Here is a 72,089-nt window from a genome sequence, read left to right as displayed (position 1 = left end):
TGACGACAAAATACTTAAGCCGACTGCTTTTAATTTAAACCTTTTGCTCCAACAGTTTGCCACAGGGTTAGGTTGTATTGAACTATGTAGGCCTATACACACTGTTTTGTGAAAAAAAAATACTCTGCGCTCTTGCACAAGGATGCTAAGGCAGCCATTGTATTTTTATTCTTAAGAATGTCTTATCTGCACTTGGCAGCCCAGTAGACCCATGCAGGTGCAAGTGCAGGTGCTCCAAGTGAAAGTACAGGGTGAGGTGATGCGGCAGTGCAGCGTGAGGTGGTTTGGCAGTGCAGGGTGAGGTGATGCGGCAGTGCAGGGTGAGGTGGTGTGGCAGTGCAGGGTGATGTGGTGTGGCAGTGCAGCGTGAGGTGGTGTGAAAGTGCTTTGTGAGGTAGTGTGGAAGTGCAGGGTGATTGGAAGTGCAGGGTGAGGTGGTGTGGCAGTGCAGCGTGAGGTGGTTTGGCAGTGCAGGGTGAGGTGGTGTGGCAGTGCAGCATGAGGTGGTGTGAAAGTGCTTTGTGAGGTAGTGTGGAAGTGCAGGGTGATTGGAAGTGCAGGGTGAGGTGGTGTGGCAGTGCAGGGTGAGGTGGTGTGGCAGTGCAGCGTGAGGTGGTTTGGCAGTGCAGGGTGAGGTGGTGTGGCAGTGCAGGGTGAGGTGGTGTGGCAGTGCAGCGTGAGGTGGTGTGAAAGTGCTTTGTGAGGTAGTGTGGAAGTGCAGGGTGATTGGAAGTGCAGGGTGAGGTGGTGTGGCAGTGCAGCGTGAGGTGGTTTGGCAGTGCAGCGTGAGGTGGTGTGGCAGTGCAGGGTGAGGTGGTGTGGCAGTGCAGCATGAGGTGGTGTGAAAGTGCTTTGTGAGGTAGTGTGTAAGTGCAGGGTGAGGTGGTGGGGCAGTGCAGCGTGAGGTGGTGTGGCAGTGCAGGGTGAGGTGGTGTGGCAGTGCAGGGGGAGGTGGTGTGGAAGTGCAGGTGCTCCAAGTGAAAGTGCAGGGTGAGGTGGTGTGGCAGTGCAGGGTGAGGTGGTGGGGCAGTGCAGCGTGAGGTGGTGTGGCAGTGCAGGGTGAGGTGGTGTGGCAGTGCAGCGTGAGGTGGTTTGGCAGTGCAGGGTGATGTGGTGTGGCAGTGCAGGGGGAGGTGGTGTGGAAGTACAGGTGCTCCAAGTGAAAGTGCAGGGTGAGGTGGTGTGGAAGTGCAGATGCTCCAGGGGGTCATGCTGGCTCTGTTGCTTCAGCTCCCAGATCCATAGAGGTCTGGCAAAATACAAAACAAAACAAAACAAAAATGGCAGCACTCCAGCTTGTCAGTGTAAGGGCCCGTATTCACATAGCTGTGTCCCCTTTGTATTGCCAAACTCCTCCCTGTGATCAGTGCGGTGCTACACTCTATCCAATCCCTGCACGCAACACAGCTGATCACAATAGAGCCGTTCAGCAGTCTTACAGTTATGCCCTTTCCCCAAGATGGCCGACTTTGGTTCAGTCCTACCAATGAGTCGGCTCATCCACGTTAAGGCGGACCACCAACCTTACTTAGCGCCCTTCCTGGTCGGGAAGTATATTTGCAGCTCAGATTCGTTATCTCTCATTCGCACCCTTACAGTATGCTACATGTGCTATATTGATCCCTATCCTAACAAAAAAAATAAATTCTAGAGCAGGGCTTCAGAAACTTATGACATTATTGTGGCAGCACATATACTGAGCAAGACGAAATGTCTGTGGCTGCCTTGTAATGGTCATTTACATAATAAACACAATGTGCACACACTAAATAGTCCCTCAATCATGCATGTGTATTTTATAAAAGCATATTTACTACCAATACAAAACAACAGTACAGGTGGATTAGTTGGCTGACACGTGTTTTAACTTGTGTCATTTCTACTGGTTGGTTACAAATGTGCACTACTTCTGAAAGTGCAGCTAATGAAAAAAAAGTATTGGTCTCATCACCCTGTAACTTTCCTGTTATGAAAATAATAATTAAATCAGTAAGCAGCATTTTTCTTTTTGGAAGCATAGTGATAGAAGATGTTTTTACTTTGCGACATCGAAGGAGGTGTTGGAACTGTAAAAACGAAGGGTAAATTTAAATGTGTGTTTTTGTGAACCAAAGCAGATCAGTCTAGGAGGATCATAAAGTGGATTGCAAATGCAAGAGTGTGATTTGTATTATTAATATGGCCAGAAGCTAAAATTACATGACAGTGATACAGTTAATTTTGACACTTGTAATGAACTCTTTATTGAGAGAATCACAGAATGCATAAAAGTGGGTTTCATTGTAACAGTGAGAGGTTTAATCAATGTTACAGTGACACTATTCACAACAATGGTAATCAAACTTAACTAAGTGTAGTGTACTGTCTTAAAACAGCAGAATTAACCTCAATATGGCAGCCATACTAGGTCAGAGTCAATCATGTCAACAACACATGAAGCATGGAGTGTTCATATACCCCTGCAGTTACGAGGTCAGTGCTCATTTATATACCCCTGCAGTTGTGAGGTCAGTGCACGTTTATATACCCCTGCAGTTATGAGGTCAGTGCTCGTTTATATACCCCTGCAGTTATGAAGTCAGTGCTCGTTTATATACCCCTGCAGTTATGAAGTCACTGCTCGTTTATATACCCCTGCAGTTATGAAGACACTGCTCGTTTAGATACCCCTGCAGTTATGAGGTCAGTGCCCGTTTATATACCCCTGCAATTATGAAGTCAGTGCTCGTTTATATACCCCTGCAGTTATGAAGTCAGTGCTCGTTTATATACCCCTGCAGTTATGAAGTCAGTGCTCGTTTATATACCCCTGCAGTTATGAAGTCAGTGCTCGTTTATATACCCCTGCAGTTATGAGGTCAGTGCTCGTTTATATACCCCTGCAGTTATGAAGTCACTGCTCGTTTATATACCCCTGCAGTTATGAAGTCAGTGCTCGTTTATATACCCCTGCAGTTATGAAGTCAGTGCTCGTTTATATACCCCTGCAGTTATGAAGTCAGTGCTCGTTTATATACCCCTGCAGTTATGAAGTCAGTGCTCGTTTATATACCCCTGCAGTTATGAAGTCAGTGCTCGTTTATATACCCCTGCAGTTATGAAGTCAGTGCTCATTTATATACCCCTGCAGTTATGAAGTCAGTGCTCATTTATATACCCCTGCAGTTATGAAGTCACTGCTCGTTTATATACCCCTGCAGTTATGAAGTCAGTGCTCGTTTATATTACCCCTGCAGTTATGAGGTCAGTGCTCGTTTATATACCCCTGCAGTTATGAAGTCAGTGCTCGTTTATATACCCCTGCAGTTATGAAGTCAGTGCTCGTTTATATACCCCTGCAGTTATGAAGTCACTGCTCGTTTATATACCCCTGCAGTTATGAAGTCAGTGCTCGTTTATATACCCCTGCAGTTATGAAGTCAGTGCTCGTTTATATACCCCTGCAGTTATGAGGTCAGTGCTCGTTTATATACCCCTGCAGTTATGAAGTCAGTGCTCGTTTATATACCCCTGCAGTTATGAAGTCAGTGCTCGTTTATATACCCCTGCAGTTATGAGGTCAGTGCTCGTTTATATACCCCTGCAGTTATGAGGTCAGTGCTCGTTTATATACCCCTGCAGTTATGAGGTCAGTGCTCGTTTATATACCCCTGCAGTTATGAAGTCAGTGCTCGTTTATATACCCCTGCAGTTATGAAGTCAGTGCTCGTTTATATACCCCTGCAGTTATGAAGTCAGTGCTCGTTTATATACCCCTGCAGTTATGAGGTCAGTGCTCGTTTATATACCCCTGCAGTTATGAGGTCAGTGCTCGTTTATATACCCCTGCAGTTATGAAGTCAGTGCTCGTTTATATACCCCTGCAGTTATGAGGTCAGTGCTCGTTTATATACCCCTGCAGTTATGAAGTCAGTGCTCGTTTATATACCCCTGCAGTTATGAAGTCAGTGCTCGTTTATATACCCCTGCAGTTATGAAGTCAGTGCTCGTTTATATACCCCTGCAGTTATGAAGTCAGTGCTCGTTTATATACCCCTGCAGTTATGAGGTCAGTGCTCGTTTATATACCCCTGCAGTTATGAGGTCAGTGCTCGTTTATATACCCCTGCAGTTATGAAGTCAGTGCTCGTTTATATACCCCTGCAGTTATGAAGTCAGTGCTCGTTTATATACCCCTGCAGTTATGAAGTCAGTGCTCGTTTATATACCCCTGCAGTTATGAGGTCAGTGCTCGTTTATATACCCCTGCAGTTATGAAGTCAGTGCTCGTTTATATACCCCTGCAGTTATGAGGTCAGTGCTCGTTTATATACCCCTGCAGTTATGAGGTCAGTGCTCGTTTATATACCCCTGCAGTTATGAAGTCAGTGCTCGTTTATATACCCCTGCAGTTATGAAGTCAGTGCTCGTTTATATACCCCTGCAGTTATGAGGTCAGTGCTCGTTTATATACCCCTGCAGTTATGAAGTCAGTGCTCGTTTATATACCCCTGCAGTTATGAAGTCAGTGCTCGTTTATATACCCCTGCAGTTATGAGGTCAGTGCTCGTTTATATACCCCTGCAGTTATGAAGTCAGTGCTCGTTTATATACCCCTGCAGTTATGAAGTCAGTGCTCGTTTATATACCCCTGCAGTTATGAAGTCAGTGCTCGTTTATATACCCCTGCAGTTATGAAGTCAGTGCTCGTTTATATACCCCTGCAGTTATGAAGTCAGTGCTCGTTTATATACCCCTGCAGTTATGAAGTCAGTGCTCGTTTATATACCCCTGCAGTTATGAAGTCAGTGCTCGTTTATATACCCCTGCAGTTATGAAGTCAGTGCTCGTTTATATACCCCTGCAGTTATGAGGTCAGTGCTCGTTTATATACCCCTGCAGTTATGAAGTCAGTGCTCGTTTATATACCCCTGCAGTTATGAAGTCAGTGCTCGTTTATATACCCCTGCAGTTATGAGGTCAGTGCTCGTTTATATACCCCTGCAGTTATGAAGTCAGTGCTCGTTTATATACCCCTGCAGTTATGAAGTCAGTGCTCGTTTATATACCCCTGCAGTTATGAAGTCAGTGCTCGTTTATATACCCCTGCAGTTATGAGGTCAGTGCTCGTTTATATACCCCTGCAGTTATGAGGTCAGTGCTCGTTTATATACCCCTGCAGTTATGAAGTCAGTGCTCGTTTATATACCCCTGCAGTTATGAAGTCAGTGCTCGTTTATATACCCCTGCAGTTATGAAGTCAGTGCTCGTTTATATACCCCTGCAGTTATGAAGTCAGTGCTCGTTTATATACCCCTGCAGTTATGAAGTCAGTGCTCGTTTATATACCCCTGCAGTTATGAGGTCAGTGCTCGTTTATATACCCCTGCAGTTATGAAGTCAGTGCTCGTTTATATACCCCTGCAGTTATGAAGTCAGTGCTCGTTTATATACCCCTGCAGTTATGAAGTCAGTGCTCGTTTATATACCCCTGCAGTTATGAGGTCAGTGCTCGTTTATATACCCCTGCAGTTATGAAGTCAGTGCTCGTTTATATACCCCTGCAGTTATGAAGTCAGTGCTCGTTTATATACCCCTGCAGTTATGAAGTCAGTGCTCGTTTATATACCCCTGCAGTTATGAAGTCAGTGCTCGTTTATATACCCCTGCAGTTATGAAGTCAGTGCTCGTTTATATACCCCTGCAGTTACGAGGTCAGTGCTCGTTTATATACCCCTGCAGTTATGAAGTCAGTGCTCGTTTATATACCCCTGCAGTTATGAAGTCAGTGCTCGTTTATATACCCCTGCAGTTATGAAGTCAGTGCTCGTTTATATACCCCTGCAGTTATGAAGTCAGTGCTCGTTTATATACCCCTGCAGTTATGAAGTCAGTGCTCGTTTATATACCCCTGCAGTTATGAAGTCAGTGCTCGTTTATATACCCCTGCAGTTATGAAGTCAGTGCTCGTTTATATACCCCTGCAGTTATGAAGTCAGTGCTCGTTTATATACCCCTGCAGTTATGAAGTCAGTGCTCGTTTATATACCCCTGCAGTTATGAAGTCAGTGCTCGTTTATATACCCCTGCAGTTATGAAGTCAGTGCTCGTTTATATACCCCTGCAGTTATGAAGTCAGTGCTCGTTTATATACCCCTGCAGTTATGAGGTCAGTGCTCGTTTATATACCCCTGCAGTTATGAAGTCAGTGCTCGTTTATATACCCCTGCAGTTATGAGGTCAGTGCTCGTTTATATACCCCTGCAGTTATGAGGTCAGTGCTCGTTTATATACCCCTGCAGTTATGAAGTCAGTGCTCATTATATTCCCCTGCAGTTATGAAGTCACTGTTCGTTTATATACCCCTGCAGTTATGAAGTCACTGCTCGTTTATATACCCCTGCAGTTATGAAGTCAGTGCTCAAATGGTGTGTGGGGCATGAGAGTTTGACAGCAGCGGCAACTTTGTAAAATTACTGCCACAAATGTTTTTGGTTTTTTTTGTACCTTGCCAAGATTGAGATTGATCTAATCAATCATAAAACAGAGTTGTGTGCCAAGTGCGAAGCCAGTATCTCAAAATAGTTTATAGTCTTTATCATCTGACAACCAAAGAGACACATGACCCCAATATATATGCTAGTCATCTTACGTCAGCAGTCAAGGTAAAAGATGAAGTTAAATTTTTCCCAAGAAGTTTCCATAACATTGAAAACACAGGGGCAGCTTGTGTGGCTTATGAAACCTTAGCAGTTGAAATATCAGTGGCATATTTACAAGAACATTTTAGCTCCCTTCAGTGTGGATGCTTAATTGAAGTTAATTAGCTATGCCATAATCACTGTAACACTTAGCCAGAAATCCCCATTACTCTTCGTCAAAATAGTGCTATGTGACATTTGTTGTGAATAAAACAGTTTAGCATCCTAACCGACAGACATCGGCCTAACTTCATAGTGGGTTGTAAATTCAATTCAAACCCAGAGGGATGCAGACCCATTGCCTGCAGTGCTGATGTTGTTCTTCATAGGTCTCCCCAACCCTGCACAGCTTCTGAGATTTGACAAGATAAGATTCCTTGGTGAAATGGATGCAGGAAAACAACTAGTCACCAGTCAAAACTGCACTGAAGTGACTAGATATTCCCTCAGACATTCACAATGTACTTGTATATATAGACATTCATAAAATAGCAAGAATAGATAGTGTCATCTCATTGGCTAACGAGTGTTCAAACCTGAACAGATATGTCACCATAGCAGCATACCATGGAACTTTTAGAACCTCTCTGCCTTATTCACGTGATAAGCAGTTCACTTCGGGAAGGGCGTGGTAGAGTGGGGGTGCCAAGTGTTCAAATATGGTCCATGTGAATATTGCACCACACTTGAACACCGTGTCCTGTGTTATTTAATTCCTCGATTTATGTTCAGGGTAGAATGCCACTATGGAATGCGTGAGTTGTGTTTTAGGCATTTCAGGTACTTTATTTTAGGCTACTCTCAACAAGAGAGAAGCCTAGAAAAACATGTGGCTTTAGGAGGCATTCCCCTATGCAATTAATACAAAACAACTAGACTGTAACGCTGGCAATCTTAAAATAATAGAATTCAGGAACTTCAAAGTAATTTCTCTCAAAGAAAGTCAGACTTGATTTCTCCCACATTTCAGTCCATTCTATGCTACTTTATGAAGCCAAAATGTCATTTTAGAAGAAGCTGCTGTTTCGAACATTAAGCTGTTTATAGTAGGACCAGGGGTACTCCAACCCATTTGCCATTCTATCCTGAAATGGATTTAAAATATTTATATTCATTCTGAAAACTCTGGCCTTGACTGCTGCTTTTAAGACGTGCTGCGTGTGAAAGGAAATAAAGGCTGGCAAAACAAAACTGTCAATTTTTTTTTTTTATTGGCCTTAAACTAACATGTTTTCTTAGATTGGTGAGAAAATAGTGTTTTTATAGGTTTTCAACCAAGCTTTAAACTAGCTATTGAAATAGATCAGTGGATACCATAGCAACTTTCCAGTAGTTAAGAGCTACCCCTTCAGATCAGTGTAGTGTTCATAGGGTGATATATTAATCCTCCTCTATCATTCCAAACCCTGTACTCCCCAGAAGGACAAACCACAAAATTATAAAAAGTGATTCCCTAATTAATGTTGCAACTCTTCCGCTGAATTACACATACACAATATTTGAGAATTAATGTAAAATAACAGAATCAACTAAAATGTTTATACCATTAGACTGGTAGCAAGACTTAGTAGTTTTATTAACATGGCCATTAACTAACGTAGGACCAGGTTGGAATAAAGACCAGGACTGGAACAGATCTCAAGGGCCAGAGTTGAGTACCACAGCTCTAGGGTTTTTATTTTCACTTTGGCCATGTTTGATCTAATATCATATTAAAAGTGAATGCAGAGACTTGTGGTGATATTCAGAGTGGAATCTTTTACTTTCAAAAACATTACACAGTAGCAATTCAATAATATCAGATCCCGAGATTCTATTTTATTGCTGATAACTGCTGCAAATCTAGTCCCTTTTCTGCCTAAGAAACTTCTCTTTGATTTCCACTTTCCATCTTTCTCTCTCACTATCCTATACTTCATAGAATCAATTTTTTTTTCCAAAATATTACATTTCTTATCATTTAATATGCCATGATATTTGCTCTGTATATCTTTTTTCTATTGCATTTTCTGCTTGGATCATTAGTGTACCGTGATTAAATACTAAGATTTTTTTTTTCCAGGCACTTCCTAGTATTAAACTACACTATGTAACACAATTTTTGTTCCTGGGTAGTAAGTGTTATTTCCTAATTGCCTATGCCTCAAAAGTATAGAAAATGGCTTTTATTCCCCACAAACTTTGCTTTTGTGACCAGGACAGTGATATTTTGAAATTTACCTATTTCCAATGAGAAAACAGGCGAATTTGTGTCTTTTCGTTCACATAATTCACATAAACAACACATGAATCCAAATTAACATGTATTTATACTAAAGTAACACAAAAATGACTACAAAAGATTTAGAAGTGAGTAGTTTTTCGAGATTTACAATTATATTGTAAATCACTTTCACGAATCAGCCCTCAAATGTAGTCTCCCATCATGTTCTCGTTATACTGTCCTTGGTAGCGGCGTTCAAAGTCCAGTATATCCTGGTGAAAGCTCTCGCCTTGCTCCTCTGAGTACGCTCCCACGTTTTCCTTGAATTTATCAAGATGAGCATCAAGGATATGGACTTTGAGGGACATCCCACAGCCCATTGTGCCGTAGTTCTTCACCAGAGTCTCAACCAGCTCCACATAGTATTCGGCCTTGTGATTGACCAGGAAGCCCCGAACGACTGCGACAAAGCTGTTCCAAGCAGCTTTCTCCTTACTAGTGAGCTTCTTGGGGAATTCATTGCACTCCAGGATCTTCTTTATCTGTGGTCCGACGAAGACACCAGCTTTGACCTTTGCCTCAGACAGCTTAGGGAAGAAGTCTTGAAAGTACTTGAAGGCTGCCGACTCCTTATCTAGAGCTCTGACAAATTGTTTCATAAGCCCAATTTGATGTGCAGTGGTGGCATCAACACCTTCCGGGGGTCCACCAGTGGCTCCCACTTGACGTTGTTCCTCCCCACAGAGAACTTGGTCCGCTGTTGCCAGTCCCGCCTGGTAGTGCGCCTTGGTGTCCCTGCTGTCCCAAAGGCAAAGATAGGAGGGAAACTTGGTAAAACCGCCTTGGAGACCCATCTGGAATGCCACCATTTTGAAGTCTCCTATCACCTCCCAGCCGTACTCATCATACTTCAAGGCGTCCAGCAAGGTCTTGATCCTGTTGTAATCCTCTTTGAGGTGCACCGAGTGAGCCAGGGGAAGAGATGGGTACTTGTTACCATTATGGAGCAGCACGGCTTTGAGGCTCCTGGATGAGCTGTGAATGAAGAGGCGCCACTCATTCTGGTTACAGGCGATTCCGATTGCCTCGAACAGACTGGTCACATTGTGGCAGAAGCAGAGCCCATCTTGACGGGTGAAGAAGCTGGAAAAAGGTTGGTGACGCTTCCTCTGATCTGCGACTTGCACACTTTCATCCAACAAGTTCCACTGCTTGAGCCTAGACGTCAAAAGCTCGGCATTGGACTTGGTGAGACCAAGATCTCTAATCAAGTCGTTGAGGTCTTTTTGGTTGGGGTAGTATGGGTTTCTCTCCTCAGCTCCACCTCTGAAATTGCCATCTGGATCTACAACGTCTTCCTTGCTCTCTGACTTGCTGCTCTCTTCTAAAGACGGCTGCTCTCTCTCCGGAGGAGTGGGTACGGGGAGCTCATGGCAGTGCGGCACCGGGGCGATGGATGAAGGAAGGTCCGGATGCGTGATAGCAGGTGCATTCTTGCCAGTGTGACGTTTGGAAGGGTCCACCATGCAGAAGTAGCAGTTGCTTAAGTGGTCAGTGGGTTCCCGCCAAATTCTTGGAATAGCGAACTTCATGGCTCTCTTTTCCCCTCTTTTCACACATCTCAGCAGATGCTTCCACGGAGTACTTTTTCGCTCTTTTCTTGATAAATTGGCCGCAGACATAGCAAAATGCGTCTGCCGGATGCTTGCAGCCTCTTGATGTCATCTCAGAAAAATGCAGATATGTATCCACTTAGGGAGCTGGAGCTAAACTGAACTGGTGGGCTTAAGGCCCCTGTATTTATACTACTATTTATATTACTGGAAAGTTCTAGAAGTTACTCCAAGTTTACTCAGCACTGAATCTATCTGGAATGTTCTGGAAAATAGGTAAATTTCAAAATATCACTGTCCTGGTCACAAAAGCAAAGTTTGTGGGGAATAATAGCCATTTTCTATACTTTTGAGGCATAAGCAATTAGGAAATAACACTTACTACCCAGGAACCAAAAAACAAACAAAAAAATTTGTTACACGGCGCTATTAAAGGTGATAAAATGTGTTAAATATCTTTTCACTGTATGCAATAAATGAAGCCCACTAATCAGTTTTGTTTAGAAGATGCAGTGATTACAGAAACAGGAATTTCCTTGTTTAGTTATTAAGTATTGTTTTAAACTTTTTGTATCATATGCAGTACTCAACTATCAATGTAAATATAGTTTTTAAGAAATTAAATGGGCACATGGAAACCGGAGACTACTGTTTTTCATTATTACTAAAAACAACAACAAATCTATACTTAAAAGAAATAAATGTTCCGAAACTTTTAAAATATTTTTACAGCATGAATTTCACAATTTCAGATGAGGATAGCTGGCAGTTAGTTTTAGCAACATTCAGTGGATAAACCCGCCTACAATTCTCTGTGATTGGTTGCAAGTATGAATGGTGACTGTTCAGTTATTCTCCAGATTTGCACATTACTGTGCAGTCACTTTTTACTGGTCGGTCAACCTTACCTTTAGTCACGTCAAGTGTCATTGTACTGTAGTAAGTTAGATATGATAGTAAAACTGCAGCCTGCATGAAAATACAATATTCTGTTACTGTCTCGACAACGCTCAGGAAAAAAACTTGGATGAAATGAGTGTTCCAAGAAAAGATCCGGGGACATTGGGACCAGTGTTCCATAAGTGGGATTGTCCCGTCGAGAGCAATTTATGTTGCAACAAAGCTGGAAACTATATTAATCGTTTAAAAAAAGTCATATCTGTGTCTTGAATCAGGTTTTCAAAAAGCACATTGATTGAAGAAAAAACAACAACAAAAAAAACAAAACTTGAGGATCTGATGAACGTTTCAAGTCGGGTTGCTTTGGAATAAAAGCTCAGTTTGGGATTCTTGCATGTTGGATTAAGATTTGGTGCACTTTGAAACCATTCATGTCAGATTGATTTTAAATAAAAGTTCAACTTCAATTCGGGATTTTTGCTTTTTGCGCTGCGGTTTATGCGTTGCATACATGAGACAAACAAGTACATGTAATTCTACTTTTATTAACAATCTCATCTCATTAACTTACTCCAACAGTTTATCGTTCATTTTGATTGTCCTTATAACAAACCCCTTGATACAACAAACATTAGGCATGGACCCCAACAGGTTCTTTATAGTGTGGGTGTACTGTAGTAATAATAATAATATAATACCATAGGCTCTTGTCAGTTAGTTATTGGGGCACCAGCAAGTTATAAGAGTTAAACAATTGATCTTTAAATTTGGCAAATAACTGGTTTCTTTTTTTCTTTTGAATTTATTTATTCTTACAACACATATGACATGTCTCATTTAACAAATCTTGCCCAATTAATTATGGTTAAGAGATTTCCGAAGTATACAGGGTAGCATTCTAGGTGTTGAGACAGGCAACACATATTCTGCCCCTCATCACTAGACCGTTGGTATAAAACCCATACTGAACTTTAAGAGTGAATTTGTAGCTCAGTCTTTTGAAGGAAATGGAAAGGGCTGGACACGAACTGTAAACCATACTGTTCAAAGATGAATGTCTTGCCATTCAACTAAAGCTAACACTAAAACATTTGAATGTATCTTGATGAATGGTATCCTGTTTCAGAATGTTTTTTTTTTTTTTTTTTTTTGGTCAAGTTTCTTTTTAACCAGACCAAGTTTCATAAGAAAGTACCTGACTGGAGGACCATCTAAACACAAACAAATCAGAATCAATCTAAAATCCAAGTGTCACAGAGTACAGACTGTTTTTACTAAAAATACTGTGTAAAAAAAAAAAAAAAAAAGCCCCACAGGTCCTTAGCAACACATTAATAGATTATCCTTCTAAAACCTGTGTATTAAAATTGAAAAACTACAGCCAAGAAACAGCTGCCACTTCAGATTTTTTAATAGCTCTGTCCCACTGGGCATGCAGTCTGGGATAGAGATAATTAGTCTGCATGTAAAAGGTCCTTTAAGAGAAAAAGAACAGTGATAACTTGTTAAGATTATTAGGACCATGAGAAAAACGACAGATATCGCTGTCCATCAATCAATAGTCCAAATCACCTTTGACGATTGTTCCAGTCCAATTTCTGTGTTCTTGTGCATATTTTAGCCTTTTAGTCTTGTCCCCCTTTCTTAACGGAGGTATTCTTACTGCAACACATCCTTTAAGTCACATATCAAGAGTGACCTTCGTACTATTGATTTGATGGACAACAACACCTGTGCCTTCTGTCAGTTCTGATGTCGTCAGTGCTCGTCTTCTTTCTATTCCTTAAGGATATTATCTTCAAGTATTGCTCATCCTTGTTAGACAGATTTTTGGGTCTTCCAGTCCTGGGGTTTGTCAATTACAGATGATGTTTCTCCGTACTTGATTATGCTTCGGATGCCACACCTGGAAAATCAAGTGATGAGAGCTATTTCACTCAGTGTTTTTACTTCTTTATACAAGTCAAAGTTGTTATAATAGTAGAAAACACTAGTAGAGGCTTTGAGTAAATTGTTGATGCTCATAATGCATCAGAGTAGTAAAATGCAACAAGTCTAAGATTTTTGCACAGCATATAAAAATATATATATATATATATATAGTGAAGTGAAAGATTCTGCAACTTACATGGTTTGTTGCCCCTTTTAAGCAGGACCCAGGACACAGAAACGGAAGTTTTTAATACATTAACAGGCAATTTTTTTTAACAAACAAAAAAAACAAAATAAACAAACATAAACCAAACACCTAGCTCATATTTGCAGCCCTACCTAACATGGGACAGCTAAGCTGTTTTCCCATCCTAAAACAAAACACAGTTTAACACAAAGGTTTCACACGATTACACACACTTACAACCGGGCTCTTCACTCTGCAGCCCCGAACAGACTGGCTGCTTTCTTTAAATACCCTGCACCTGGCTCTAATTTACAAAAATCACCAGGTGCAGGGGATAATTAATAATAAAACAATTAACAATTGTTTTAGCACCAAGAAATTAAACAAAACGTGCATTTCCACCTGTTTTAGGCAGGGAGGAATCTGCCCCTCTCCCTGCTACTTTACTCTCGCTCTCTCTCATATATCTATATATATATATATATATATATATTATATATATTATATATATATATATATATATATATATATATATATATATATATACACACACATACATACACACGAAAAGTGCCTATAGAAAGTCTACACACCCTTTCAAAATGTTCACCTTGTGTTGCCTTATAGCCTGGAATTAAAATGCATTAAAATATTTTTTTTTTATTTCATTTATCAACACATCCACAACTTCCATGTGAAAAAAATATTCTAGAAATTTGTAGAAAATTAATTAAAAATAAAAACAGGAATAGCTTGTTTGGTTATGTGTCCACTTTGCAAGAGCTACAGGCTTTTATTGCCAAGACTGGTCAAAGTATGCATGTGACAACGATATCCCAAGCAGTCCACAAATCTGGCCTGTATGGTAGGATGGCAAGAAGGAAGCCATTACTCAAGAAAGCCCACCTTGAATCCTGTTTGAAGTATGCAAAGAAACACTCAGGAGATTCTGTAGCCATGTGGCAAAAAGTTTTGTGGTCTGACGAAACTAAAATGGAACTTTTCAGCCTACATGCAAAGCGTTGTTTGGAGCAAACCCAACCCAGCACATCACCCAAAGAACACCATCCCTATTGAGAAACATGGTGGTGGCAACATCATGTTATGAGGATGTTTCTTAACGGCAGAGACTGGGGCACTTGTCAGGATAGAAGGGAAAATGAATGAAGCAAAGTACAGAGAAGTCCTTGAGGAAAACCTGCTGTACTCTGCAAGAAAGCTGAAACTGGGATGGAAGTTCACCTTTCAGAATGACAACGACCCAAAGCACACAGCAAAAGCTACATTGGAGTGACTAAGGAACAAAAAGGTAAATGTCCTTGAGTGGCCCAGTCAGAGCCCTGACCTAAATCCAATCGAAAATTTGTGGCATGACTTGAAGAGTGCTGTCCATCAACACTCCCCAAGGAAATTGACAGAGTTTGAATAGGTTTGTAAAGAATGGTCAAATACTGCCAAATCTAGGTGTGCAATGTTGGTAGAGACCTATCCCAACAGACAGCTGTAATTGCTGCCGAAGGTGCTTCCACCAAGTAATAACTCTGGGGTGTGGACACTTATCCAATTATGATCTTTCAGTTTTGTATTTTTAATATATAATTTTTTTCTCATTAAAAACTTTTTTCCCCTTAACAGTATGTAGTATGGTGTAGACTTTCTATAGGCGCTGTGTGTGTGTGTGAGTGAGATTAATATTATATATACACACACACACACAAACACACACTCAACCTCAGAGTGTTAAGACATTACATATTCAATAAGTGTCCACTAAATATTTAAAAATAAAAATGTATACTCCTGATCATCTAAATCACAATGCATCAATCCTGATTCTGAACTACAAAATTATTTACCAGATAATGAAATATCAGAATTACAACAAATAATTGCTTCTTTTCAAATACTATAAACATCAAATCTCAAATTAAAAAAACACAATTAACAAAAAAATTATAAAACAACTTTTATTGTATCATTCCCCACAATGAGGTGCATTTGTTACAAAGGTAAAGAATATATTTTAACAAGAAAAATGAAGTTATTGAAACCATTACTGATTTTGTACGATACATCACAAACTCTTAAACTGAAAAAAAAAAAAAAAGTACGTAGTATTTACTACATAATTTCATGCACAAAATGTACCCAAGAGTACCATCCAACTTGCCAAAAATACAACAGCACTTTTCATCATTTTATGATTGACGTATAGTAAATGCAAACATTTTTGAGAGTTGAGCTAGAAAAAAAAAAAAAAGGTTGGAAACGAAGCATTTCTTTTTTTTTTTTTTTTTATGTGAATATTGGTGTGCGTTTAAATTATTGATCTGGCACAGGGGTGTCAAGCTCCAGTCCTCGAGGGTCGCAGGGTCTTCTGGTTTTCATTCCAACTTAAGCTCTCAATTAACATAATTGATCTAATTATTTGTTCAATTTGACATTTAATATTTTTCAAGGTCTTTTACAGTTGATGGTTTTAAAAATGCACTTGATTCGATGTACACTACCTATGAAACATTTTCAGGCCTGAAGAGAAGTGTTAAGTATGTCCATTTAATCAAATAATTAGACCAATTAAGTAACAGAGCTCGGGTGGAACGAAAGCCAGAAGACACTGCGGCCCTCCAGGAACCGAGTCGACAATATATATAATATGCATGCATAAATGCCTTTTTTACTCATTATCAACCTTATTCTTTAAACCAAATTGAGATATTATCAGCCTAGACTAGCTGATTTTATCTTTCCTATATTACTCAATACCTTAAATCACTTTTGGACTGACTAAAAACAAAAAACTTGTTTACCTTTATTTAGTATGACCAATGAAACTGCTCTGGAAGTTAAGCTCATACACGAAGGATAACGTAAGTCCAACAACTAAACAATCCAATAAAAAAAGCTTTTTTTTTTTTATCCTGTCATATATTTTTGATTACAGGTCAAACAGTTCTATCAAACACATTTCCAGAACCAGGACATCCTCTGCTGATGCAGTACTTTCTAGTGCAATGGAATTACACAAACTTGTCAGTTCCTCATTCACTTAAAAACAGATACGTTTTTCTTCTGAAATATTTCGTTGTACGATATAAACATTGTAACAATACGTAATAGATCAAACTCTGTTTAGAAGTTCACTGTTACAAAGCACCTGAGGGGAATACTGTAATGCCACAAATATTTGCAACCAAAATAATTGGCTTATCACACCCATAAAACCTATTTAGTTTCAGAAATGTTGTTGACCTGTTGCACTATACAAAGTATGTATTGTTAGTGGAATTTGGTATTTCATGCTAAAAATGAAAACCCATACACGAAAACGCATAATAAGTCTCACAAATATTTATGGCTTTATAGTATACTACTATTGTTTAAAGTAAAAATTAAGACAATGTGGCAATTCAGTGCAAAAAATGAAAAGTATGCAAGTCAAACGTAAAACAAACACTATACCTTTTTCATGAAGTCCTCTGAAAAAAGCTGCTTACAATAAAATATTAGAAATAGGCAACATAATTACATGTATCTTCCTATGTAGGATTTCTTGAATATTCATATTATCTCAACAAGGTTTATAACCGAGTATAACGAAGTATATTGGCAAACAGCAACAATAAATGTTCCTTCTACTTTATATTGGAATTCACTGGAATTTTCACAGAAAATGTGTATATTATATATATATAATATATATATATATAATATATAGTATATATATATATAATATATTATATTATAGATAATATATAAAATTCCTAGAACTTGACGTAAATAAATTTAAGACGAAAATGCATCTTGAACTGCAATATTTAAATTCTGCTTTTACAATAATCTGAAATAATTACTAGGACAGTATTCTGTCAGTATATAATGATGCAGAGGGGATTTAAAATGCATTCATGTTGTTTGGGAGTCTGCATCACCTTTATTTTTTTGTTTTGTTCATTGTCCTAGGCATGTCCTTGTATATTGAAAAAGAAATGTGAACAGTGCATGTTTTTACTGGAAACACCTCTTCAAAACACCACCTTCATCTTGCTGACTGGATTAAAGTGTCATACCCTGGTGTGTGGTAATGGGACCACCTCACCGACTCGGTCTGGTTCATTTACAAAAAAAAAACAACAGTTAGTAAATGTTCGGGTGCCTCTGAGACTTAAGTTGGTCCCACTTTCCAGACGTATTGTAAAAAAAAAAAAAAAAAAAAAAAAAAAATTATATATATATATTATATATAATATATATATATATATACATAAGGAAGTCATGTTGTATATAAATAATCATCGTCGACAATAAATTATTAGTATTTCAATAAATACTCTAGTGCCATCTTTGGCAAGTGACGTTGTTGGCAGTATATTGTTTGCCATGCCAAAACTCCTGAGCAGTTTTGATGGGAAACAGAAAGCATTAGTCGATCCGGTTTCCACATATTGTGAACCTGTCTATCTCTAGCAGATCCTTATTTGAAGCTCTGTGTTTGAGCTCCAACCCATCTTGAGTTATGTCCTTCTCTTCTGCATCTGGGGTTGTGAGGAACTGGTCAGAGTTGCTGTTTGGGAGCACAGGGGTTGTGCTCTCTGACCGATGAACAGGTTGGCTGGTAATTGAGGCGGACAGACTGTTATTTGTTGGAATACCTGTCGGGGAAAGAGAATTGATTAACAGATTAAATAATTTTAGATATATAAATACATGTGTGTCAATTAAAATAATATAGCCTATGCCTTTCAAGCTCACTCATGTTTGTTACTGAATTTTTTTTTTTCTACCCTATAATCAGTCACCATTTGCACATTTTACTGTCTTCTCTACAGTAATTTCCACTTTTTTCACTGCTCTATGGATTCTACCAACAGCTATCCTAGTAAACTTGTTCTAACCTTCCTGTGGAGCAACTCATCAAATGTGTCACAAATGGAATCTAAGACTACTTCGTACAAGGCAGCAGCTTTGAAACAAATGTCTGTAAAGTCCTCAAGCATTTTTGTGGAGGGTTTAAATTTACATGGCTTTCTCAACTTAAGAGAGAAGCTTGCAGTTTTATATCTGCATCATTTAAACTTTTCAGACCACCTTAAATATAGCTCAACAGAGTGTGCAACTGGAAGCTGCATGATTTAATAACATAATACAACTGTGATGCATATTTGTATTCTACACATTTACTACTAAATACTTTCTCTGGTCTGAGTCTAAAATAACTGAAACATAATTCAATTACATGCTCACTTGTCTACATTAAACAGGGGAGTGCTATTTTTGTTGACCTGTGTGAAAGTAACAGACTACCTAGTGTTCTCTTGCATAATGAAGCCCAGCTTTTTGTCTGCTTTAATATGCTCAAATTTAAATCTGTATATTGTTTTACATTTTATTGTACGTCATTTTTGAAGTAGTGAAAGGTGTGTAAAAGGTAAAATTGCAAAGGAAAACCTCTCTCTTAATAGTCATAATCAATATAAAAAGATCATCAAGTGCTTTTATTGTTTAATGTTGCTTGGATAGCACAGGGGGAATACTTGTCAGCTGATGGCAACTGGCTTTTATGTGGCATTCCCAAATAAGGTATTTAAGAATTATTGTAACTGCTTCCAGGCAAACTGATCAATAAGCTCTTTATGATTATAAACCCATAATGATCATGTAAGCTTAAATGATTTGATTGACTGAATTGATCCCTGGGGATAATATACTTCATGGACATTATAAATATAACTACTCAAGAGCAAACTTGTCAATTCAAGTTATTTAAAATAGGGAAAGCAGCTGTGCTGCTTCTTTCAAAATTGATATTAAAGAATCCATAACATTCCTCTCAGTAAATCGACAAAAGTACTGGGTCTGTATATTGACAAGCACGTTAATATTGGAAACAGTAAATGTGTGCTCCTTAAAGTTTGACTTAAAGAGAAAACTAAGCCATTGAAACAATCATCCAGTCACTCTGGTCCTTATCATTATTCAGCTATTCTGCAATGCAGACACCATGACTAACCGGCCCCTTGAATTTCAGCATGTTCCCTAGGTTTTGTCAAGGCACAATGCTGAGAGAACAAAGAGGCCTAACTGTCTGGAACTCCAAGGGCTCTATCTGAATGCTTCCCAGAGAAAAGATATGCAAATAAACCCTGTGACCAGTGTACCTTAGAGTGAAAACTATCAATGGCCACACAAACTGCTCAACTCTGTCACCAACATAATTAAAAAAAAAAAAAATCCACACATTTACAATAATGCATTCTTTAAAGAGTAATTTCAATCCCAACGAATATTTTCATTACAAAAAAAAAAGACACACACATTTTACATTACCATAGACACACCTTGCAAAAGAATTATTAGAATAACTGTCTTTAAAACAATCATGTTTATGCAGCAGTGTGTTCATATTTGCCAGAATTCTGTAAATATTGTAAATCTTATCTGAGACTAGATTTTCACAGGCTGCACAGGCTGGGAAATTTTCCTCTTATATAAACTGCAGATGAAAGGGTCATTTATCTGTGTCAGTATCTGGAAATGTGGGATTCTCATCACTATTCCTAAAATAAAGTGTCTTAAACCATTAGAATAGAACTGATGTTTCATGTGTCTTTTTTTTTTTTTTATTAAGTGGGATTTATCAATTACTAATGGCTTTGATTGTCAGACATAACAAAAAAAATTAGTGGGCATACAAGATTTAAAGAATGTGCAATATAAAAATCAGTAGGAATGGTATTTAAAATAGGATTTGATTTAATATGCACTGTTTGTAAGAACAAAGTCTTCATTTTACTTAAAGCAAATAAAAGTAAGTGCAACTCACCTGGGGGAGCTCGGAATTTGTTCTTTGACTTGTTGGATGGTTTGCCAGGTGTGTTGATTGGTGGAGTCTGAAACAGCTTTTCCTCCATATTGGCCTCTTTAACATACAAACAGGACTTCCCCAGTAACACTATGCTGTTCAGGACTTTCAGTGTTATTAACCTGGGAGGGTGAAAAAGGAATAATAAAACAGACTACAAATGTTGTGTTTCTCTGAAAAAAAAAAAAATAAAAAAAAAAAAAATAATGAATACCATAAAATAAAAAAGTATCACTTAGGCACAAAGTTGTAAACTCACTATATATATTACTATTATATATATATTACACACACTGAGACTAACATTTTTGCGATTACTTGCCAGTTATTAGTTTTGCAGTGCTATCTGCAATAACTCACCACTAACAGCCATGTGTTTGATTCCTTACATCTGTAGATATGCCACCAAGTTAAAAAGTATTTGTTAACAGTAATGAAATGTGCAGTACCAATGTCTACGGGGACAATATAGCAGTGAAAGGGGAGCAAAATTAAACGATGCATCATTTAAATACCATGGTAGACTAAACTTAGTAACAAAATGACAAGCGCAGCAAATGACTGCCCTTCAAAAAGGAATGACACCTTTTGCACAATGCCTAGAGACTGTATTTCATATGTTTGAGACTACACCAAAAATAAGTAGTTATTTGAAATGAAGGCAGAAAGGCTTAATCCCCCTTCAGTCAATCTCTAAGGCTGATCTCTGGTCACATTATTAAGTGCAAGCATCACCAGTTCAGTCATTAAGTACCAGGAAAACAAAGTATTTTCCTGGTACATGGATACGATCAATCTAAACAAATATAGTAGTAATTTCATACTCCCTCTTAGCAACTAATAGCAGTGCCCTCTTATAAATAATACCATCGTATAACTACCAATAGCAACTAGCCGTCATTAGACACATTTAGGGGTAATGAATGAAGCTGTCAAAACTGGTTCTTGTTGTGTAAAGCCAACTGCGTATGTTGCTGTCAGGTAATACTGGTTGATAAAGATTAATTGATGCAGTGCTACTCACTGTCAAGCATTTCCAATTGTTTAGTCATAAAAGCCCTCTCCTGATATTCATTGTTAAAAAAAACACAAAAACAGAACATGAGGTAATAACACCTTTTCATTGCAGAGTATAATATATGTGTTGAACAAAACAGCAAATAAGGTTGTACAAGAAAACATCACTCAAAAAAAGTCACAAGATACCACCCTTGGGAAAACAGTATGTTAACATGGGAACAGTGGCAAGCTGAACAACCTTATTTCAATGATGTCATGTGTTCTCATGAGAATGCATTCATTTTTATATTCTATTAGTCACTCTGGCAGTAAAGTTACAGTTAACTAGAATTCCTACAATTTAGAAGGTGCTACACTTTATGATATGCAGAAAAAGATATATCTGCCACTAAAATAGAATACACACACATCTTTGTTCTTGTTATTTCTTTAAATTAGGGCATTTGAACTAATCTGCAGAGTCTGCTAAGAATACAGAATTAGCACAGCTTAAATATTTCAGTTTATCTTTCACTTATAAATTAGTTGGGCAATTACCATTTCTATCAGAAATCCCTGGCTACACGGATAGCCCAACTCGTCTATGTTTTTAGTGCTTAAAAGATCTCTTATACTGCACATGTATATGACGCAGAGTGTATGAAGACTCCTCTTTGAAGCGTACTAAAGAGCATTGGAACGTAAGTAGATTAATGTGCTTTCGTTAAGAGTCCCAGTTATTTCAGGTTCGAGTCGGCTGTTCTAAAACATTGACCTGTTCGTTCCAACAGATGTAGGGGTTCGGTAGCACCAGCCGAGTTAAGGAAAATATAAAAGTGAAGTGATTTAACAGAATATTTTTTCATACTGTATTTGCGGTACTTTGGTACATCACTGACTTGTTCTCAAGCTTACATATTTGGGTATGCTTTGTTACTGACAGGATTGGCATTAGCCCATCCATAACTAAACCACTGACAAAACACACTTAAGATTTACACTTAAAAAAAAAAAAACATTAACATAATCCCATTGCCAAATCGGTAAGCATAGAATCCTTAGAGATATTCCACTTCCAGATTTAATATAGCTCACAAACGAAATCATGAATAAATGAAACATTGTACTTTAGGATATTTCTGAATTTCACAAGTGACATTTTACTTTAATTTCAGAAAATCAAAGCCAAAGTAACTTACTTTGATTCAGAAAGGTCAATACATTGCCTTAATTATAATGTATATTTAAATTCTACACACTCTGGTACAAACAAACATTTGGGTTATATAAATCAGAAATTGATCATTTGTAAATGTTATTCAGATACTATCAATAACATGCGCTACAGAATGTCCTTAGCACATTTCACCACAATTGGAAAAACAGCACAACTGTAAAAAAAATATGTTAAATTTGGCATTTGTGTCAAGCAGCCTTGCTAGTATGGTTATTTGTGCGAATACTTTGAGGTGCAGATGTCAACAACTACACACAAGTGTTATTCTGAAATAAAAATGACTAAGAAGTTAAATAAATGGTCTTACCCCAGATAGAAGAGCAGTACACAGATGAGAGCTAAGGATCCTTGTACTTTCACAGAACTTGTGACAACTCTGGTTAGCTGTTAAACAAATCAAACGAAGTTAGTGAAATGCTAGTTGCTAAATTAAGTAATTTGTAAAACTGACAACTATTAAATACATTGGATGATTTTGAAGCTTCCTAATTAATCCCATTGTTTCCAATACAGTATGCACAACTTTTAGCAATTTGCAAATATACATAGCATTTATAATGTATTTGCGCACAGCTTTGACAAAACTGAGCCAAATTCTTTTGTATATGAATCCTTAAATTTAAACTGGGGCCGTCTCTCTAGAAATGCTGATCAATCTCTCCTAGTTATACAAATGGTGTCCTAAATTTGATAGAACACACAGTGTAATAAAAAGAACACTTACTATGACAGCTAGAGGAAGAGGAATGAATCCCATTCTCCTGGACACTGAATCACTGTAATCTGTGTATGCCTATAAATCATAGAAACCCATTTAATACATCTTGCTTTTACTTTTCTGTAGAAAACTGAAGCCTGTCCATGCATATATGCTGAAAACATTAATGAAAAAATATATAGAAAAGACAAAAACGTGTATGCTGTGACAGAGGTTTGGGGTCTACTATATATTACACATAATACGAACAAAATTGTGTAAATGAATGGGGGAAAAAGAAACATTGAATACAGGAGACTTTTATTAGATTCTCAAAATCACACAGATAGGGTCTGCAATAGAGAATTAAGTTTTGCATTTGTCTACTAAAATGTAAACTAATGTGTCCCATAATTACTCTACAATTATAAAACCAATAGAAGTAAAAAGTTACAAATTTAGCTGTATGTCATTAATCAAAATGAATGTTATTTACAAAGGAAGTGATGCAGAACAGACTCAAAGAAAATAAATTTAGTATACATATTCTATACAGTGCTTTCTCCCAGGTGCTGTAATTCGATAAACACAGGGTTAGTTAAATACTCCTGGGATACATTATGTCTTTATTATAATGCAATATTACTCTGCAATTTAACAATACTTGGGCTTCAGAATATACAGCACATTTATGCATGAATTTTAGGTGAATGCATTATGCTTATGATTTTTGCTTACATTTTTCTGTCGACTGCTTACAAGGTCAAAAGCAAGGCTGGCTCTGTATTCACTGTACACCTGTAATAAAAAATAAAATAAGCATCAGATTTATTGCATTGGTCTGGATTAATCCAAACTATACATGATTGTACAGTAGTGGTTGAAATTGTCATTTTACTAAACATGAGACATGCAATTAACATTTTGCTACCATGCATCTACTTGGTTCTTTCTTGGAAAAAAGATCTGTAAAATGGAACTAAATAGATACTTAACGCAGAAGGAGGTTCATTTAGATCAGGAGTGGAGTCAGTTTAGAAGTCAACACGCTCGTATTCTATGACACACATTAAAACGAGGACTCGTTCGAGCTTCTGACACATTTTAAAATAGTCAAAATCAAAGCTAAAAATGTAAAATCATTGGCTGAAAAAAATCACACCGCTATATACATGTCCCAGTAAGCATCCATTTACTTCAGGTTTCACCACTTATTATGCCTTTGATGTTTCTGACAGATGAATGTGTTTATTTTGTTGGAAATCCCTAATCCCCATCAAACATCTGTTGCTCCTGCCTAACTGAAATCCTGATGTTACACTCCTGCACTGACAGCAATGTCAGGGGCAGTCATACAAAGCATTCTTCTTATGTACAGAGAGAAGACAAAGCTTAAATAAACAATAGTACTGTCTCCAATACAAATTACTATGAGTCTAGCTTAAACCATTCATAATTGAGAGAACAGAAGCAAGAATCCAGACCTCCACATCATAATAAAAACAGGACAGAACATAAAAAAACGAAAAAAAAAGCCAGGCAGGAAAAAAAAAGCCAGGCAGGATTATTATTAAAACATTTTGAACATCAGAATTTGACAAAGAACATTGCAGTGACAATGAAGCCAAGGTGGTGTGTACAGTATAAAATGGCTAAACATGGCAGAACAAGTTCTGACTATGAACAGGCATGTGTTGCACTAAAAATCAGTTTTAAAGCAGAGATTAAAAATGATTTATACTGTAAAAGACGGTGTGTAAAACGATACACGAAAAGCTGCTGGAGCAGAGACTTGGCTGACAAATCTTTCTGGTAAGAACCCAGCTGACAACAACCATGTAACTCTGTCTAAGTGTAAAGGATTTACATGTTAAATATTAAAAGCATGTCTGTGTATACAGGCACGTCAGCTTGACATTGACAGGGGCTGATGGCACAATCAGCATAACAATGTGTAGCTACAAGAGTTGTCAAAAACCAGCTTTACAAAACAAACAAAATGTGTCATGTCTATCTACAATCAACACCTCTGTTTAAAATTGGTCTTAAAAAAAAAAAAAAACCCACACCACAACAACTGGATGACATACTTGAAATAACCTGAAATAAGACACTAGCCTTTGCTTTTTGGATCTTACACTACCAGAATCATATATTCAGAATCTCTGTAGTTACGCACGTGTCAAACTGTACCTGTGTAAGGTATTTCAGCAGGTCCTTGGAACTGTAATTGTTCTGTATGGGGAAGTAATAGTGCGATTTATATGGATTTGCAGAATTCATGATTAGATTCAGTGCTCTGGTAGTGTTACACTCTACAGCAGCATTCAGAGGTTAAAGCAGGGTTTGCACACAGAATACGTGTGAATGGAAATCAAGTTAATTTAAATCTAGGGAAGAGAAATGTACCTGTAGTGTAAAGGGACCGGACTACCGTGTTCAAGAATACCCCTGATCCGATGTATAACATTTCCACATTGCCATACAAATAAATTATTCAAAATAATTAGAGAATTTCACACCTGTAGGGGCTTTGTAAAGGCAGCATAGTAACACTCTGCCATTGTTATTGAGATTATGGTATACTAGATATCTGATCTCACAAGGTTTAGTACAAGGTGAAACCAAATATGGGTACTGACTGACTAAACAGAATTAATAGAAAAAGCACCTTTATACAAACAGCACGGGCATGACTAGCAGCAAAGAGATCTTTTTTTTTTCCCCCTTAGGTAGATCATATTTAATATTTTTTTCTAATGCGTTCTAGTGGAGAATCGCATTGCAGAAATTACTTTAGGTGCATGCAAATCTTTGATGTAACACAATATACATACATACATACATACATACATACATACATACATAGTTCTACTCATGCCGTCCTTCCCTACTGCAGTAGATATGATCAGGACTGGAACCATTTTTAAACTTAAATAAAAATATACAAATAATTCTAACTTTTTGGGATGTTTGGACATTTTTAGATGGGCATATTTATACTTTTAAATGCATTACTGTTGCCCCATTGTTTTAAGAAACTTTTTATATTACAGAGGAAAACAGATTGGTGACTCAAGACTGCTGCTCTTTCACCTCATATCCCACAAAGCAACACTGCTTTCCAAATAGGCACATGAAAATATCCAGATAACATGGTGTCAAAGCAATACGTCAAAGCCTAGTTTAATTAAGAATTTTTAAAGGGTTAGAGAAGGTCAAGAAGTATTTTAATGAACATCTGAACTGGACTGTATAAAGACTGTGTTTATGACTGATTTAAATTAATAGAACTCCAGGTTTTGTTAATTTGGTTGTATTACACATCTACCAGACTATAACAGTGACTGTGCTTTACAATGCCCTTTTAAAAAGCCTAATCCTTAAAGTAGGGCATTACTGTATTATGGTTAAGTAACTATGTTTAATGCATTAGATATCCTGCACGTATAGTATTAAACAGCAGTTATACATATGTGCTGCTTCTACTCAGAATCTTACTTTGAAAGAGATAGAATTACAATGTGTAAAATAACCGTGACCCAATTTAATGGAACTGCATCACAAAGAATACACCAGCCAAGCCTTCGTTGGAGATCAAGATTCATTGATTTATTTTACTTTGCACTGAACATCTTCAGAACCTTTAAACATGAAAAGAAATAACTCAATTGATCACATTTTGTAAAAACGTGGGGAGACTGAAATTAACTAAATATTTTATAAATACTGGTAATAAGGGTGCCACAACCCCCCCCCCCCCCCCACCCCCCACACCCCCATTGAGGTATGATTATAGTTTTATAAGTCTGTGCATACTTTTTGCAGGTTAAGAAGAGGAGACACAATAAAATGGCTAGACATCTCACCAAAAGGACTGGGAATTAAGAAATAAACAACAAATAAAAAAAGTCTGGGTACTAGAGGAATCAACCTAATTAGCTAGTTCAAGAGATTACTAGAAATGAGTGACAAGCCAATCTTAAACTAATGAAATGCAAACAGCTTCAGTGGCTCCCACCAATTGTTTAATTAGTTAAAACATTTCTGTTAAACTTCTGCCTCTGCTAAATCATTAAAGAAGCGAAGCTAATACAAATACAACTATTAACGAGGGGATACAGTGGAGTCAGTCATAGTCACACTTTACAGATTTCTTCACACATCTGGAAAACCACATACCCAACTGCCATAAAACTTGGTATTGACATTATGTAACTTAGAGAGCCAATATTAAATCCGGATACGTTATAACAATAGCTTTAAGATGTTGTGCTTTTTGCTGTGCTGTTTCCCTTCTTCTCACATCAGTTGAAATAACAAGTAGTACTGTTTTGGCTGGTATGTTTACATTTTTGGCTGCAGTCAGGAATTTGTGTCTTCATTCTCATAGGCTATTTAGTCATTTATTCATGTTTTAAGATTACTTTAGTAATGAAACAAAAAGACCTACAAGCACACGTTTGAATTATTAAAATATCAACTCTGAAAAATGTCCTACAAATATCTTTCTGTATACTGTGGCAGCAAGAAATAAGATAACATAACATTTCTTTTGTTTGTGAGTTATTATTATTATTATTATTATTATTATTATTATTATTATTATTAGCGGTATTGCTACAATATTAAAACTGCCGCTTTGACTAGCATATGTGTAGACTAGACAGTGTCTGTTATATTTTATTTTGCCTAGATGTATCCTTTTCTTCTCGACTGTGGTCAGGGCCAAGGTACTTGAAAATACACCTCTTAATAAAATGTTTATAATAAACTTGACTAAGAACTTATTTCAGTCAAACCAAGTGTCATTCTCCTCCACTGATAAGGGGGCAGTATTTGACTGACAGGCTTCTTCTTTTGCAGTGAGCAGATGCATCGATTCCTGCAGTCTTTGGTCTTATTTCAAGTTGCATTGTGATGGCTGGAATTTTATTTCCAAGACATAAACCGAAAATGCATAAAAGATTTGCTCAGTTAACCAAGCAAGGAGGCGGGTCTCTCGCCGAAAAACAAGAGAACAGCAAAACAGCACAAAAAATTTTTCGGGGCAAGGTATAATTGAAAAAAGAATGCATGCAACACTGCAAATTAAAAAATCGCTGATCTAATTGTCATGCAACTTGGTAATTCTTAGTGTATACTATTCTGTACATAGGGATAATGTGTGTCATGGTCAAACTTTTTCATATTACTAATAGCTCCAACTGTACTTGTACAGCAGTGGATGTATGCTATTGACACACTTGTAAGACTATCCCCACCCAATCCGACACATGGTTTCTTTTATCAAAAATACAATCTACAAATACTGTAAAGCAGCAGACAAACAAATATACTTACATCAGCTGTAATGTCATTAAACTTTGTAATGAAAGCATGTTTTACTACATCCACAGCAATCTCAGAGGCAATTACCATACAGACATCAGGAAACAAAACCCACAGGTGATCTACAGTTTAAAGAGAGAAAATAAATTTACCACATGGAATAAAACAATATTAGCTTATTTATTTCCTGTAGAAATTAATACGCTGAACAACCTGTAATAGCTGTAACCATTTATGGAAGGCCATAAAAAAACAACCAATACCACACAGAAAACACACATGTAATTTTATAATAAATACACAAACACATACTAGTATACTTATTTACATTATCTTTCAGAATACATTTAATAAACACATCTGGGCATTAAGTTCCGAGACACATCTACAGTCTCCATCCATACTTTACTGGGTGTCAATTCTAGAGTGCAGTGGAATTAGTACGAAGACCTGAGTTTTCCACATATTCCTCCTCTCATTCCTAGCTAAATATTTAGCAGTCAACACTAATATCTAGAAATTGATACAGAAATTGATACAGAAAGAGGTTTTCTTAATTACATTTAAGGTGATGCTCATGTTCATACTGTTACTGTTACCTGGGTTCCAGGAGAACTGTTCCATATTCCTTAGACACACTATCAACAGTAGTACGTAACTTGTAAATCTCTCCTTGATATCTGCAACAAAGAAATGTCAGATTAATCAAAATGTATAAGATACTAACAAACCACACATTAACAAGTTAGTGCCACTATAAAAGTCTGGCACATCACTGAAGACACTGTACAATCCATCGGCTCTACAGAAAAGTTCTCAACTATTTGCTTTCCAAGGTGGTTGACTTACACTCAAACAGCTATGGAATGATAAGTTTGGGTATTTTACTCTTTGAAGATAATCATTAAAATGAAATGCCACTTATTTCCAATGTGTGCCTCATCCTATTTTACATAAACTAGACTGCTTGTGAAGCATAACTAAATTATACTTAAGATTTTAAAGTATGAATGCTATGCTTTATAATAATACTAGCATTCATAACAATACACAAGTAGAAATGAAAAACAGTGGTATAAACACCAACTGTTAATCTGCATTTTTGCTTTGTTAAAATTCTGCATGGTTATTAATGCTTTTATTTCTCTCCTTGATCTCAATAGCATATTCTATATATTAGAAAGTGATAAGAGAAATACAAACATACAACTGTTAGGAGTTAATATAAACAGACCTGCCAGATAAGGTTAGAGGTCAATTTCATGATCAACACATTTAGTACGATTAGTTTATATACATCAAAATGGTTTCTGAGAAACAAGGCTTTTGACATTGCAGCAGCGGCACGGTTCGTTTTTCTTTCATGATAATCATAATTAAAATGTACAGAGAGAATCACAAAACACCAATGAGTGCAGAACATGATACCAATATCTCAAAGCCTTAGGCTATCATTCGGAAACCAAAATATCACATGACCATAGCATGGCAGCCATCCTAGGACACAATTTCCATAACACTGAAAAATGACGGATTTGCAAATTCATACAAGCTCCCCTCACAGAGATGCCTGCTAATAAGTGGTACACTTAGTGAAACATTTGAACTCCCATAGGGATGCTTATACACTATGCTTAAGCAAATGTGTGTAGCATTTATGGGGAGAAAAGAATCAAACTAACCCTCATTCTCTCATTCAAACTTGTGCCTTCTACCAGTTCTGTTGTCAACTGAACGCTTGTCTTCTTTCTATTCTTTAAAGATATTACCTTCAAGTACTGCTCATCCTTGTTTGACAGCTTTTTGGGTCTTCCAGTCCTGGGTTTGTCAATTACAGATGATGTTTCTCCGTACTTGTTGATTATGCTTAAGATATCACTCCTTGAAAATCAAGTGATGCAAGCTATTTCACTCCATGTTTTTCGTTCTTTATGCAAGTCAAAGTTGTTATAATAGTAGAAAACACTAGTTCAGGCTTTGAGTAAAGTGTACACAACATATCTAAGACTTTGGCACAGCAGTGTGTGTCATTTATCAGCCTTGTTTAAATAAAAAGCTGGCACTGTTCTATAAGTTTCTAGGTAACCTCACAATATCAATTGGAAATCATAATATCAAAGTTAAGTTCAAAGCATTATTTCCTGTCCCCATTTACATTTCAAAAATAATTATCTTTAGGAGGTTAGACTTTCCCCAACACACTTCAAAAAGAATAATTTAATTTAAGATTGCATTCAATTGCTGCTGCTTATGAATTCTTCAGAGGCTAGTGGATTTTCTTTTAACCCAGGGAAAACTCCCAAGAGCTTTAAATGGAGCAATGCACTTTTTCATTTAATATTATTTTAAATCTTGTAAACAAAGAAATAATTCTTAGTCAATGTTTTCATTTTTGTATGAAAAATGCAGTCAAAATAATATTTTTTGTTTTTTTAAAGGATTGAATCTACACTAGCTCCAAGTCAAACACCCAGTTCAGGCAGGGAAAGGGGGAAGGGTTTTGGAGACAATACAGTAGCTTGATCATTGATGGTGATCAAACAATTCGCTATATCAATGGACCCATGTGTTAAACATACCAGTACAATATTAAACACACAAACATGATTGTGGCAAGATGGCTTGCGGGTGACGTCAGACCAGGGAGGAGACAGACACAGTACTGGGGTATGGAAGTGCTGTTGTGCGAGTTTATTGAAAATAAAAGGATTTAAAACATAAATCAAAACACTTGAACAAAACAAAACAAAAATGCAGTAGCCAAATCAAACAGACATGGCACAAAACAATTATCGGCTAGTCTAAACTAGCGTTCTACCTCTGAAACACCCAACCCCGAGTAAGTGACTTGTGCTCCGTTTATCTACAACTGAGCCGGAGCTTGCTTGCTAATCAATCAGTCACTTGAATTCCGGTACAGTCTGCACATGAACTAATTTGTGCAATCCCCGTGCCCACATACACATACAAACGCACACTTTACTCTGCACGTGAAGTGATTATGCAATCCCTGTGCCTAAATACAAATATACATTTTAAATCAGTCATGCTACATAACCCACACTCCGTGCACCGCAACACACGGGGCGGGGCTACCCCATCACTATGATTTATTCACATCTTTGTATTGGATTGTGCAAAGATGTCGTGTCAGGTGGACACATTTCACAATTTTGGACTGGTATATACTTTTATGAATTGGTTCATTATTAAAATAAATAAAACACTTACCACTGTTTGACATCTGAAACAGATTGTTCTTCTCAAATTTCTTGAAAACACTCCCTTTTATTTCCACAAACTGCAAAACAAACATGCATACAAAATGGGAGGCAAACATTCAACATAATAAAATCAAAATAAACAATAGGTTAAATAATTAAATTTCAATATAAAATAAAAAAAGGTTTTGTTATTTATAAATAATAAATCTTTAAAAAAAAAAAAAAATAAGGGGTTGGGTTTTGTTTTGAGTTTCAAGGCAGGCACTACAATGAAATGTAAAATTAAGTGTACATAAAAGATAACATAACTGAAAATCTTAATAGGGGCTAAAATGCAACAAATCAAAAACAAAAACAATCTTGCTTTCATTATTACCCAGTGCTAAATTCCTGAAACATAAGTCATCTCACACCCATTCTCACCTTCTACAAAACAGATTTTGATTTATCGCCCTACTAATCTGAATGTATGGACTTGGAAGTATATTTGAAAATATGCCATTTTCTCTGTTACTTAATTTCAAAACTGTCTGTGAGAAGTTAGTCTGCCTCCACCAATAAATAACTAAATACATTATAACTAGGGCTTCTGTTTTTCTGTTTTTATTCAATTCATTTTTCTGGGCTTTCGTTTTTTATATACCGTATGAAATTAGTTTTTTTGGTTTTACTTTCCAAAATGCTTGGCCATTTTTTTCTGTCAAAATATGTATAGTAGCAACGCAACAGTAACAGAACACTTCAAGTTGTACCTTCTTTCCTTTACTGTCTTCCACAATGACATCCTTATGGTCACAGGCACATTCTTCTTGGGTTTTTGTGTGTAGGCATTTTTATACATTTCGCCACAATTTGAAATTATTTTTTAAATCGTCCGTATCTTAACTGCAATATATGTTTAAATCCCGCGAACAAGCCTCCAATCTTGATTGTAATCTCGTTTTAAATCTCGCAAGTGGAGTCTCCAATAGAAATGCTGGACTGTTCGGTCACTCAGTAGTTAGGAAGGAGAGACATTGCACAGCTGCACTGGGAAATGTATTTTTTGTAGTAGGTTTTATTTATTTATTTATTTATTTTAATGGAAACTGGTAGTGAATTGGTTAACCATTTTTTCCAGTGTTTATTGATTATACACAAATGTCTTTTTTTTTTTTGTGTAATGGGTGTTATCGTTTTTTTATCGGTTAAAACTGAAAATCAGAAGCCAGAATAATAACATACTGTTCAAAATTCTCATTTTGAGACCTTGCAGCTCTGTAAAATATATTGTTTAAGACAGTATTTCTGCCTTGAATACTTACATTATTTGACATCATGATGGTGAGCAATGACTTGTTATGGGAGTTAAAGGCTACATTGAGAGTTGTTGCTTGGACCATTATAAGAATGGCATGTAGGACTGTAAAGGAAAAGCTAAGGAAAAAAAATGGTTGAAGCACACTCACTGCATCAAATGCCACTGTCAAAAAAAAATGTACAGTGCAGTTGGGGAAAAAAAGCATCATAATACTTTTTGAGGCTCTAATGAGGGAAAGAAAAAGATCTTCTGAGAGAAACTAAACAAACACAAATGAGTAATTGCCTTTCCTCTGCACTTACTTCAAAATGTGTTTAATTTCAGGGAACAGATAAAGAATTAAAAAAAAAATAAACAGAAAATTCCACAATGACTCCATATTAAGACTGAGCATACTGACAATGATCATAGGAATGGCCATTTCACAAAATCAGCAGCAGCCTTTGTTCTTTTTTTAAAGGATACACACATAAAGCACAGCCATAAAGAAATGGGGAATCACTCCGATGTGTGCTCGCCTTTTTTCTTTAGGTTCTGTTGCTGTCCAGTACAGTGCATCCAAAATATCCTGCCCAAAGGATGAGAATAGACGATCTGCTACCTAGAAGACATCATAAAAACATACTAGACACTGTACGAAGCAGAGTAGTAGTGTCCACTAATAAAGTCCCAGTTTCATTCTTTTTTTTTTTTTTTAAATCAACGTGTCAAACAAGGCTATATCAAAAAAAGATTTTCCACTCAGATGGCACTGATTATTGAGCAAGTCCTTTGGAATACTAAGCTGTGTTAGTGCAGAGAATTGTAACAGTGATAATTGTTCTGCCTCAAAAGTATGATATACACAGTTTAGGATAAAAGAGTTATAGAAGAACTATGTTTGAGTGTATTAGCATAGAAACACGACTGGATTCCAATATTGACTTTGGGTTCATGTTTGTTCAGCATCTTTATGGGTATCCAAGTCTCCTAAACTTTGCTCTGGTTTAAAAATCAACACTCCAAAAGAAGCTTTCCATATTGTGAAAGTAGCTTGCTTATACTGAATGCACAGATTATTAGACCCAGTTTCATTGGAATTCCTTGTCACTCCATCTGTTCACATTACTGAGTCTCTTTAAAAAAAAAGAAAAGAAAAAAAAAGCTGTTTCCATAGCTACCAGCTTCATAAAGTGCAGTACATAAAGCGATTTTTAAACAGGCATACACACTGTTGTATAAAAAGGTTACTTTCACCGACAGGCCTACAAAGCTGGCACCCACACAATTCTGAAAATGTACTGTACTGATATGACTGGTTTATTCATAATGCAATGTTACATACCTCCAGCATGTTGTAGATGATGTAAAGCTTGATGACAGACTGCCCTCTGATTAGATGGTACATCATGGAGTAGTCTACATAGTGCATCATGAAGTAGCAGATGACCATTATAAAGCCCTTTAGGACATCACATACCTGGGCTGGCTGTAACAGACGAGTGCCACTGAAATCAAATAAAATCACACTAAGTTTTTCTGATCTATGGGGGGAAAGCCTCCTTGAAAATACAATATAAAACATGTATAAAATGCACAGCCCCTAAATTCCACAGAAATCTGTTTTAGTTATTTTTTTATTTAATTTTTTACACTGAAAGCTGAAAACACTTTGTTACTGCAGTTAAATCAGAAACCTCTAAAATCTAAATGTGGTGCAAGACTGTAATGGAAGAACATTCTGCCCGTCTCATTTCACTAAACCCTCTATAAAGCTTTGCCTTAAAACATCAGCAGGAGTTCTACACGTAGAGCAGCATAAAAATAATACTAAGAGTTATCACTGATGAATGCATTAGAGGAGTTAGAAAAAATGGTAGTCTATAGTGTGCTGCAAAAGCCTATATTTGTCCATCACATGTCTGCATGCCTGAAAAACACCAAGTAACTCAAATGCAAATAAAGTTTTCATTAAAATTGTAAATCATAATAAACTCTAAATCAGCCCTGATGTTTTCTTAAGTTAATGCCTTTAAAATCAGTAAAAATCTAAGTTCTCTGCTTTTTGAGTCAGAACATTGATTCCAGAGGGGGTTAACCCTCACTTGTGTTGACTGTTGTTCCTTTTTTACATACAGCGTAATACTTTTAAAAAGGGAGTTTTACAAGATAAAGGTAAAGACTGATTTAAAACAAATTGTACCCATTTTACTGTTGTGGGTCTGCTGCCATGCCCACATTTGTCCATATATGCCAACAGGTTAGTAAAAAAGTGTCTCCTTGAAACATATGGTTATTATCATAACCCTGATTCCCTGAAACAGAAATGTAACCATTACCATACATGTATTTACCTTCTAAAGACCCAAAACCTGAATAAGGTATACCAAAGCCATGGCCCCGATCCTGAGGGCATAAAAGGACTGCGCTCACAGATCTCATGCAATTTTATCTTCACGCCTGCTGCAATCATAGATGCAGCCACCTTTAAGGTTAATTAGTTACATTTCTATTTCAAGGAACCAAGGAACCCCAGGAACAAGTAGCTAGGAGAAACTCACCTTTATGCCTGTGTTGTAAGAGTCAACTAAAAGCCACCCTTAACACTAGTTCTAACAACAGGTTTTGAGGATCCACAACATTAAGTCTGTACAACCTAGTAAAGGTATTACATGGCTAGTAGCTCATACTGCTGCATTGCAAATGTCCTTGATGGAATGTCCCCTGCAGGAATGGGCCATGAGCTTTTCTTGACAGGGGAAAGCTGGCAGCTCATATGCAGTCCTGACCTTGTCTGCTAACCACATTGACAGCCACTGCTTAGACAGGGCTTGACCATGGGACTTCGCCCCACAGCAGACGAAAAATAGTTCAGACCGCCTCCAACTTTTCGACCTGTCATCATAATAAACCAGGGCCCACACTGGACAGAGCACATGGAGCTGTCGCTGTATGTCAGACTTGAAAGGTTGTGGATGGAAAGCCTTCAATTTCATAGACTGGTTGGCATGGAATGCCGAGATCATCTTCGGCAAAAAGTCAGGAATGGTACAGAGTGTAACCTTTGTCTTGGCCTCTGTAAATGTAAATAGTAGCCTAGTCTGACAAAAGATCTGCACAGACAATACATCAGTGGTGGCATACGGGTTGCACCGCCTAGCCTTCAGGCTGCTGATTTGGGCCTAACAGAACTTGCTGTCCCTTTGGGTGACGCATGTTCCAGGTGTGGAGAATTGAGGGATTGAGGGAATTTCGAGGGAGGGCCCATACCCCTCTGAGGTGGTGGAGCACATTTGGGAACGTTTCGGGAAGGCGCAGGTCGATTGCTTTGCCTTGGCCGTAGACAACACACTGCCCCCTATGGTACTCCCTCCACTGCTGCAGCGGTCCACTTCTCCTCATGGCCCCCAGGTGGCCCCTGGTTTTCATCCCTGTGCCAGCTGTTGAACTTCCCGCCCTGGGAAATCCCGCTTCGCCGGGATCTTCTCAGTCACGAGAGAGGCACACTTTGGAAACCGAAGCCGGGCAGGCTCCAGCTATGGGTCTGGCCCCTGAAAGGTACTGCTGGTCAGCCTTAATGCTTTCAGATGCGGTCGTGGGTACACTGCAGAATGCTAGGGTGCATTCCACTAGGTCACTGTATGCCTGTAAGTGGAAACAGTTTCAAGATTGGTGCCGTTCTAACAGTCATGATCCAATATCCTGTCCCATGTCCGCTATCTTGCAGTTTCTGCAAGATCTGCTTGAGGCTGGTAGATCACCCTCCACACTGAAGGTTTACCTAGCAGCTATTTCTGCTTGTTAGGCCCCCCATTGACTCTGTGTCCCAAGCGCGCATTTTTTGGCTACCCGATTTCTCCGAGGCGCTCTGAGATTGCGCCCTCCTAGGAGGACCACTATCCCCGAATGGAGCCTTGAGATTGTACTGGAGGCTCTCATGCAGGCCCCATTTGAGCCTGTATACTCCATCGAGTTGAACCACCTGTCCATGAAGACAGCCTTCCTCTTAGCTATCACCTCCGCAAAGAGGGTTAGAGAGATGCAGGTGCTATCTGTGCTTAGCTCCTGTATGCGTATTTAGGATGATGGTAGCAGAGTGTCACTGTGTGCAAACCCTGCTTTTCTCCCCAAGGTGGTTACAGTGAATCAGTCCGTGGAACTGGAGTCCTTTCATCTTCCTCCGTTTGCGATGGACGAGGATAGAAAGTTGAACCTTCTCTGCCAAGTTCGGGCACCAAGATGTTATGTGGATAAGACAAGAGTGCTGAGTCAGCATGACTAGCTCCTTGTCTGCCATGGAAAGCGGCTTGTAGCCTGGCGTAAACCTGGGAAAGAGAGTGACTAGACAACAACCGCGAAGTCGCTTTGGTCGACAACACGGTTTCGTCGTAAAACAGGGTGGTTCTTCCCCTGCATGACGGTTAAATACCTTCAGAAGGCAGGACCGAGGACGTCACTGGGGGAAGGGGGCCTATCAGCAGCTTTGATATAGAATTCAGTGACACCTACCAATAGGCAGGAGTGTAACCCATAATGACGTCTGGTGGCCAGCTTCTCTTTTAAGGAACCAGGTTTACGTTAGGTAAACTAGCATTTTAATTTGCATACCTTTTTATTCAGTGTCCTGAACAAAACAAGTCTCAGCACTATTCAGCTTTCTAACCTACAGTAGCCTCACACCAGAACATTCCATCCACGTCTACCTTAATATCAATCACCATCATGAATGCTGTTATTGCCTTTGCATTTTTTGACTGCAAACATGTTTCTAAACTAAGCGATAATACTCCTGACATTTGCAAAGCATCTGAGAAAGATCTTTTTGTGAACTGATACTGTATTTTGCTAATGTTTTTGAAGGAAACTGTCATCGAACACAGAATGAATACAAGTTTCAATGGCTCAATTAGCAGGGACAAGCGACTACAGCGGGACAGCCTCCTTATTCTCAAAGTAGTTATTGTTTACAGCATTTCATATTTTTTAGGTATGTGAAGGATCTTTTCTTGTACAAGCACCATGTGTAATAGTCACTTGTAGACAACATTGGAAGCTTACTTGTGCAACGTCATACAAACTGTAGATATAAATCCAGTAACATATGTCTTAAAATATGGTTTTTAAAGGTATTGCTATATGTATTTGGGCCAATTGCAAAATATAAAAAACTCTTCTCTGCTCTTAAATAACAACATGTATTAGTAAATGTATTGTGACATTGTGTGTCTTGTAAAACATGTATTGTGTTTTAAGCAATAATTTCCTAATTCGGTTTTACCTCCTTTTTCTTTTTGTTGTACGTTAGAATTCTTCTACCCTACTGCAGCAGTACATTGTTTCGAGCAAAGGATAGATCCTAAAAATAGTTAGTAAAATACTGTGTCAGTATTACAGTGGCTTGCGAAAGTATTGACCCCCCTTGGCATTTTTCCTATTTTGTTGCCTTACACCCTGGAATTAAAATAGATTTTTTGGGGGTTTGTATCATTTGATTTACACAACATGCCTACCACTTTGAAGATGCAAAATATTTTTTATTGTGAAACAAACAAGAAATAAGACAAAAAAACAGAAAACTTGAGCGTGCATAAGTATTCACCCCCCCAAAGTCAATATTTTGTAGAGCCACCTTTTGCAGCAATTACAGCTGCAAGTCTCTTGGGGTATGTATCTATAAGCTTGACACATCTAGCCACTGGGATTTTTGCCCATTCTTCAAGGAAAAACTGCTCCAGCTCCTTCAAGTTGGATGGGCTCCGCTGGTGTACAGCAATCTTTAAGTCATACCACAGATTCTCAATTGGATTGAGGTCTGGGCTTTGACTAGGCCATTCCAAGACATTTAAATGTTTCCCCTTAAACCACTCGAGTGTTGCTTTAGCAGTATGCTTAGGGTCATTGTCCTGCTGGAAGGTGAACCTCCGTCCCAGTCTCAAATCTCTGGAAGACTGAAACAGGTTTCCCTCAAGAATTTCCCTGTATTTAGCGCCGTCCATCATTCCTTCAATTCTGATCAGGGTTTCTCAGTCCCTGCCGATGAAAAACATCCCCACAGCAGGATGGTGTTCTTGGGGTGATGAGAGGTGTTGGGTTTGCGCCAGACATAGCGTTTTCTTTGATGGCCAAAAAGCTCAATTTTAGTCTCATCTGACCAGAGTACCTTCTTCCATATGTTTGGGGAGTCTCCCACATGCCTTTTGGTGAACACCAAACGTGTTTGCTTATTTTTTTCTTTAAGCAATGGCTTTTTTCTGGCCACTCTTCCGTAAAGCCCAGCTCTGTGGAGTGAATGGCTTAAAGTGGTCCTATGGACAGATACTCCAATCTCCGCTGTGGAGCTTTGCAGCTCCTTCAGGGTTATCTTTGGTCTCTTTGTTGCCTCTCTGATTAATGCCCTCCTTGCCTGGTCCGTGAGTTTTGGTGGGCGGCCCTCTCTTGCCAGGTTTGTTGTGGTGCCATATGCTTTCCATTTTTTAATAATGGCTTTAATGGAGCTCCGTGGGATGTTCAAAGTTTCGGATATTTTTTTTTTATAACCCAACCCTGATCTGTACTTCTCCACAGCTTTGTCCATGACCTGTTTGGAGAGTTCCTTGGTCTTCATGGTGCCGCTTGCTTGGTGGTGCCCCTTGCTTAGTGGTGTTGCAGACTTTGGGGCTTTTCAGAACAGGTGTATATATACTGAGATCATGTGACAGATCATGTGACACTTAGATTGCACACAGGTGGACTTTATTTAACTAATTATGTGACTTCTGAAGGTAACTGGTTGCACCAGATCTTAGAGGCTTAATAGCAAAGGGGATGAATACATATGCACGCACCACTTTTCTGTTATTTATCTTTTAGAATTTTTTTAAACAAGTTATTTTTTTCATTTCACTTCATCAATTTGGACTATTTTGTGTATGTCCATTACATGAAATCCAAATAAAAATCAATTTTAATTCCAGGTTGTAAGGCAACAAAATAGGAAAAATGCCAAGGGGGGTCAATACTTTCGCAAGCCACTGTACATATACTGTACAGGCGTAGGGCGTTCTTTTCAAGTTCTGATTATCTTTAGAAAAACATTAAAACTGTTATGCTTTTTCAGCTTTTGGTCATAGTGAAATAGTTAAAAGCATTCAGTGAAAGGCACTGCGATTTGTACTGTGGTTATGTTTGTGAATCAGAGCAATTTAAGCAATTTACAGCATTTCTCAATTTTCAGTAAGCCTTCATTTTATAACTTGCATTATATACACAGTTTACCGTTGTATTTCTTTTGAAGGCTATCATACAATAGAAATTCTATACCAGCCCATTCCTAGTCCAGTATATAATGTGGTTTTACATAACACAAAACTAGAATTACATAAATCAAAAAATAAAGATGGAAGTCTGGCAAACTATTTAAATGTATTTCAAAATGCAGATTGGGCATTTGAGTAAAAAGCTTTCAAGTGGATCACAGAATCCTGTAAAGTTCTACTGTACATCAGTGCATACAGAAATTTAAAATATGAATGAAAAAAAATTAAAATGACTGAACTGTGCTTGAGTATGTTGGAATTAGGGAGGAGCCTGTCAGCATAACTTTTTTCCTGAAGGAAAGCAATGTAGAAGAAATAACCCAGATCCACCTTTAATTAGATCAGGAAGAAGCATCAAATGAAACCCCGGAATCAAAGTATATCCTTTGTCATTACGATATTCCAAAATGCTTCTCAAATTAACCTTGTAAAAAGACACCTGTAGTTAATTGTAATTGACTACACACAAATTACACCAAGTTAGCTTTTTTAAAATATAATTTAAAATGTAACTTTTTTTGCTACGGTTGAACATCAGGGAATAGCACTAGTGTCTTGGGTTATGGGATGCTGCTTTACTGGTTTCTTTGGGAGCACCTGTATGGTCTGTTTTTGATATAAAAAACACCATTCAAATATTCTCATATTGTGCCATGAGAACTGCTCATTTTTTAAAACAAATTTAGGTTTACATTTGCGCTCACAATCTGTTTCTAAAGACCCGTTTTTAAATTCTAGTCCTAACACGGACCTGCAGGCCACTTTTTTTAATCCCTGTATATGGGTAACAACTCCCTGGTTGGTCAAAAACTACGACATGAATCCCTCCACAGAAAAAGTGAAGATCTCAAAACATTAAAAATGCTTAATTTAGATAATTTCCAAGATACTACAATTTAATTTTATGGTTGCGATAACCATATGGGAAATTATATTTTTTGAAGATCCTACAGTTTTGACAACATGGCTAGCTGCACAAGGCATGGTAGTTTTGAAAATAAATGTTGGCAACCTTGCTGGTAACAACATGTTAAAACTGAATGAAAAATCCAAAAGACATCAAACTTATCAATTGTTGTGAATTAATATGCACAGAATAAGTATTAATAAATGCTAAATAAGAAATTTCCTAAAACTTGCACCCCTAAGCCAGGTACAGACGGCCGCAGCCAGGCACCGCTGGGCAATTTTACGGTGCAATACTGCTAGTCCACACCCGGGCACACAAGAATGGTATGCACTACGTTGTCACATTTTTCACTTTTTGGAAATTGAATATGTTAATGTAACATTCTTAATTCTATGGGCGTGATGCAAAACATTTGGCCATAGCTTTAATACCCCTCATATAAATCTACTAAATAAAAACACTGGTTTGTTTATCAAACTTGTTTTTCTGTTACCTATATGCAAGTGTATGAAATGAGTGATCAACTTAGCAAAGAAACATACAACATGTTGCTGGCAGCAAGTAGCCAACTATTGAAGTGTTAAATATATCATTTTACAGCCAGTTTAGTAAAAATAGGAGTGAAATACAGAAATAATTATAAAAAAAAAAAAGTGATGTGTCAAATTGACTGCTACCACATTTGTAGCCTACTTTAAATTACTTTACGATTTCAGCTTGAGTGCCTTAAAGTAAGATGACATTGGCTGCAACTCTATTGTCGTTTTTTTATACACAAATTAGCTTACTTTAGTTGAAAAATGTCATGAATGATAGGTCCTTCTGGAGTGCCTCTGAATGCCTTTTAATTTGTTTGGTTTAAACCATTTAAATGCAAAACCACAACAAAACATGTATACAAGCTTTTTTATTTTAATTATTTGTCCTGCAGTTGCCTTTAATTAAATTTCTCTGCATGCACTACTACTTTGTATATGATGTAGAATATTGATTGTAAACATCCAACACCAGTACGTACAATACTCAAATAAACGTGTTATGCGCTTGAATATGCGCTTCTTAGGGTCGGAACTATTGTCATTGCTTGTGCCCCGCCACCTCTTTCTTTACAATTAAACACGGTGTGCAAGTGTTAGGTCTTGTCAGTGTTTCAGATTGCAGGAGTATGTTGTTGTTCTCATGGCAATGTGTTGATTGATAGGTTGAAAGTTGTATTCGTGCGATCTCTTTGGCTGTGTGAAAGGGTTAAGATGGTATTACACCGGCACAGACTGCATAATTTCATGCTGTGTGAAAGGGTATTTTACACACTCATTAAAATGTTTCAGAGACGGCACAGTGGCTGCATTTCTGTGTGAAAATGGTCTTTGATTGCCTCCACATGACACGTTTCTTTGCCCTACTGGGATTTAAGTTTTTCACAACAAAAAATAATTATGTTAAGAACAGATCTGACATGCAGATGACAACGCAATTTGTACATTAAATACTATTAATAGAAAAACTGCACAAACATTTAACATGCTTCAGCTAACATGCACTTAACTGCAAACATCAAAAGGGTATCTACTGATCCAATTAAACTTTAACTAAGATAAAACAAGCCACTGCCACAAATCCTCTGCCAGCACACCTTAAGGCCTCTACACACTGGACGCGATGCGATAAGCGAAACTGTCGCACAACATACTGCACCACAACAAAAAAAATAAAACATGCATTTTTTAAACAAGCTATTCACACTGCCAGTGATGCGACAGGTGACAATGAAGCAAAGCGAAAAAGATTGATGTCTATTTTTGCGATTTGGTCGCACGGTAGCTAGGGAACTGACCAATGAGAAATCTTCCCTTGCGTGCCTTCAGTAACAATGGCAGAAGAAATGAGTATTCTGAAAAGCGATTATGTATTCTACATTTTTATTAGCTGTATAACAGGACTATCATATGTGTGATTTTTTCTGGTTGAGGATACAATTAGGAGAGTTGCCTATCACATCGCTTGCACCTGTCGGGTGTGCACGTTAGTGTCGCAGCGAAAGTACCATTTTTTCGCAGGACAAATCGTATTGCATGTGGTGTGTGGAGACCTTTATGGGTAAAACAGTCACCCTCTACATCACACACTAATAAAAACACAATAAAAGTCTCGAGTTAAACCAAGATCTACTGTGGACATGGTACAACTGCTTCAACAAAAAAGACCACTCATCCTAAACACAGTGAAAAGTTTTATTTGTAATTTGTTCATTTTGCTTTCACACATACAGATGGAGAGTGTTGCCTTGCAAATCATCTTCACACATCTTGGTTAGAGAAGTCTATTTGTAAACAAAGAAGACCTATCACCTCTCTCACTTGTTTGGAAATATGGCAAGACATGCATTACAGTGTCTGGGTCTTTTGCCAAAGACTTAAATTGGCATATAATATAAAATTCCTTTGTGGAGTATGAGAATGTATATTGCACTACTAGTTTGTGGTCTAGGTCTGATTTATTTTTATTTATTAAACTTCTGCACACTAGAAACATACTGAGAAAATGTCAAAGCACAGGTTCTACGTTAATGAGAACTGATGGACTGTTAAAAAGTTTAAATTTTGGTCCTGCAGAGTTATATAAATACATATTTAAAAAATAAAATACAAATAGTGTGTCCCTCTATTTCAAAATGAGATTTCACAAAATTTGCTTAATTCGTCGTTAGACCACGTTGAAGGTCAGCTGTACACATATTATACTTCACCGTCTTATACGACTTCTGCACCCTTCACTGCTACACGGTCCTCAATATTTCACACATTTTAAGGACAGCAAAATAACGGAGGAGCACGATACACATTCTGGATATTAAAAAGTGAAAAAAAAAAGCTTATTAACATTAAATATGTTGTATTGCAAGCCAATGTCTTCAGCCTATAACACAAGCTTGGGGCAAAGCCACACTGCAATACTTCATCTCTGCATACCTGCTACTTTGTCTCTTTTTGCAGAATGGGCATGTATTTGCCCTGAAGATGGAAAAAGCAATAGACAAATCTTTCAGAATACCAGGAAATATTCTAATTCATGGACACATCCGCACTTGACAAAGCCACAGTATGTATTTTATTACTCAGGTGTGTAATAGAACATGTTTTAAAGTAGCTGCCATTATTTCAGAATAATGTTAAAGAAAATAACCACCCCCAAATTCCCCAACAGGAGTATGGTATGACACTGGTACTTTTACATTTACCAACCCCACCTATAGCAAGACTGCCATTCCAGTTGAAAAAGTGTAGGGTTGAACATACAACAGAAGTGCTACATGAAGTTACAGCAAACCATAGCAGCAGCAATTACAAGACGTGCAACTCATTTAGGCTAGTACTGTATTTAGAACATTTAACAGCAACTGAAATGTCTTTAGTCTGAAATGTTTCCACATGTTAAGATGTAATCCCACTATTATGTCCACCAAAGGGAGTAAAACAGACTAGTACATAAAAAATGGGTCCAAATAGAAGTGAATCTTCTTACAGAGTGGTTTTTATATGGTCTCAAGGAGGGTGCTTATTACAGTATTCCCTCAGTGCAATTCCAACACAGTGACTAGGTTTACTTACTTCAGTCCACAGCATGGCAAGGTGATGAGCCTGATCAGGGCAAGGATGGCTCGCAGTGGAAGGAGAGTGAAGACGTATAAAAAGGCATCGAGGCACAAAAAGAATCCGAAAAGCATTAACTGAAAAACATCAAAAAGAAAACAAAAAAGTTACACAATATTTCTCTCATGGTTTGTACTGAATAAAAGCATTGATCTTGTTTAATTAACTATACAATCCCATCTGTTTCAGAGAGTCCAAAAATGCAATGCAATATACCATCCTGTTTAACAAGTAATCTTTGCATATTCAGTATGCAATGAAAAAAAAAAAAACAATCATTACAGGCAGATGCACATCCAGTCTTGTCAAATTTTTTATCATGTCAAAATCTGGATCTGCCTAAACCACCCCAGTATATAGTATTAGAGCTACACTTTGATTCCATCAAATGTAACAGTTTTGGATAATTGTTTTATTCATTGAAAAGTGCTTACGAGTTTATTCACGCAACACAGGCTTTCCCGTCAAGGACCATCTGTTTTTATAAGCACAGCACTCTCAAACTGCAGAGTTCATTATACTGACTCTGGCTCCCTCCGCAGGCGTCATAAAAGAAACACACGGGGCTAGCGGCACTTTGTCATAATGGTTTTCATTATGCTTTTCACTAACCAGCACAAAACAAAATGATAAACCATTTTTTATGATTAATTTTATACACCATGCACTTTTGCCTTGGTGAACTTAGACCCCAGTAATTAAAAAATTGGCATGGTCAAACACAGTACTGTATTTACCAGGGTGGGAGAGGCTAAACTAGACAGTGAGCTGCATCAAGTTAACACAGGTACCGGTGAAGTAGAAAAAGACAGGTTTTTAAAAGGTTTATACATAAATATTCTGTTCTTTACACAGTGTTTCAAATACTTGCTGTACACAAAAAATACTGTAGTACCACTTAAGAAATCTAAGGTAAGAACACATTGCATTTCAACCACAAGTATGGTAAATGTGTTGTGACGAAAGAAACTGTTGCTCTCATCACTGAAGGAGGTTAAATAATATGAAACTTGACTAGGATAAACACTATGGTAACCGTTTTAATAGTGAGGCTTCTCTGCTTCCAGTATTCACTGAAGCACAAAAAACCCAAGCTCCATCTCAAATTTTCATCCCTGGTTTCCAATTTCTATTTCAAAATTGCTTTGTAGGTTTTTCAGTGCAGTGCACCCAATACTTAACCTGCAGGAGACTGCAAAGCCATTTGGCACCTTATTGCTGAAGCCAAAGCCGGATTAATTACAAGAGATGATCCAACTATCCACTGTAAATAAGCCTTATTGTTCATAACAGCTGCTTAATGCAACCTAAAAAGTCAGACTGGACTTATTCCTGAATTCATTCCAATTTTACAAAGTACATTACTTAGGAACCGCACATTGATTTTTTAAAATTGATTTATTTAACTAATGTAATAAAAAAAATAAACTTACTGAAACATATTGTATATTGACTTTGAATATACAGTAGAGTGTTGGGACAATATGTAAACTTTATTATTTTTAAACACATTTAGGTCCAAAATTAAAAAGTCAAATGTCAAAGTCTCCTCTAAGCAAACTGTCAGTTATCAGTTGTAAATGTTTGGCTGCTTACACTATATCTTACATTTTTCTTGCCATTATTTTATTCTATGGAAGGATTATTTATTCCAAAGAAAATAACACTCCCTAAATTGTGAATAAATCAGCTGTAATCTATTTATCATTTAGGGAATTGGTAGACTTTGCTCCAACTGATAGCAGGCCAACAAAAACAACTTGGAACATTATGTTCAACTTCAGTCAAGTACTTTTCAATATTTTACTACTTCCAACCGGAAGTCAGCAGCAGCTTCCCTATAAGCATATTATAACACTGGATAAGAAAAGTAGTCCCCCATATTGTTTTAAATAGAGTATACACAAGTGGATCACTCAATTAAATCAATGAGTGTGACAGGAAGGTCAAGTGGTGATGTCACTGACCAGGAAGTAAACACACACAGGCAAGATACTACAGGCTGAGATCGCAACTGTGTTCGTTTTTCTTATTAACACTAGAACTGCCATGAAGGTCAGTTTAACCCACTTTGCATTTAAAATGTTAATTACTCTTCCGTTGTAAATCGTATATGTATGTCTGTTTTTGACTTTTCCTAAATATATGAATTAAAAACTCCTGACGGCGTTCAATAGCCAGAATTGCAAAAATTATAAAAGTTATAAACAGTACTACCTAGAACCGCCACGTGGGTCAATGTGACCCAGGCATTACAATACATGTCTTTTTTTTTTTTTTTTTTTTTTTTTTTTTTTAATAAAACATATGATATTCCATTTTTTCAGTAAATGTAGCAAACAAGACACGCTCCCTCCTCCTAGCACACTTTTTTTTTTTTACTTCAAACCTTTCTTTGTTTGTAGATTGACTACGTGACAGAGATTGCTATGTTTGTGGATTTGTCAAGATGCCAACTCAGTGAAAGCCTAGTTGCTTATTTTTCAATGTACCTGGAAGACAACAATCCTTAGTTTTGTTCCAGAAATGCAACTGGGAATATATCAGAAGGAAATATTTAATCTTGAAAAGTAGTCCTTTTGATTGGAATATGGCAAGCTGCACTCGGATGCATACAGCAAACTGAAACGACAGGTAGGAGAACAACTTATGTGCCTAATATGAAACGCATGTTATATATTCTTTTTTTTATATTAAATCGGTTTTACAGGTTTGCATGTACCAGTTTACACGTGTTTACACAATAGTGTTCAATGGAACTGCGTCTCTGTTTACAACACAGCTCCTGGATGCAGACACAGTCAGCTGGCAGACACATACGCTCCTCCATAGAGTACAATTGAGCCGTCATACCGGAAGTAGTGTTCTAGTTTCTTTTTATGTAGTATTAGAAACAATTATTTCAGTTTTATAGTTTTGTGTGTACATGTACATACCCGTTTCTTTTGAAATGTATATTTTTTTCACTGTTTGTAGTCGTGTTGTATATGCGCTCATTTTAAAAATAAAGCCTTATGTTTAATTTTCCATTTAAATACAGTGTTTCTGCAATGCAAACGTTAGATATAATGTTCGTGAATAAAACCTTTCAGTTGTGTTTGATAGTAATCATAATGAAGCAGTTTAAAAATGTATGGGTCAAACTGACCCACGTGGCGGTTCTAGGTAGTTCAAAAATCCATTGGCAGCGGAAAGGCTGACAGCAGTGCAGTACACTCTGGCAGCAGAAATGCTGCCTCCACTGGACCTGCAGACTGCAGTGGCAGCAGTGGCAGTTGAAAGGCTGGCAGCAGTGAGCCCCTCTAGCAGCAGAAATGCTGCATCCTCCAGATGTGACAGTGGCAACGGGCACCCCAGACATGGCAGTGGTGCTGTATACTCCAGCAGTAATGGCGCTGGCAGCGGAAATGCTGACATCAGCATGGGGCACCTCAGCTGTGATGTGCGATGCAAACTTGGTGTACCCTATCGGTGCGAGATAGGGCATTAGCGATCCGAAGGAGGTGATGGAGGCGGGAGCAGCGGGCAGTCTTCCTCTGGCGGTGGAGGCAGCTGGGCTTTTTCCAGTAGTGCTGGAGGCAACAGCAATACTTACCTCAGTGCAGGGCACTCTGGCCACTGTTCCTCCTCCCCCTCCTCCTGGAAGGGGCACTTGACTGGGAAGTGCCCACACTCCCCGCAGGTGGGGGACCGCGGAGGTAGACTTCCCAGCGGCTCTACTGCCGTTTTTCCCACAGTACCTCTCCTGATCTGGGTATGAGGAGATGCTGCTCACCCCACTTATAACACCATGTAACAGAACAGGAAGTAACCACACACAAGCAAGGTACTACAGGCCGAGTCGCAAATTCACTTGTTTTCCTTTTAATTTAAGACATGATTTAACCATATTTTGTCTCTAAATATATCCTGCTTCTTAATTTTGAGTACAGTATAGTTCTGTGTGTATAAAGATTGTCAACAAAAGACATGACTATCCGAGTACAGAAACAGCAATGTGACTGACTTTCTTAAAGACAAAGACATCTGCCCAAATACACATGCAGCAATGTGACTTACTGCTGAGAAAATAAATAAAACGTTACTGCCTGTTGGAAAACATGGATTGAGAATTGATTAGGGGTTTGCTACGCATGTGGACTAGCAGAGCTATACTGGTGTTCTTTTCTGAAAAGAGACTAATATTGCAGATAGCAGACTGTTTGGTTCAAATTGCATGTACTGCTAACCACTGATAGAGACGATGCGTCTACAAACTGCCCAACAATGACTGCAAGCTAACGAGATAACAATGCTGTGGACTAGAAGGGAACAGGCTCTAGACTTCAGAGAGATCAAAAGAGATAATCCCACTGGCATCAATGGGGGTCGCAAGGAGATAACAAAAGGCAGATGTATGGACCTTTTGTCTCCAGGAGTGTGAAGAAAGTACAGAGGTTGTCACACTAGACCACACACACAGACACACACACATTAACACTCACACAATAAATTAAATTACCTTGACCATTGGTTAATGTCAGAGAAAGGGGAGGTGGACCATCTATACAGAAGGGTATTTAATGTCACGCAAGCATTGTAATTTTGAGTTCTGTATATCCTGTACCTGGGACCAGACTCCCTGCATATTTCAATAAACCTGGCAACTGACTGAAGAAAAGGACTCTGTGCATTTTCTTGAATTGCCCGATTTCGAATCATCCATATTATACAGGCAGCCATTTACAAAGAAGCATCATTATCTTCCTGAGGAATACCATCCTGTTTCTACTTGTCCTGCAAGTACTAACAGCAGAATGCTGCAAGCATAGTGGAAAGCAAGTTACAAGAAAAGAGGAAATGTGTAGTTTACTGCTGAAATAACTTTTGGAATGTTAACCCAAAAGGTCAAGAAGTTATGGTATCTGAAAGTACAGAATTTAGTTAAAACCAAAGGTGGTTTTATGGGCACCACCACCTTTAATGAAACTTAAAGGAATCACAGAAAACAGCCATATACCAAATGTGAAGACACTGAGTTCTACTCAATTCATATCGTTGATGCCAGTGTCATTGAAATGGGGATAACACCTCTTTCAAGCTTCCCTTTTTACACTGAATTCAGTTGGTTTTAGTGGCATTACACAATGCAGGGAATTTTACATTCCTGGTTTTACTATGAGTTTATTAAGAAACACTTGAGCTTGTTACCTATACACTGAGGCTAATCAGGCTCATAGTAAAACCTAGAATGTGTGACGGTGCTATGCAATAGGAGTTCGTTTCATCCCTGCAATAGCTCCTCTTCACATCGTGTTCAGTTGTTCTTAGTGATGTTAGAAAAGCCAGCATTGAGGCACCTCTTTTCAGCATATTCAATTGTTTGACTTATAAGTGTGTAAAGCTATTGACTTCCAATTTAGAAAATGTTTTTTTGCATGAATTAGGAATTGTATTTGTATACCTGGTTTTAACATGCGGACCAATGCAAGTAACATGCAACACGTCTTCACTGTAAGACTTTACTAATAATAAACTGATAAACCAGCAATGACATACCTTTTCTACTTCTCTTGGTATCCGCATGCATGTATAAACTCTTTCTCTCCGTTCTGTGTACTTTGCCTCATTGTGTTCCAGAAAGTATCCTCTTGTCAGCTCAGCGCTTATGAACCTCAGTAAAGAAAGATCTGCATTTACAAAAAAGACAATAAGTTAAAACACTACAAAACTATGCATCATTACTGTTTTCATTATCACTGTTCCAGACACATTTGTGGTATTCTACATTGGGAGAGAATAAATAATAAACAAGTAACATTCTGCAGGCTGTTTTTGATACAAAAAATGGACTTACATATAGCTTGAAAAACAAAATAAAAGGTAAAGTATTAATTGGATCGGACCAGTCCTAACAATCCTGGCATAGTGAATGGTGTCATTTTCAGTACAGACTGGCTATAAAGAATTCTATTTTATTTGAGGTCCCTGTGGTCCTAGTGGGGGGATATATTATATTATATTTTAAAGGTGGCCCTAAGTTTTTGGTTTTTTTTTTTGTTTGTTTTGTTTTTAAATCTGATGTACAGTAAATGCATGTTTAAATTTCAATGCCTATAGTCCATTCCTAAAAGAACCAACTGTCCACCTTAGCCACATGACCACCAACTTCACATTCACATAATACAGATAAACTTGACTACCTTTGAATCAAAAGAATAAAAGCCACGTACCAAATTCAAAAATTAACTCAAATTTCGTTCACCATTGTCAGATAGTATTTTGTGTATACAGCCGTTATATTCCACAGATATTTCTGAGACGTTACTGTCTCTTGACTTTACTGTACTGTACATCCATGTAAATAGAGCAAATGACTTACATTCTAGGAAATACATTTATCTCGTTTGTTGAAGCAAACCGTCACTTTGTAAAAATGTCGTTTACATTTTTAAATCCTGTGTAAAAATGAGACAGAGTTCAATTTACAGTCTCAAGTTAAGGTACGTGTCCAATCATGACAGTGAGTCCACTTTCGACTTAATACCCTTCACAAATTTCTGGTGGGGCTAGTGTGGACTAACCGATCTTCACCTTACTTCGAAACTAGAAGATCAATGTCTCTTTGGGTCTTTACCGACGGACGCGCGAAGTCCGTTCGTGTCTTTAGAAGTTTTAATTCCATATTTTGTAAATGCAAATAAAACCATTTAATGTTTTCTTAAAATTAGCAATTAAGTGATACTGCTTTCTTAATACATGAACCTGACATTTTTAAATGCAGCAATCTAGTAAAGTTATAAAAAAAAAACACCAAACCACCATAAAATTGCTAAGGTATTAGCGGATAAGAGAAAAATTGTGGCCAAGCGTGTAATTCATTGTTGGGATATTTTATAAACAAAAACAAAACACTTTCAGGGTATGCAACTAGGATCACTCTGCTGCCACAGTGTTCCAATTAGTCATCATGGGACAAGATGTTAGATGAGGAAAAACAGCTGTACTATGTTGTACACTAAAAAAAAAAAAAAAAAAAAAAAAAAAAAAAAAAAAAGTATATAATAGAAATAAACAAGACAAAATATATTTTGTCTTTGCAGAATCTGATGGAGCCTACTGTAAATAATGTGTGCATTTTGGTAAAAAACCAATACAAAATGCATGGAAACCAATGGGTTACACACAAGTCCTTTAAAAATCTGGGGTTCAGCGGTTACAAAACTGAAATAACTTCAAGAAAAAAAATCAGAATTGCACAAAGCAGCAGTAATAGTTGGCAGTGATTTCATATCTGTGATGCAACAAACTAAAACACATGTACATCAGGCGTTGGATTCAGCTTATAGAGAAAGAGTGAAAAAAAAACAGGCAGAAGCTATTTTTATATTTGAATAACTCCCAAGTATTGCTTATTATAATAGTACTGTTATATGGCTTTACACATTTTGTTATGGTTTTGCATTTAAATGGTTTAGAATTTTTTTTTTTTTTTTTTTTTTTTTTTTTTAATTAAAAATGCATTCAGAGGACGTCCAGAAGGACGACACTGGTTAAAAAAAATAATACGCACCCCAACACAAACACTGGTTTCTACAGTCTGCACTATTATCATTAAACTATAACTATTATATTCATTGAAGGCAAGAGAGAACCAGATAGTTATTTTTATTGTGTTGGTTTAATATAATATAGCAGGCTAATGATCCTATTGAAGCAGGCTACAATATTATTTTTTTCATTAACAAGCTGTCATTGTTCTTTAATGTTCAGCTTTCATATTCTGTTGTGTACTACTCATTTAATCAAACCAAGTAGTGTAAGAAGTTGCTTGTATCGCTCATGATGTTTTTCAAATCAAGTAAGCTTATTCGTGTATAAAAAAACAACAATAGAGTTGCAGCCAGTGTCATCTTACTTCAAGGCACTCAAGCTGAAATCATAAAGTAATTTAAAGTAGGCTACATACGTGGCAGCGGACTGTCTAATAATAACTTTTAAATGTTACAGAAATGTCAGTAAACAATTCAGAAAGAGATTTAAAGTAGGCCTATTAAAAACTAACTCTAAAACGTAACATACTTAAATATATTTTTCTTTACAAGTTGTTTTTATACATGAAATATTATACAGTATTTTTAAAAAATGACCATATCGGTCGTGGCAGGTCTGTGACCAAAAACTGTTTCCATTAAATCATAATATTTACTTTTTTTGCAGTCTGACCCGCTTTCCTATTATGATCTTTATTTTTTTGTAATCTTGTTTTTTATTTATTTTTTCACACTGTTTCGCACTGTGATTTCGTCCCGTATTATTTTATTGCCACATATAAAGCACTACAAAAAATACAAATTCTTTAAATTTTTAAAAAGAAACTAGTGTGTGAACAGGTACATGTACATACAAAACTGTAAAAACACAAGTAATTTAATTTAAAATGATAATAACATGTGTTCGCTCTTTTGTGTGTGTGCAGCACTGAATCCAGGTTCAGCTGCTGCTGCCTGCAGCTTTCGGATCGAAATGTTTCTGCTGAAGCACTGTGGCTAACTTCAAGATGAAATCTCTTCTACTGAGATTCCTTACACAAAATGAAGGAATTAATGGCTGCCAGGTCCAGTATATATATAACACACACACACAGTTGTAATCAAAAGCTTACATACCCCAATGGAAATTTATAATTTCTACAAATTTCTCAAACAAAGAATATTAGGAAAATCTTGTGTATCAAAAGTTTTGCTTTTTTGTGGAGGAGGGAAAAAAAAGTTACAAGACAGATGTCCAAACTCCAAAAATGGTAATTCAAAAATATTCATACCCTTTGATGCTATGATAATATTGTCTGTAAGGTGCTAGAAATACCAATATGATAATGCAGAACCTAATTCTAGAAAAGTCTTGAAAATTGTAGGTGAACATTCTTAGAGAGTTTAAAAGGGTTAGGCATAGGATGATTGCTGTCATTGCAAATAAGTCAATATTTGAAAAAGTAAAGAGCTATCTGAAGTCCTTAGGCAGAAAACTATTATTGTCATAACACTGGAGAAGGATCCAAGAAGATTTCCAAGCATTTGAGTAACCCAATTTCAAATATTGTTTCCATTATCAAGAAGTACAAGACTCATGGTTCTGTCACAACGCTTCCTCAGTCTGGAAGAAAGAAGGTTCTTTCATCAAGAACAAGAAGAAAAATAATAACAATCTGAGATTGACTGCCAAAGATATTCAAAGTGAATTAGCTGTACGTGGGACTGGGGTTTCCATTTCAACCATAGGTCGAGTATTGCATGGTGAAGGTCTCAGGTCATGGAAAAAGCAACTCTTAGGAAAAACGTCACAAGGACAAATCGCTTAGTTTTCAATACTGCATATGACTGATGGATATAAGTTCAGGTCAAAGGTTTTGTGGAGTTATGAAACAAAAATCAAGCTATTTGGTTATGCTGATAGTCTGATAGTTACATTTGGAGAAAGACTGGTGAGGCGTGAAAAGAAAAGAACACCATACCTACTGTCAAGCATGGAGGTGGTAATATCCTTCTATGGGGCTGTTTTTCCTCAAATGGCACAGGAAGTGTAGTTCCAATGTATGGTAAAATAGATCCCGCAGCATACCAAAAGATACTTTAAAATCATCTATAACCCTTCGCTACCAGAACTTGGTTTACAGCACAACTGGACGTTCCACCACAACAGCGGTCTAAAGCACACCTCAAAATCTACTTAAGACTGGTTAAAGAAGAATAAAATTAAAGTTCTGGAAAGGCCTAGTCAAGTCCCGATCTAAATCAGTTTGAGAATCTTTGGTATGAGTTGAAGAAGGCTGTGCACAAGAGAAATCTTTGGTATTTGAATGAACTGGAAGAATTTTGCATTGAAGAACGGTCAAAAAACACTAATGAATCCATGGCAAAAGCTCACTGACAAATATTTAATCGTTTAAAATAGGTTATTGCTAAAAAAAATAGAAATAAAAAAAAAGTGCCTCAACTAACTATTTATTTCATTTTCCTTGTCAGGGTATGAAAACTTTTGAATTAGCATTAGCAAAATTGCTTAAAATAAATAACTGTAGACATCTATTTTTTGTAACTTTTTTCCCCCCATCCACAAAAGCAAAACTTTTGCTACAGAAATTTTCCTAAAATTCTTTGTTTTTGAGAAATTTCCAGAAATTATAACATTTCCATGGGATATGTAAATGTTTGATTGCAATTATGTATATAAGAATATTGTAGGTTATATCCAAAATAAAGACATGTATTAAAGTTAGTCAGAATTACAGCTTGTTGCTAGGTAGACAGGCTTATACTTCCTTATTTTCCCATATGGGCAGTCAGGACTGGCTGTGATTGAAATTCCGCAACGCACTGTGGGCAGTGTTACAAAGTACCACGTGATTTAAAAAACACACACTGACTGGCTATGTGTCAACGCGTTGACTCAAAGCGTTATGGCCCTCTTGGCATAAACGTTAGTAAGAAATCCACTACGCCTTGCATGTTAAAATACGTGCTGTGAAACAGTCACGTGAGATTGCTACCCTTTCAGTGGCACTTTCACAACGCACTGCCAAACTTTCTTCCGCGTTGTGTCAATACGTTTATGGCCCCGGTGGCTGGTCATAAGCGTGAAGCTTGAGTGAAGGATGCGTTGAGATGGAGTGTCGTCGGCATTGAGGGGGGCGCTGTGGAGCACTGGCGCTGCAAGCTTTTTTTCTCTTCCTCTTTATAAAAGCATTGCCTACTCCTACATATATGCTCCAGTTTAAAATCAATAAAAACTTAGCCTAATTTTCTTATTACAGAAAAATGTACCTTGAAAGGCTAAGAGTGTAACAATTAGAAAATAAGTAATTTTCGTTATTTTCACAGATATAAATGGATTGTTCACTAATACGTTTAAAAAAAACTTAAAATATTTCACACAGAACACATAGCACCATTAACCCTTTAACCACCTACACTTAGCACAATGAAATCATCAATGTAGTTAAAATGGGCCTGCTTACAGTAACATTTGTATTTTGAATAACCCTACTAACGAAAAAGGCTGGTATTGTAGCTGCGGTTTGATACGTGAAAAGTTATACCCCTGTAGTAACCGGTGTAATAACTGATCTGTTCACCCACTATGATAAAATCTAGGCCACTTCGCAAACTCTCTGAAAACAATGCAGTTCGACCTCACCTCCTTTCGTCTGGTTAATGTTGATGCGTATTCCCAAAATCATGCTGCTGTGGTCTGATCTGCCCATTTTCGTTTTTATGAAATTTATTCTTACAAAAAAGTTACGTTTTTAACCAAACTAACTTTAAAACATCTACCAAGCATGCAACTCCTGATTTATTAAATGAAATATCAAACATCTAGATCTGATTAACTAAATTCGAGAATTCTGGAAAACAGAAATGACTGAGCAACAGCTTCATTGATCATCTGTACCGTGGGCTATAAAAAGATTAATAAATATAATTATTAAGCTCCAGAGGGTTGTTTGTGTGTTAATTTCTTGTACAGTGCTTTATTCTGTTAATTTGTGTGCAAAACAACATTGTATGTAAGCTTGTATATAAGTTTGGATTTGCAAGTAGTTTGGATTTTAAAAACAACTAAAAAATTTTAGCAAAATATGGCTTTTTTGCCTTTTTTTTATTTATTTTTTTTTTTTTTTTATTTTTTTTTTACATAATATAACTTTTTAAATAAATAAATTAAGCCAAACAACAAACAACTTAAACCCCTATTTTTGTCTACCGCATTAAATTTCGCTTACTTAAGAAAAAATATATTTATTGACCCAGCGAATAAGTCATTTCTTATTGATACTTGGTAAGAAATTAATAAATAAATAAGATTTCTGTTATTTTAGATACCTTGTTTATCTAATTTCGAATCTCTCCACGCGGCGGTGGGAATAAAGTAAACAATAGTTAAACATCCTTTGTCAGAGGTCGTCCCCCGTTTCTGCGTAAATATCTTCATAATGACAGTAAACAGCATGCAAAACTAGACATCTGTAAAAAAATGTCACGGTGCCAAAGTTCAACGTTTGCAAACGTGATAAATTAGGCAGTCCGTTTCTTTTCCACAATGTTACAGAAAAAACACACACTGGGGGTCCTCCCCAGTACATCATGTAGTATGATATACTATCTCTTATTAATCGTGCCACTATGATAGTTGGTTCAAACATCACACAACAAAGCGTAAAAAAGCGAATGTAGCTGATGTCTGTCTTATCATTCTATTTCTTTAGAATGTCAGAATTAAATCAGAATACTGCATGGCGTAGTCTAGTTTTATTTTTATTTATTTTTTTATTTTTTTTACTGTAGAACGAGTCTTCTGAACAACCACGTGTAATCTGGAAAGATCACATTTACACTGACTGTTGCCTTGATTTTTTTTTTGTATTTCTTATGTGGTTATTTATTTTGTATTGACCGAATTAGGAAAGAAAAGCAAGTAATAAATCTGTATTAATTCTACCAAGATGAATATTGAATATAACCATTACAAACCAGTAATTCTGTATATTGAAGCAAAAATCTGATAAAACGAAACATATGGGTAAAAAAGCAGAAATGTATTGTGTTCATAATGAAACCAAAATGACCGTTATTGTTAAACAACTCTCTGCCCTCTCCACTTTATTGGACGGCTCCCCGTTCTCGAGATCTGTCTTTACTTGCGCATGTTGCTGTCTGTAATGCTGCGGTAAGAACGTCGTGTGAAGGCAGTATGAGAGTCCTTCGTGGGTCCGATTACTACCGGACCCGCTACTACATGACCCAGCCTGAACCCGCAACAGCACCGTCTTCTTACCCGCGACCAGACCCGACCCGAACCCACAAGTTTTTGTTCTTAACCTGCCGCCTGTATCAATCGACTCTCTCATTCACACACCTGTATTTACCATTCTCCACAGATTTAGTTTATACAATACGCTATACAGCGTGGTAGCTTTCTCTAGTAGTGGTCTGCATATATTTTAACATTAACTATCTCTACTTATTTTACTACAAAATACCTGTCCTGCCACCAGTCGAAATCGAGCTACACCTGTGCTTTCGCAGAGATGTAACAGTTGGGTGGCTGTCGTTCACAAAAACATAATGACGCGTTTTTACAAGCAATGAATCCAGTCATGTTCATTATTTTTCGCTATGATTCCAAAATAATTCCACACTTCTGATTTACCTCTTGAACTATTATCCCCTACATGATATAAACCCTGCGCTATCTTTGGATTCACCTCGTCCACAAACATTTTTTAACGTCACCAAACAGACGTGATAAAAGGATCTTGCCACCTATCAAACATGAGAGAACACTACTTAGTCAGCTGACTCCTCCCTAATCACCTCCAGCTTTAGACAGTGCATGATATATCGGTACATTTACCTTCTAATACGTTACTTGGAAAAGGTTACAGACGAGAATGCTGAAAGGACAGAAAACATTTTTAGAGATCAAATTCAGATCTGAAAATTACATTTTTTGACCCGCACCCGAACCGCAAACTGCTAAAATGATCACATTCCGAACTAAACCCAACCCGCTTTTGCGGGTAAGCCGGGGGTACCCGACCCGGTGCAAGGCTCCAGCATAAGAGTAGGATGAAAGCTGCAGGACAGCAGCGTGGTGGTGGCGTGAGCTAGCGTGAATCACACTACATTCACGCTGCATGTACTGTATAAAGCAAATGTGGTAGTGAAAGGATTATTTTTTTACTGGTCAAACTAGTAATGGAACCGAGTAAGAAAATCAAAGAATACAGCTATGCACCAAAATTAAATCAAGTCAAAGTGTACTGTCTCTTTGCAGCTGTAACTTCAAAAATCTCAAGATCTCAATATGGCAACCAAGCAAGGGTGCTGGAACTTAAGGGTGTTTGGGGAGCGGAAGCACCCCCTGGCTTTGCATGGCTTCCACTGGGGTTGCAGTGGTTACAGTTTTGTTCAGTGGCTTTCAGCACCCCCACTGCAACCAAAGGGATTTCACAATCAGCAACACATTTAGCACCATGGGTTTATATAACCCTGCAAATATGAAGCCACTACTTCAAATGGTTTCTGAGACTTGTCAGAAATGGGTTAACATTTTTTTTTAAGAAAAAAAAAAAAAAATACTTGCTCCACTAATCCTAGCAGTGACACACAAGTTTTGCCCACACAATTTCTTCTGTGACTGAAAATTTCTGAGGCTGAACCAAATATTCAAACTAATTTTGGTAGAATTTGTTTATTTTCACATTGGTCTTTTGTAAAGATTTTAACGTATGCAAGTTAGTATACTAAAAACAACACACACAAGAATCTCAGTTTGATAATCTCACCACCAGCACTGAATCAATATTTATACTGTTGTACGCCAAGTAAAATGTGGTTGTGATCCAGCGCTAGATTAAGCTAGGTATTACAGTACATAATGAGTCTCAGGGGTATCTTTATTAGTAACTGACCTCAACATATGATTAATGATAACCACTATGATCTTAGCCAGGATTCTTGAGAAATGATCCTACTGTGTAAATGCAGTTTCAATTTAACTCGGCCATGCATTAACATGCAATACACAACCAAATGCAAAATGTAGCATAAATCAATACATTGACTGTAGCAAAAAAAAAAAATAATTGCCTTTGCCAATGTCTGCAAAAAAATATGTAGGTAGACATGAGGAGTGCAGAGGTTACATATTTTGTACATGCCAAGATGGCTTCAGCCCAGGGTAATTCATGACTACCTCAGCATCTCTCTAGAGGGTTCACTCATTCACTAGAAAACAAAGTAAAGGTTTCCTTAGGCTTTATGAGCCATCACTGTTGTAGTGTAAAATAAAGGCCTATATATTTACAATACAAATAAATAGGCCTATATCTCCATTTTTCATCTGCAGTGGTTCGAAGTTCATAATCTAATTAAAGAGAATATGCAAATGTTAGGTATATGTACAATATAGTCTTGTGTTGCCACAATTTCAGGCATTGGATTTCAGGCTATCAATAGGGTAATAAGGTTAGCATAATTGTAATTTGAATCACTTAGGCCAGTGCACTAGATAAGGCTTTGGGTCATGGAGAATTTACTATCGAATTTAAACAAGGAATTAAAATAAAAATGGCAGCTTATATTACTTTATCCGTTTAATCAAAGGTTATAACTGTGTCACCGTTTTTCAAAGTACTGTTTAACATAGGGAATGTTTATCAACACTTGAAATATATATATTTTTTAAAAATCAATCCTTGTAAAACACACGTTAAAGTTACTGAGAAAATAATCCAATGTTTTAACTTCGTGAACAAGGGGGTAAAACAATTATATTTACCCCTTCGGGGGCTTCAGAACATGATGAACTATTACATTTATGCTACAGGTGAAATTTTGTATTGTTATTAGTGCACTTCTAAACATTTCAGTCAAAGTGAAACTCTTTGTCATTGACACTTCACAGAACGCGGCTTAATTTACATGAATACGTCTAAATTAGTTATCTTTGTTGGCATTACAGAAAAACACGGTACTGTGCTTAAACAAATACCAGTAATCTTTGTCAAGGTGCCGCAGACGTTGTGTAATATTCTGCATCCCCTGCTTATTGTGCTGTATGCAATCAGGTGGGCTGGCGATTCGCCTTCCGCCACGGGTTGTTTTATTGGAATCTCGAAGTGAACACTTTTTTTTTCTAATGTTGAGGTTAGGTTAGTCTATATTTGCATTATTACGGTACAATGTTTTTTTTTTTTTTTTACTAATCAAAAACCATGTGATTGCATAGAGTGCAGTAAGCAGGGGGTGCAGATGGGATATAGAATGTTACACAACACCGGCAGGAGCGAGCGACCAGTTCAAATACACTGTACTGTACACAGTAATACTGCCAGCCGTTTTAATACTTCATTCTAGTGTAACTCTGCAGGTGACACAATAGAAAAGCTGTGCACGAATGTCGGCTAAACTTGTGAAAATTAACAGATGTGACAAAACACTTCTCTAATTTCAAACATGTAAATATCAATATGATGCACGACTGTGCCGCTATTACATCGTTTACAATATAAACAGTTCTTGGCTGGAACCAACAGCGAACGGAAAACTGTACCGAACGCCGAGACCACAACGAGTTTAACACATTCAGAAAATGCTACGTAATGATAAGAAAGGAAACACTGTTTTGGACTAAAAAAATGTTATGTCAAACAGGCCTTAAAGTACCTGTGTCAGTTTCTCTCACTGTGTGCTGAGCGTCAGTGTGCACTCAGTCCTACCTGACAGGCTTCTTTTCCTCTCCCGGTTTACCTTCCTCCCATAAAAGCCCAGGGTTTCAGTGATCTCTGGGGTGCTGCTCAGTTTTTCCGACCCCGTATTGATGTCCTGTGCTTGTTTCTCTTTCTCCTTCTCCTTGTCCTCAGTCTCTTTCTCCTTTCCGTCTCCCAGCCTAGATGCCACCATATCCGCCATCTTCACTCGGAGCACCAACAAACACAACATTGTGACGTCATCACTCCCCACGCAGGGAGTGGCTTAGAAAACTGCAAATCCTACAATGCAGTGCGAATGACCAAAACATTTTTCTTTGAAGAATAGTTTGTGTTTACTGTTTACCTGCTGGTGGAGGGACATACTAAAATGGCTAATGTGAAAAAAAGCTTAACGTGGCTTAATGTACAATTCACAAGTTTGTGTAGGGTGATCGTGATCATTATATTCTGTTAATGAGAACCCTACTTTTTGGAAACGTGTTAATTGTTAAGTTGTTATTTTCAAAGTTGTTATGGCGATTGGTTTGCATTTAAGCACATTAAACCACATTAACCGCAGTTCAAATTAAGCTTTTTTTTTTTTTTTTTTTTTTTTTTTTTTGAAAGCCGTAACGCGATTATTATATCGTGTATGTTAATGAAAACCCCTGTGTTTTTTTATCATAGTACATGTATTGGGAGGTGCTACGCTTGCCATGGTCAAAGTTCCTAGGGGGTTGAATTTAAACACATTAAACTACGTTGTGCATAACAGGTGGCATCTATACATTCTATATCTATAGATCCAATTGTACAAGGTCAAGTACAGCCCAGTGTTATAGCAAAAGACTAAAATCTGTGGTTCATATCCCATCTGAGAAGTGACCGACTATGAACCTTGTGCATGTCAAAAATCCTTCCTACTGTTCAGTCCTTCATAACTAAACTAGAGAGACGATTGTCTATCCTGAGTAGTCCATTGTTTTTAACAGGCTAGCACTGTAACAGTTAACAGGTTTTTTAATTTTTTATTGTAGTTTTATACAGTCAAAGTTTATTCATATAGTGCCCTTCATACAGGTGTATCTCAAAGCACTTTACAGGACAAAAAGGAAAATTTATAAAAACAAAACATTTGACATCTTTATTAGTGACAGGTTTACCACAAATTGCTGGCTGACCAATCACACAAACAGATTAAACCATTGATATTTAAACTTTACATACCAATATGCCCTCTAAACTATATATTTTTGCTATTTATAATTACATTCTGTACTATCTACAGCAAATAAACTTAAAAAATTAGGCAAATGTTTCATTCCAATTACAGTTTACAGCATTACATCAATAGTTTTAGAGAGGAAAAGCAAAATGCCACAAATGCAAAAGTTTGAACACAAAAAAACTACTGAAATTATTGTAGTTCACAAACAGCTGCATGCCTGCTCAACTTGCACCACGCCACCTGCCTCACCATTCACAGGCACGCATCGGTCCCCTCCACTACTGTGCACCTTATGCAACCTGCCATTCACTTACACTGGGGGCTGTCTGCATGCCCATGATTGGTGTTCCCTAGCTCTGCAAAACTGAGGCTTGGTGTCCCCCACAAAACAGTAGAGCAGGTGAAACCCCAGCTACACACAACCCTAGTGTCATAATGTCACTTTTGGTGGTGGCCTGCAGCCAGTCCCGAGCAAAACTGTATGGCCCTGGTGGTTAGCCCCCTGTGTTTGGGGGGGGGGGGGGGGGGGGGGCACCAAAAATGATACTGGCTGGGGTGCAGAGCTCCTGACCCAGCACTAGGAGAGTCTGAGTGCAACCAGTTGATTCCTGGACGGTGGAGTGGCAGGCCAGGAGGACCAGGGGCACCTGCTGTAGGGCCAGCTGTACTGCCAGGGTCCGATTGAACCAATCCACCAGGCCATCACTGTGGGTGAAACAGGATCTATTGGATCCCCAGCCATTGGCTCATCTTGGCAAAGATCCAGGACTCAAAATTGCAACCTTGCTCAGAGTGGAGATCCTGGGAGACCCTGAACCGGCAGAAGAATCCCTCCAACAGCGATTCAGAAACTGCTTCCTCCTCCTGGTCCGGCAAGGCATAAGCTTCAGGCCACTTGGTAAAATAGTCCATGGCAACTAAGACAAAGTGGTTCCCCTTGTCAGAGCAAGGACCCCCACCCTTTCCATGGGGTCACCGACAGGATACTGCTGGAGGGGGGCATGTGATCGGGCCGAGGGTCCATTCTGGGCTGTGCAGTTATCACAGCAACGACAGTAGTCCTCCAAGTCAATGCAGTAGCACCCCCAGTAGAATCCTGCAGTCTCGTCAGAGGGGGTTTTCAAAACTGGGGCCATGGAAAGGAGGTCACAGTTAGACTCCATTAGGGGCCCTCTCCATTAGGGGCCCTCTCCATTAGCTGCTTGAAAGTTGCTGGTGCGTTGCAGAGCCTGAACGGTATTAACTTAAACTGCCACAGGCCCCAGCCTGTCTTTAGTGCTGCCAATGTGGCATCTTCAGAGGCAGGCCACAAAAGTGGAGCGACAGGCTGATGGCATGTGCTGGACAGACTGGAACCAAGTGGTGGTGGGGCCAGACAGCTCTTGTGGGGCTGTCCCAGGGGGTTGGTTGAGCCCCGGTTTGCTTTGAAAGCATCCCAATCAAGTTTTCCATCAAATTTCGTCAGCTTATCACCCTTCTCTTTTTGTTGCTTTTTTGGCCATGTGCGCTCCAGCTCCATTTTCTTTCTTCCGCTGCTGCCCTCCACCACCCGAGCAGTGGCAGAGTCGGCTTCAGTCACCCCCTGATATAGTAATTGAACAAACAAATTGCAGAAAACCAATTGGGAGTATGAGAACGGGAGTCCGTAACTATGATTAATAATGGTGCTGAGGCTAAAGAGTTCATTTCTAAGACACCAAGAGCTTCTACTCCAATTGCCAGTTGTAAAATACTTAATATTTCAAGTTAGCTTTAACATTTTATAAGTAACTTGAACTTTGCAATGGTTTAAGAGCTGAAAACAATTTAAAAAAAGGTTTAATTAAGCAAATTATCAGTTCAATTAAGGGTCTAGTTAAGTAATTGACAGACACAGAATTGGGAAACCATGTTGTATGTGGTGGGGATGTTCTGGAGCAATTATCCTGGACATTTTTACACTCCTAATCAAGGTATTTTATTAAAATACTAAAATTACCAAGTAAACTCCTTGGATGAATTTAACTCCCTGAATATGATATTTTTAATAAATTGAACACAGGGATTGGACAAAAAAAATAAATCTCTCCAGTGTAAATTGCCTGGATATTCTATGTTGGGTGTGATGTGGGATCAGGTTCGTTCACAATTCAGTTTTCCAGGCACTAAAATATTGATAGTTTCTTATAGTCTCAAAATGCTTAGTGATAATAATATGTATATATTATGGTCAATTTCATTTATTTATTTTTTTCTTGATAACTTCAAATTTTTAGAAGCAAGTGAAAAGGAAGATTTTCTTTCTATTTCTCCTCTTTAGTTTAGGGGATAATAACAGGGAGACAATTCTTTGTTCCACAAAGCAGATGTTCAAGGAACGTACACACTCTCGGCTGCATCTCGTCACATACAGGACTGCATTGGAATAAAAAATAGCCTCAAACACTGTCTTTCTTACACTGTTTAGCACATATCATTTACTAGTATGTCGGTAATTACAAAAAGGATTATACAGCTGTATTAATTTTGGCCTACAGTATACAAAATGAAAGTGAGCTAAGAAAGGTGCAGGAAAGATAATATTCACATCTCTATTTATCAGTGCATTGCCATATCCCTAGAATCACAGCAGGGCCAAACAGTTGAAGGTGACTCTAAGATGTCAATATGCATGTCACACACTATTCCAAATGGGTTTGGACATCTGCCAGGGTCCTGTGTTGATCAAAGAGAAGCACATAACTTCACACTTCTGTGCATCACTCTCCCTAGCAAAGAACAACGGAATATTTAATTGTAAACAAAACACAATTTAGAAATAATAATTTACTTCAGACGACATTTATGGACACCAATGTCTACTGTGGAAAGAGAGCGATGCCTTACATAAAGTTTTTTGGCCATCTTGAACCATTTATAGTAGATTAGTGAATACCTTCTAGGAGGTGAACAACAGGAGTTATCACTGAACCTTTACGACATCAAGGGGGAAATTTACAAGCACACTGGGTTTTACAAATGTAAAACAAATCAAGAAAAAGCAATGCAATGAAATACATGGAAGATAAATGTAGTATAAAGTTATTTCTTTTGTGTTTTTCTATTTTTTTCTCATTTCAAAATGTACTTATAGGGCACGTTCACAATTTCAATGGTTAAATTGCAGCCAGTCTGTGGCTGACGTCACAGTCTGTGCAGACAGAGCGTGGACAAGTTTAGTATGGGAACTGAGGAACAGCAATTGCCAGGGTGAAATGGGGTTCTGGTAGAATTGCGTATCAGCCAGTTATATCCATTATATGTAGCATGATAAAGATAAATGGAAATCTTATTTAATCCACTGAGTCATCTTTAGTAAAAGATATACGTGAACATATACATGAAACTGTGTTCAACAATAGCTATTCTAAAATCGCAAGTATTCAACTTCACTGAAATTGTTTGTTTCATAATTTCATAATTAAAATGCTGGCAGACCAAACAAGGGTAGTGGAAACAATCCACATACAAAGTTTTTATTATGAAATTGTTTTAAGTTAAACATATGCATCTGTATTATTGGTGCCATTGGAAGCTTTTTTATTATTTGTAATAACAAGTTAATACAAAATACCTTTTAGGAATTGTAATATCAATGACATTTGTATAGGCAGTGATTGTAGGGGTGTAGTTAAGGGTTTCCACCGTATTCCCACAGAAAATGCAGGATCACTGCTTGGATTGATGCTACATTTCATTTTCTAAATTCATCATTTACACACAGTAACATTGTCAGTTTAGTGTCTGCAATTTGGCAGCTTACCCCCATTTACCCACAACTCGCGTTGACATAATCTGCTAGTGTTCAGCACCGTGATCAAAACAATGCCTTTGGTACCTGTCATGGTATGCATGATATTTTTCACTATACTTTGTGAATATTGTGACTAATGAAACGATTGGAAGACATACAGAGAGAATTTAGCCATCACTTGCTTTTTATTACACACAATGCAGCGTGTCATTAACTTTTTTACTATTGTGGAATACACATTAGCATCTCAAACAGTTCCATCAAGTTACGTATTTATCTCTTCTTTTGCTCTGATGGTCAAAAGCTCCCTTACTTATTTTTCGGACCAATTACTGCCTCAGAGTCTTTCATCGGCCTCCTCACTTGCGTGGTAGGTCGCTCTCTTTTTATCTGTCCGTTGTATGAGAGTGACTGCCTGTGCAGTCACACAAATGATTTCTTTTCTTCCAGAGTTGTCGTGGAAGTTTACACCTCAAGTTTACACAAAAGTAGGAGGAGTGGCAAACACTGTTGTAGCAGCAAAGGTCATTCAAAATGATCTAGACAAGATTCAGAACTGGGCAGATACATGGCAAATGACATTTAATAGAGAAAAGTGTAAGGTACTGCACGCAGGAAATAAAAATGTACATTATAAATATCATATGGGAGATATTGAAATTGGAGAAGGAATCTATGAAAAAGACCTAGGAGTTTTTGTTGACTCAGAAATGTCTTCATCTAGGCAATGTGGGGAAGCTATAAAAAAGGCTAACAAGATACTCGGATACATTGTGAAAAGTGTTGAATTTAAATCAAGGGAAGTAATGTTAAAACTGTACAATGCACTTGTAAGACCTCATCTTGAATATTGTGTGCAGTTCTGGTCACCTCGCTATAAAAAAGATATTGCTGCTCTAGAAAGAGTGCAAAGAAGAGCGACCAGAATTATTCCGGGCTTAAAAGGCATGTCATATGCAGACAGGCTAAAAGAATTGAATCTGTTCAGTCTTGAACAAAGAAGACTACGTGGCGACCTAATTCAAGCATTCAAAATTCTAAAAGGTATTGACAGTGTCGACCCAAGGGACTTTTTCAGCCTGAAAAAAGAAACAAGGACCAGGGGTCACAAATGGAGTTTAGAAAAAGGGGCATTCAGAACAGAAAATAGGAGACACTTTTTTACACAGAGAATTGTGAGGGTCTGGAATCAACTCCCCAGTAATGTTGTTGAAGCTGACACCCTGGGATCCTTCAAGAAGCTGCTTGATGAGATTTTGGGATCAATAAGCTACTAACAACCAAACGAGCAAGATGGGCCGAATGGCCTCCTCTCGTTTGTAAACTTTCTTATGTTCTTATGTTCTAAACTCTTGTAAGACAGAGACTCAGTAGAACAAACAAGATTGAGTAAACAAGATAAATAGTTTGCAAACCCAAGAGCACACGCAACACACGCAGGTGTTTAGGAATACCAAGCTATGGAATTCGCAAAGTCAGTAAGCATAATATATACCTTGTAACCTGCAGTTATTGCGAGCCAATCACAGAAGCTTAACTCAGTATTCGCGGATAGCAACAGCTTGGAAGATCAAGATGAGACCAACTACTACATAATACATTATTATTATATTATACCTAAATCTTATAACCCGTAATAGCATTTAAACCTGAGCATGGAAACCCTAAACAATCATAGCAGTAGCAACATTGTAATTTTCCCACCACAGAGTACGCATGTCCTCCACGGGGCTAGGCCTTGCCGAATCCCCGCTGTCGAGTAGACCCTGCCGGCCACACAGGCCCCCCACCTCGGTAAGTCGGGCCTTGTAATCAGTGTACTCTCTCTTCCTTTACTTTCTTTTCAAAGTGCACATGTCCTCCTGTACTTGAGTTTGAAATCAAATTTGGAGGAAGGCTTGTATTGTGGAGTCCTCTTGGGTGACCACGGTTATCCTTTACACAGGTATCTTCTGATGCATGTGCACAAACCCTCAATACCAGCAGAGTTGCGATATAACAGGAGTCATACAAAAAGCAAGAGCCTTCGGACTCTTAATACAACATTTTTCTTGTCTCTCCTTTGGTCTACGTACCAGTGCAGTAAGAGCCAGCAGCATTACTGTGGGCTGTGCAGTCCTCCACAACCTTGCTATCAACTGGGATGAACCACCTGTTCCACATGCAAGACACTCAACACACACAGGCTGTTTCAACACTGTTCCCATTGGACCACAACAAGTACAAAACAGGGAAGGGTGGTATTCCGAAGTAGTGTCATAGATAATTCATTCTAAAAACACCCTGAGAAGAGCAGTTTACTTTAGTTTTCAATGTGCCTCCACGTCCTACGACGCAAAATAACACTTAACTCACTTCTACCCATTGTGTCCCTACTCCAATATCCCTGCTCGACCCCAAGAACCACCAGTGTCGAGTCCCCTCAAATTAAAGGGAATGAAAAGACTTGCCGTCCCTCCACCAAAATATAAATGTCTCTCAAATGTGAAACCTACTACTGCATACTACAAGCTCTACATGCATGACTAATGCTGCGACACCTTCCTTCATTATTAGTAGTCAACAGTATTGTAAATGTAATTTTATTTTACTATTACAATATCGGTACAGGCAGCAGATGCTTTAAATATAGTGACGATTATATATATATATATGCATATTACATGCATAGTATTATTTCAGCAAAAATGAACTGCCAGTACATTCTGGGACTTTCACATGTCTTCCACTATTCCACTTGGAACGATACAACAATTCTTAGTCTATAGCAAGTTAAATTAGTCCCTTAGTATCCTCTAGGGCAGCATCAGTTATTTTGGGGGTTCGTTGCAATTGAGATCTTTTTTAGTACGCTGCTGGGGACTAACTTCAGCCAAATTCGTTGCCTTTGGTATTTACTTTGCGAACCAGATTAGTACGGAGCTGCGTACTAACCACGTGATCATCCCCAGTTAGTATGCTCCTTTTGACCCAATGTTACCTTGTGCAGGAGGACTAGGATTGCTAGATAGCCCCATAATCCCGGGACGCTAAGAGTCAGATTTTTTTTTTTAAACTCACCTCTAAAAACAATTTAAATGCGGTACCGCGAGTTCATCATATTAATTGTATTATCTATCAGACTAGTGCAATTCCATCGTTAGATAATTTTGCAGCGCCTGCACGCTTTCTCGTTTAACCTTGTGGTTAAGTTTCTATTTAATATTTCTTCCTGCTCACAGTCCCGTCCCTATCAGACAAACACAGCAAATCAGCAGACTGTGTGCGTCTGATTGATGGTCGGCCGTTATAAGAAGTAATCCCACCTCCCCCAGTCAGGTGTGTGCTTTTGGTAACACGTTAGCAAACACAGCTAGAAAATGTAAACTCGTCACACAATTGGATTCAGCGCTGCTCCCCCTAAAAAGGGAGATCTTAACTGTGGACACACCCTTTGTAAAGATATTGTGGGATTTTAAGTTCCTGGAGTTAATTCCTATTTAAAACGTAGCATTCACAACCCTGGTTCCACTCGCCTTGGTTACACACATAATTGTGTGGCTTCATTTCATCTCAGGCTTGCAAAGAACAAAAGAACTGGTTTTCCAGCTCCTCTTTCACAGCCTGTGGCTGGTCTAATTGATAATCTCTAAACCAATGAACAGCTGGACACATTGCACACCTGTTTTATCAGGGAATGAGTTCTAAACCCAACCCTGCCATATGTAACACAACCTTTTCCAAGTGTCAACAAACTGTATTGATAAAACTAAAGAAAACAAAATACCAAAACAATGCTCCTTACATGTGCAGGGACTCATGAATAATAAAGCTGACAAGCGCATTTCACAGAAGTAAACGGCCTATTGAACATTTCATATTCCAGATAGGAAGAGATACCTGAACATTCACTAGAAATGTTCAGGTATCTCTTCCTATCTGGAATATTGTGACATTAAAGGCATTAACAGCAGAATGTATTGTGGGTAAAACTTGTACCATTGACAAATATGAACAATTGTTAATCTGTATAAACTATGTGACAGGGCACTTTATTAAATTAAAAGCACAATTTAATTCAACGTTACAGATAGAACTTTAATCCGTGGTAAAAATATTGTAGGATGTGCTGGCAGACTGCTGTAAATTCTCTTAATTAATAATGAAACTCATTAGCTGGTTGTCACTTTTTTGGGTAATGTTGATTTATTCAATTAAAGCAAATGTGATTGGGTAATGTTGATTTACTCAATTAAAGCAAATATGATTCAACCAATTAATTAACGTGATGAGATCTCCAGAAACTGGGGGCAAAAGGAAATAGAGAAAAGTAGAAGGGCTGACAATAATGTGTTCAGATAAAAGTCAGGAAACCTTAACTTCATTTTTTAAAAGAGAGTTGTTGGTTGTTTACTTTGTTTGTGGATAAGGATTTTGATTAAAATATTATACATCAGCTACCCAAATGCATTTATGTTTTATATCAGTATAAGATTTTACTGTCTTTAATTTTGACCACTTGATTGTACCACAGCTTGTCTATATAACTATTGACTGATATTTGGGATTTGTTTTTTGTACACAAGCAGATTAACTGATTATTTAGTGGTGTTATTTAGTGAAAAAAAAAGTTAAAATATTGATACTAAAACAAAATTAAATTGGATCATGCAGAAGACAGAAAGGGGTATTAATTTGAAAGGTAAAAATACAATAAACTTTTTTTCAGTGTCACCACAAGGTGGAGCTCTGGCTCTAGTTTTGGGGAACAGCTATTCTAGGCGAAAAACCTGGTTGAATTAAATCATCCATCCATTATCATTAACCGTTTAATCCTTTATAGGGTTGAGGGGAGCCAGAGCCTAACCAGGCAGACACAGGGCGCAAGGCAGGACTACACCCTGGACGGGATACCAGTCCATTGTAGGTCATCCACACACAGAGGGCAATTTTAGAATAACCAGTCAACCTGAATAGCATGTCTTTGGACTGTGGAAACCGGAGTACCCTGAGAAAATCCACGTGAACATGGGGAGAACATGCAAACTCCACATAGACAGACCCCTAGCCTGGAACTGAACCCAGGTCCCTGGTGCTGTGAGGCAGCAGCGCTAACCACCATGCCGCACATTAAATGAAACCATATATATATATATATATATATATATATATATATATATATATATATATATATATATATATATATATATATATATATATATATATATATATATATATATATATATATATATATATATATATATATATATATATATATATATATATATATATATATATATATATATACACACCAACATTACAATTCAATTACTCTCCTCCCCTTTAGCTCCAGTAATCAATTCTCTCACACAATTGGGTTCCTCCTTCTCTGACTTCGTCGAGGTCTCCCCCTTCAACACAAATCTGTTACTAAATTTAAATCTTCTACCTGTTCCTTTGACCAAATTCCAACTGCTCTGCTTAAACCCAGTTTCCCAGCTCTGTCCATTTGTAATGAGTATTCTCAACAGTTCCCTTAGATCTGGAGTTGTTCCAAATTCTTTTTAAATTATTGCTGTCACACCCTTGTTAAAAAAAAAAAAACTAATTTGGATCCAGATGTGCTTAATAATTACAGGCCAATCTCTAATTTACCTTTCTTGTCAAAAATCCTCGAGGGAGTGGCATAACTCTAAAACTATCTTGCGTCCAATGACCAATATGAATTATTTCAGTCAGGCTTCAGAGCTAAACACAGTACAGGGACAGCTCTGATTAAGGTTGTTAATGACCTTCTGATGGCTGCAGATGCAGGTCTAATTTATATTCTTAGGTCACCTTGAGAATTGTGTAGGCATCTCTAGTACGGTTCCTCAG

The 72,089-nt window shown here is 37.7% G+C and overlaps 1 protein-coding gene across 2 annotated transcripts; it reads right to left on the bottom strand.

Moving 5' to 3' along the window:
* Nucleotides 1-17,818: 17,818 nt before the first annotated feature.
* Nucleotides 17,819-61,487, bottom strand: LOC121324471 (transmembrane anterior posterior transformation protein 1 homolog). 2 transcript variants are annotated; one of them, XM_041266399.1, is made up of 15 exons: nucleotides 61,261-61,487; nucleotides 50,538-50,668; nucleotides 44,958-45,076; nucleotides 44,319-44,360; nucleotides 34,490-34,652; nucleotides 33,631-33,766; nucleotides 33,170-33,267; nucleotides 31,873-31,942; nucleotides 29,241-29,321; nucleotides 28,654-28,763; nucleotides 24,049-24,108; nucleotides 23,338-23,406; nucleotides 22,921-22,997; nucleotides 20,339-20,499; nucleotides 17,819-18,167 (listed from the first exon to the last, which is right to left on the bottom strand). In XM_041266399.1, the coding sequence occupies exons 1-15, from the start codon at nucleotides 61,481-61,483 to the stop codon at nucleotides 17,938-17,940; spliced, it is 1,770 nt and encodes a 589-aa protein (XP_041122333.1). In that variant the 5' UTR covers nucleotides 61,484-61,487; the 3' UTR covers nucleotides 17,819-17,937. The 2 variants fall into 2 exon arrangements, with proteins under 2 accessions (XP_041122333.1, XP_041122342.1); XM_041266408.1 differs by lacking the exon at nucleotides 44,319-44,360.
* Between the last annotated feature and the right edge of the window lie 10,602 nt (nucleotides 61,488-72,089).

Source organism: Polyodon spathula, chromosome 1 (genome assembly GCF_017654505.1).
Source record: "Polyodon spathula isolate WHYD16114869_AA chromosome 1, ASM1765450v1, whole genome shotgun sequence".
In the NCBI taxonomy this organism is placed as follows: domain Eukaryota; kingdom Metazoa; phylum Chordata; class Actinopteri; order Acipenseriformes; family Polyodontidae; genus Polyodon; species Polyodon spathula.
The sequence above is the reverse complement of the archived record's forward strand: the minus strand, read 5'-3'. Positions and strand labels throughout refer to the sequence as shown.

What these genes read in the sequence shown, in the direction of transcription:
- LOC121324471 (XM_041266399.1), bottom strand. Translation starts at nt 61,483, where the DNA reads ATGTTGTGTTTGTTGGTGCTCCGAGTGAAGATGGCGGATATGGTGGCA. An exon ending in TATGGCTGTGCTTTATGTGT is followed by an intron (nt 33,268 to 33,630) that starts GTATCCTTTAAA and finishes TTTCCTTTACAG; the next exon opens with TCCTACATGCCATTCTTATA. An exon ending in CAAATTCCGAGCTCCCCCAG is followed by an intron (nt 18,168 to 20,338) that starts GTGAGTTGCACT and finishes TTTCCCCGACAG; the next exon opens with GTATTCCAACAAATAACAGT.